The 67,237-nt window shown below is 43.6% G+C and overlaps 1 protein-coding gene across 1 annotated transcript; it reads left to right on the top strand.

Moving 5' to 3' along the window:
* The first annotated feature begins 19,341 nt into the window (after window positions 1-19,341).
* chst15 (carbohydrate sulfotransferase 15) lies at window positions 19,342-57,734 on the top strand. The gene is made up of 8 exons (XM_008290441.1): window positions 19,342-19,587; window positions 41,617-42,211; window positions 44,295-44,634; window positions 48,412-48,555; window positions 53,098-53,254; window positions 54,376-54,532; window positions 55,928-56,075; window positions 57,106-57,734. The coding sequence occupies exons 2-8, from the start codon at window positions 41,771-41,773 to the stop codon at window positions 57,303-57,305; spliced, it is 1,587 nt and encodes a 528-aa protein (XP_008288663.1). The 5' UTR covers window positions 19,342-19,587; window positions 41,617-41,770; the 3' UTR covers window positions 57,306-57,734.
* Window positions 57,735-67,237: the final 9,503 nt, after the last annotated feature.

The following is a 67,237-nucleotide window of genomic DNA, read 5'->3' as shown; positions in this document are numbered from 1 at the left end:
TGGAAAAAGAGAGGAGGCGTTTATGGTACGACAGTTATGGTGCCATAAAAGCAGTCGCTGCAACGTCGAGGAGCATTTCAAAAAGCTTTTCTTGTGCGACGGCGTATTTTCTTCGTGAAAATGTTTGTTTGTTTCACATTTCCACTCAGGCTTTCTGATGCAGAAATAGAAAAATGTGGATGAAAACAGGTGAGAATGCACCGACAGTTTTCTGCACACACAAGGACAGAGAAGGTTTAGAGTTCACCCACTGAATACAAACAGTCTGATTCAAGCATTAGTGCAATAAGTACGGCAGAAAACGCTTCTCTCCGGGTTAACTTTTGATATTCAGCACCGGACCCGCACAAAAGAAAAGCCGAGGGTTTTACTGGCACCGAGGAGCATCATCTAGTGTTCATTAAACGTGAGCGGCAACATCTCAAGAATGTGAAGTGAGGGAGTATTGACCGACCTCCCTCCCTTCAACGCTACGAGTTCATTTAGGCTACATCATTAATCAGAGAAATCGGTTTGATTAAAAAAATTCCAGGTTGGGAGTGCGCGGCTGACAGATGAGGGCCTTTAGAGGGTCAGAGATCCGCAATCCCGCGTGTGATATCTGGCTATAAATGGAATATACTGTAAAAACACCAGGGATTATCCACAATTAGGGATGCATCCTCATGAATATGCATGAGAGGATGCAAGTATAACCGGATTCTGGATCTTTATCAGCTCGACGTAGATACCTGGGGCCTTTTTTTTTTTTAGAGGAATCTTTTGATCCTCGGCAGTCGATTTATCTTTCGTCAAACTTTGACAGATTCCTTTGGCGTGTTATTTTATAGAAATCACTCGGGCAGTAAACACACTTGAACCTACTTTGCTTCAGGTAGAACAGTCCTCACTCGACTCTTAAGCATAAGCCGGCAGACACGTGAGAAATAACATATTGGCAGCGAGAAATCGATATCTGCCTCCGTCTAATCTTGCCCTGACATTCTGAGTGTGTGACAGCTTTAACCCGGCCTCCCCGCCGTTCGACTCGCATAACGACGAGCAGCGAGGAGTACTTTAAACACTCCATAGATGCAGCAGGAGGAGACAATCGCTGCAGCTCCATCCGTAAACAAGCAAGTCTGTCGATCCTCCCCCCCCTCAAACTGCTTCCTCCGTCACATCCAGGCAACTTTTTTTTTTGGAAGTGCGCAAGCGGTGCGGCTGCCAGTACAGCTGCAAAACACAACAGTGACCTTTTCTAGGATAAATGAGGAGGAAATTCTGCGTGGCTGTTCTGAGACACTCCGTACCCGCCGCTCAGAAAACTTGGCGACCTAAGAGGACATCAGCGCTGACCAGAAAGTCAGTTTCCAGGGTAATGTGGCCTTCATACTTTCCACATTAAAGAAACATGAGCAGAGAGAATGTTCAGAACCGCATCTTCTTAGGGTCGAAATTGCAACGACAGGCGACGGGAAGCCCCTCATGCAAGGTTTGCATGTGGGCCCGTGCGGTCGGGATGATATTTCCATTAACACACCATAACAGGCCAAAGCGGCGCGGAGGAGAATTCCTATCGATCCCACGCTATGATGTCCTCGATCAAAAGGGAACGGAGCCGTGATGCAGCTATTATACTGCAAGTAATTCCGCATAGGAGCCTCGCTCGCAGATATATATTTATACACAACAAAGCGAGCTTTCTCGTTCAATAATCTCAGTACTTCATTTTGTTTCGTGAAATCTCGTATAAGTGGTCAGAGAAAGAGCTCCAGCCTCTTAGAGCATCTGCAGTCTTGTTAGGGTCTGTGCTTTTAAAAAATTAATCTCTATCACCGGACCGTGCAGTTTAGCGTCATAATAAACTTTCTCTCCCTCTTTTTTGTCTTGTGAGGAGTTTCTTTGACTGAAAATGTCGTGCGGCTCAATGCCCAACTCCAGCACAGCCTCACACCAGATCCTAAAATAGCTCTTCCACGGTGCCAAACGTGTTAAATTCACAATAAAGGCTGTAAAATTGTAGGATGCCAAAGCTTTATGGTCTTTTCTACTATCCTGCGTCTATATCACGTGACTTGCAGGGTTTTTTTTTTTTGTCTTGGACATGAAAACAAGAAACAAAGTCGGTATTTTGATGTTGGAAAAGTGGCGGCACAGTAACCAAACTCTGGCTTTTCACCCGGAGACCAGAGGATTTTTTTTTTCATGCTGTTTTTGCATTTTGTTGCTGTTTTTTCCTCACTCTTTATAGTCACTTTCACTATTTTTTGAGGTTTAGGCATGCTGCAAAACACACCCTAAAAAATGCAAACATCTCACAATATAACCGCCTTTTTTTTGTGCTAACTTACACATGTTGGTGTGAAACTGAGCTGCTAAGTCACACATGCTGTCGTGCATTTCACTGAAGCTGATTCACACACATTTTGTTTGTGTTTGCACTTTTTGACACGACCTTTTTCTGTTAAAGTTGCTCCTGATTTTCTCCTAATTCAGCGTCCAACATGTTGCAGGGCGGCTTGACAGACACGGGATGTCGAGAATGAAAATGCTGTTTGGACACAACCCTTTTCCACATTATGCAGATGATAACAGACCACAGTCTGCGTTTGCTGCAACGGCTCTCTGCCAAGTCATGGTCAGGAATTCAAAGTATTGCTCTTCTGCATTCTTAAAAGAAAAAAAAAACCCAGCAAATTAAATCCCTGAAAAATTAAAAAAAATCCAACCTGCATCGTCTAATGTGGAGCCTGTCCTAATGAATAAGATAGCATCCTTATATAGCTTGACTCATTACTGTAATCCGGATTAAAAATAAAGGTTTAAATTTACTTCAGCCGCCCCCTATTTTTCTACTTCTTCTACACAAACTCTGTGTCTCTGCTCATCCTTTTCGAGGCTGCAGTTCTGGTTGCAGGTTAATTTACAGTGGCTCCCGTCTACTTGTAAACAAAAATGAATTATTGCCCAGCAGCTGTTATATGCGCCAGAATAAGCATGCGAGACAGATCGACTGCTAAGCAGCGGAAATGAAATCTAATCCAACACTTGGTGATAAACAGCTGAAAACAAAGAGCGGTACCAGCAACAGAGGTGGGATGAGTAACAGATGTACGTTTAGAGCCCAGGTCATTAGATTTAACTCAAACAATATCGGCTGGCGAGTAACTCACTCCTTTAAAAACCACAGAAGTGCTGACAAACAACTTTAATGTGCATATATATGAAAGCTGAGTCACTCACATGGAAAATGTGAGCCAGTTGTGGGGAGTTTGAGCCCACTCCGTCTTTGTTGTGGGACACAGAGCGGAGCCCACTTTGAACTTTATGCCCCAGTTTCTCACTGTCGGACACAGCAGGCATCATCCCACTGTTTCCCCATGAAAGCGGCTCGGACCGACCATTATCCGGCAATAAAGCCTTTGGCTCTGCTGTATGGTGGCCAAAGCCCTGGGGGATGAGATAAGACGTGAGGGTGGATTTGGCTCTCAAAGCTGTAAATCTTTTTTACATGCCCTCCTCTCAGCTCATGTTGGAGGCTGTTGCTGTCTGAGCTAATTGGCTGAAAGGACTCTCCGAGCTCAAGGCTATGAAAAGAAAAAGAGTGGCAGAATCCGATTGGTTTTGGCTGAGCAATACAAGAGTCTGGAAAATGACAGAGTGATGAAATGGGGGAGGCGGTGAAATTAACGAGAGAAAAAACAATGACCTTGGCGTAACAATGTGTCGCGATACAAAACGGTTAACGTGTAAAACAGAGCAGTATAGTAGGGACATATTTGCTTTATAATTGCTTTATTATTGAGAGATCAATACCACTTTCATAGCCAAATATGAAGTTCCATCCAGCTTAGCTTAGCATAAACACTTGGAAGCAGCGAGACCGGCTCGATCACAAGATAAGGAAAAAAAAAGCACAAGTTTAATGAAAACATTTTAACCTTTTCTCTTTACAAAAAAAAGCAAATAAAGACATTTCTCAAACCCTTAGAGGTGGCACGATATCATATAAGGTAACAGGATACTGAAAACAGCCGACTCCAAAAAGCTTCTGACTCTAAAAGATTTCCATGAAAGAAACCTCTGACGGGACAGACCAGGTCCACAAGTCATTATGGCGTCATCAGCTAATTCTGTCCTTCACCAGCCAACCTGAGTCATATTAATGCTCTTTTGATTTCACTTATTCTGTTGTCATTTATTTATTTATTTTTGTTGATTTGTTTGTTTTTCATTTAACCGTATGAACAGAAGTGACTTCAAACTGCAGTCTTTCCAGTGGCCAGTAGGGGGCTTTGTTTGCATAAAGAAATCTGAGCGTATGGAAGTCTGTGAGAAAATAAACCTACTTCTGACTTGTTTTGTTACCGTACCAAACATTTTCCTGATGGGTTTATGGTCCTAATCGTTAGTTTCAAGCCTTCTTTAATATAGCATGATGTTCATTTAGTAAATGATGGTCCCAGTTAGAGGAGAATAGATGATAAAGCAGGGTATGCACCACCGTATGAGTCACCCCTCTCTCGTGAAATCTCATTTTAAAAGATGGTGACCTATACTCAAGACTTCAGGAACCAGGGGGTGGGGTCACGTCCATCTTTAATACATGCTCAAATGCAGGGGTGCCCAATCCTGGTCCTCGAGAGCCCCTATCCAGCATGTTTTAGATGTTTCCTTCTTCCAACACACCTGATTCACTTGATCAGGATCGTTATCAGGCTTCTGCAGAGCTTGATGATGAGCTGGTCATTTGAATCAGGTGTGTTGGGAGAAGGGAAACATCAAAAACATGCTGGATAGGGGCTCTCGAGGACCAGGATTGGGCACCCTTGCTCTATGGTAATAACAGATGCTCAACAAATTCTAAGATTTATTGTTTTTGGTAAGTAAATGTCATAAATGTTGACTTAATATGCAATTTTCAGCTTTAAGTAGAACGTGTGCAGTGCCTCTGGCCCGTTAGTTAACACAGAGATGATTTAATTTGGCTCCAGTGCAAATCCATGGGCGACATCATTGCTTGCTATGTACACAGCGTATGGAGTGAAGACAAACATGCAGATTCATTGTAGGTGGCACAAAATGAGGCAGCGTTATGTCCTAAGTTGAAACTAATTCAGCTTCAGCAAAACATGTGCTTATCTTGGGGTTTTTATAAATCTTGTAAATGTAAAGAAACAAGAGCAAAGAGGAGAGACACTAGAGAAAAAAACTCGCATTTTTGGTGAATTTTAGAAAAGCCGAGCTGTCACACAACAACATGCATACTTAAGCACATCTTGCAACATGTGGTGCAACATATGCACCGACCGTGTGTGGGCACAGAACGGCTAATGTCAATTCCTTGTAAACAGGCAAGAAAAAACATTTTCTTTTTTTTTTTTGCTTTCACCCTGAACCATCTCAGCTGCTGCCTGAGAGCCTTATATAATACGTCCTTGTCCTGTCTTCAGAAATCTACAATCGGTTTGTGTGAAAGTGCTCAAGCTGAGGTTTGTGTATTGAGGTTTGCGGCGTTTCATTCTCCTCTGTAGACACGATTTATTCCTTCGTCTGATTTACACGAAAATCAAAATACGTTTTAGAAATCGGTACAAACATCGCGGCCGTGATAAACTGCGCGTCCTACTGAATGATGAGCTTGAACGTTATTAGTAGGGATAGAGAGATGATGGCGACAACTTCAAATCCGAGCAGGAAGTGTGCAAGAAGCTGTGTTTTGGAAACAGCAGCTTGGAGGCGAATAATGACCTTGGACATGTGCCCATGTCTGTTTCAGTCAGCAGACTGTGTGCTGCTGCTGTGAGCACTGCTGCTACAACACCTGAACGAGTGTGAAACAGCAAGCCATCACAATAATGCTCAAGAGAGACGAGGTACGTGTGTGTGTGTGCTGAGTGTGTGTGTGTGTGTGTTGAGTGTGAGTGTGTGTGTGTGGATTTGTGGGTGTTGGTAGACGATGGAAGCGCTGATTTGAAGGTTACAGCCAGTTCTGAGTACCAGATTCATGAATCTCATCTCCGCATTACTCACTCTGACTAGAAATAAGCCAACATGTCAGAATGAAACAAGACATGTCATTTGCAATGATGAGAAGTAACCCCCTGTGGCAGATTTTAATTTGAGCGGTGCTTAATTATCATCCCCGGGGGAGTCGCATCTGCCTGAGAGGTCATTGTCTCCGACTTAACTTCAGCTGTGATTTTTTTTTTCTTGTGGAACAAACTGATGTATGAGAGTGCGATCTTTTCTTTGATTCCACTCTGTTTCTGCGAGTCAATTAACTGATTAGTCAATCAAAAGCAAATAAATGGCTTTAAATCTTAACCAGTTTTTGCTATTACAGACAATAATTTAGCAAAAATGACATGTAGAGGTTGAATATCTTCTTAAAGGTTGCTGTTTGAAGATGTCACGTTGGGCTTCGGGCACCTCCACAACTTCTATTTTTTGACATTTAAAGACCGACTGATTAATCACCTTATGGCCAAATTGTAAACAGATGAGTCATTAATGGAAATAATCATTAGCTGTCGCCCAGATCTTGTAGACTCCATCCTAATCTGTATTTTTCCAATTTGTAAATGAGCATAATACTTAAATTTGGCATATGTTTTTTGCATTTGTCTGGTGTCCACTTTCTATTTTTGTAGCATCTTTTTTTTTTCTAAACTCTCGCCCCATCCTCCCATCCCACCGCCCACATTCTTCCAGTTTTGAATGAAAAGGACTCAGTGTTAATGGAGGATGTGAAGTCACCCCCTTGGCAGAGGAACAGAGGTTGGCACCTGGACCGAGCAGCTGTCTCGCTGTCTGTGACTGACAGATTGCAGTTTGGGAACCCGGACAAGCAGAAACACAGCCAGGCAGACAGCGCCCTGGACTCCGGCCATTCAATTAATCTCCACCACCATCAGCCCTCACAGCCATTTTGACTCAGCCGCTACTCCGGTGCAGATTTACTCACCTGTGCTCCCACTCCAGACCAGCGGAGTGGAGCGCCGTTAGACAATATCCCCCTTTTTCCATTTCTACGACCGAGGAAAAACACAGACATGCATCCAAATGGTTCGACAGCGCCGCTGGAATGCTGATTTATACACAAACCCCTACGTCTCTGTGATTGAACAGAACGACGTTTGACAGATCCCATAACGTAAGTCCAACAGGATGCATTTCTGCCGTAATTTCATCGACTAATCTGTTGCGCAGAGGTTGCGTTTGGCTCTCGTGTGATTGGTTGCATTCTCTCGGCTCCTTAACCTCGGGGTTAATTCGTTCGACGTAGCGCCTGCTCATAATCTAGAGTCACAGCGCACGTCTCCACGAATGCATGCGTGGTCGGTCAATCTGCTGACCTGAGTCGGTTTTCATTTGTTGTGGCACGTTTGATGCAAATACTGAATAAGGACAATGAAAGATTTAGGCAGATTTAGACCTGAAACAATCAATCGATTAGTTTGATCCTTCAATTGGTCCTTTCAATCATTTATTCAAGGTTTTTATCAAGTAAACATGTTCTTGTTCCAGCATCTCAAATGTCAAGATTTGCTGATTTTCTTTGCTTTATATAACTGGAATCTATGTGTTGGGGTTTTGGTCTGCAAACTGGACAACAGGAGCAAATATATTCATTAAGTTGCAGCTATGGCTGCTGTGTTTAGCTGGCATGATGATTTTTCTGGTTTCGTATCAAAAACGAATTTGCTGCATCATGGCGACAGATTTTGGCTCCAGCTGCAGTGAATGCTACAGTTTTATAAAAACGGCAGCTAGAGCAGAGTTGGTTTATTGTGAAAGTTTTAAATGACACCAGGCTTTAAAAATGTGGGAGTACTTCAAATTATAGCTAAAGAGGTGGTGAATAGCACAAACACCTGGAGAGAAAACGCATCACTGTAGATGTCTATTCATTGGGAGGGAGGATTTTTTTTAAATACCTTTAGATTAATTGATAAATCGACCACTTGATAAGGTCTTCAGGCCTCCTTATGGTGACAACAAGCTCCTCTATCAGCATTTAAACGGTGACAAAAACCCTCACACATGTTTGGTTTTGTCCCTTTTTGCTCAGCGAGTTAAACTTGATTACACTTTTCACTCCCAGTTTAACGCTAATACCCCCTCATGAACAAACGAAGCCCGTCCAGATTTATGCGCCGCTGTGCACAGCGCCGAGCACCTGCAATCACTTTACGTGCCGTTTAGAGATATAATAGCTCGCTGTGCTTTCCTAAGTACACACAATCCTCTTTAATGGAACTTATCTCCGTGCTCGATCTGCACGTTATGTTTTTGCTTGACAAATTCATGGGCTTTATGACCTGATGCTCTGGGAAAATGTGATCATAGAAGTAAAAAAAAATAGAAAAAATCCTATCCAGGTTCCGCACACAGGTCCTGATGTTTAATGAAATGGCTGCCGTTAGCGCTCTGCTGGGGCGTCTCTGCGTGCGTCGGTTCAGAAACCTGCAGGAACATAAAGCCTTCAGAACCGTGTTAATTTCTCCACGGCGAAACATGGGAGGCAAAAGTTGTCATGCTGCCGGAATATATTACATGTATTATATTATACATTACAAAGTGCAAATCTTTTGCGTTAAGCCAATTATCTACGCTTGATCTGTGACCAGAACATCAATGAGGCCTTGTGCCTGTCTAATCAGCTTTAATCACACTTATTTGCATGGAAATTGAAATTGATTGGCGGACACAGCCACACACACACACACACACACACACACACACACACAGCTAACAGCGCCACCGACAACATTTCTCATTTACTCCTTATTCTGCTCCCTCGGGAGAAACAACAACGACGAGATGAAAATGTGATTTTGAAGCTACAGGTTCTCCACCCGCAGGATAGCGGTATGCAAAAGGTGAGAATATCAAAAGCGGATATGCTATCAGACTGTTTCATATGAAGTAGGGGGAAATGTGATCCCCCGTGGTGCACCTGAAACACACTGAGCACCAGATCTGAAGTGAGCTGAATGAAAAATAAAATGTGCATCCACGCTCCGGCACACAGCGATGCAGCGCAGAATCCACAAGTCGGCATCGCATCAGAAACCTCCGTGTGGTCTCCCTCGCTTCAAACGTAAACATCACAAAAATATACTCCTCAAGCTGCGTCTGTGGCGACTGAACCGACGGCGCGGTGGCTGTCAAACAAGTAAAGGAGCCGGTGGCTGAAAAGAATCCAGATCTGACTGACGGGTTTCCATTACTCTGTTATAATTACTTCATCATAACCCGATCACAGTCCACCCTTCATATACGTGACCATGCCATTTAAAACCTCATTAAATCCCCATAAAATGCAAATGGGGGGAAAGTTTGATATGTACTTCTATTTACCTCCAGCCATCTTTCAATCCATGTCTGTGTCTCGGTTCGAATTCCTTTGTCGGCTCATTAAAATCTTCAGTCCCAAACCAGTGGTGTTTGTTTCACAGCATCCTGTGCTGGAGGAAGAATTTCTTGTCCATTAAAATAGCATTTATCTACGTGGGAATGCACATAGCTGCCACAAAAAATGTCTTTCTATACATCCCAGCAACGGCATTATCACTCTATTAGAGGAGCCACATTGCCAGTTATTATGGAGACGGATATGACAATTATATATACATATGTAACCGTGGAAACAGCCATGGAGCGTTGTACAGGACTCCCATTTAAGCCTTTCACATAACACGCGAAAGAATAGCAAGACAAGAATTTGACATTTAATCATCGTGCCTCGTTCTTTTCGTCCTGACTTCTATCTGCACTGTTTGTACTTTGGGAACTCAGATTCTTTCGACGTTTTCAACAAAAACACACAATTAAAAGTGTTGAAAGAGAGCGAGCTCAAGGTTATTTGCAGACAATTAGACTGTTTCTTTTCATTGAACTCCTGAAGCCTGTTAAATAAATCAGCGAGCGCGGACAAACGAATGGAAGGGCAGCCGCTTTTGTGCGATACCACAAAATCTTTTTCATTAAGCTGAATTTAAGGGCAAAAAATTAGCTTCGGTGTGATTTATTGTTTAGCTCATGAGGTGTCATACAAGAGTGACGTCTTTCATAAAAGCATTACTTCAGTGTTCTTCGAGAAAAGCAGAAAATCCTCACATTTGAGGAACTTGAAAATATTTTTGCAAATAATTTATCACGTTTCTAATTTGTTGGTTGTTATTCTGTCAACTGGGATGTTTTTTTTTTTTTAAGTATCATGTCATTTGCAGAATCCATCCATTATCTATACGCCGCTTAATCCTCACGAGGGTCGCGGGGGGCTGGAGTCTATCCCAGCTGACTCAGGGCGAAGGCAGGTTCACCTGGACAGGTAACCAGTCTATCACAGGGCTACACTTAGAGACAGACAACCAAGCACACTCACATTCACACCTACGGACAATTTACAATCACCAATTAACCTCAGCATGTTTCTGGACTGTGGGAGGAAGCCGGAGAACCCGGAGAGAACCCACGCTGCACGGGGAGAACATGGAGACTCCACGCAGAAAGGGCGAACCACTGACCTTCCTGCTGCGAGGCAACGGTGCTAACCAACTGCGCCACCCTGCAGCCCCATTTGCAGAATATTTTTTTAATTTAATTACGACGTCTACGAGTTAAAAATGTTAAACATGAGCAAACTCACGGTGACGTCTTTAGTTTGGCTGTTTTATGTGATCAACCCGAGAGGATGAAAGCAAAGAATAATCTGCATTTTTGTTAGAAAAATAAATGAAAAATTTGATTAATTACCAAAATTGTTGCTAAATTTTTCTTCTAATGAAAAATGTCAAATATCCAGTTAACAAAGCAGAACCTACTACCTTTATTATTATTATTTGCAGCTTACATCCATCTATTACGTGTATGTTCCACGCTGTCTTCCACACAAATAGTTTCTTTTGGGAATGTGTTTCTGGAAACTGTGTGTATTTGTACTGTTACAGAAAAAAAAAAAGCGGGTGTTGACCCTGCCTGCTGAACTGATATATGGCATCCTGTCCAGCGCTGCAGGATTCGGCTCACTCCAGAGACAGAACCTCTTCGAGAAGACAAAAAAAAAAAAAAAAAGAAAACCCCCTTTCCACAAGAAACACAAGCAGGCGGCCCTCATAAATCAAACGTACGCTTTAAGGAGAAAATGTTTCTGTTTCCCATCCAGTGACTCCTGCAGCTCAGCTTAGCCAACATGCGACGTGGTTTATTAAATCTATTGAGCGCCCGCAACAGAAATTTTCAATTTTTCCATTCGTCCGCGGACACGAGAAGAGCAGCCTGCGAAGCACGGAGAGGTATGACGAAGACGATGGAGTGTGGCAGCAGCGCCGATCGAAAGCCGCTGTTTGCTGAAGTGCTGAGGCAGCACTGTTGGCTGTGGCATCAGGTAGCGGTGTCTCCGTCTGATTGCTGAATCAAATATCTTGGAGAGATTAAAGCAGATTAACACATGCGGCGGTGTTTTCTCTTTTTGATGTTGGCTCAGAGCACACATCGGCTTCAGTCATCTGAGGAACTCCTGCATCCAAAGAAAAATATTAACTGATGGGGATAAATTTAGCCGGCGAAGCCATAGGAGGAGGATTCCTGCATGATTTATTCACATGTTGGTCCATATTAAACTAGACTTGAAAAAATGATGAGCAGCTTTAAGGTCTCCTTAATGTGACCTCTCTTTGACCAGATATTTAAATAAAACCTCAAGATGAGAACTGGAACTTTGAGGAAATTTAACATTTGACAGTTCTGGGTTAAAGTTCAAGACTGTAAATATTTTCTCATAGTCATCAAATCCCATGAAAACACCAAAACCAGCATGATGCTAACCTGCTCCTCTGTGCCACTGACCTCAATTACAATCCAAAAACAACCAAAACACAGAAGTGAGTCATGAAACAAGAGTGTCCTAGAATCCAAGCTTACCAAATCGCACCATTTTTTTTTGCCAAATACATTTTGAGGGAAACATAATCGCTGCTCAGACTGTGTTTAGCAGTTTTCTAAATGAAAGACGTGTTCCATTTCGTACGGAGGTGGTCAGGGTGCATCACGGACAGTAAACAGACAGGACGGCCTAAGAGTCACTGTAAGCTTCAGGTTTGGGAAAGATTGTTTTTAAAAATGGAAACTATAAGTTTGTGACCCATTTCTAAAGATTGGTTGTATGTCTCCAGTGGAAATCAAAGGCGGTGAGGACCACAGACAGGCTGGAGAAGTCACAAAATGTTGAGACAAGATTAGTGCATTAATGCTTTTTAATTAGTTATTACTTTTTAATCTAATTAGATTCAACACCTACATATAAAACTGCTATGACTGAAGGTAGAAGGGAAATGTTTCTGTCTGGTTAAGATGATAGAAAAAACATATATTGTGCGACTATTTGGACTTTTTATAACGATCTTTTTTTCCAAGAAAGACAGAATGAGGATTTTCCAGGGCAGCACGGTGGAGCAGTGATTAGCACTGTTAACTCACAGCCTTCTGGCATTCTCAGCACAAAGTCAAACACGTTCACGGTGGGTGTTGGACTCGGCCAAGTTGCCCCTCGGCTCCGATCCTGTTTGTGGTGTTGATTGACGGGATCTCAACGTGCAGCCGGGGTAAGAAAGAGATCTGTCTGGGGATCTCAGGATCACGTCTCTGCTCTCTGCGGATGACTTGGTACTGCTGGTTTCATCAGGCCACGGTCTGACCTTCACACCTTCAGCACCTCCGAGGCTGCGGTTCTGTGCCGGAAACCGAGGGATTGCTTCCTCTGAGTGTCGGGGGGGTTTCAGTATCTCGGGGTCTTTTTCACAAGTGATGGAGAAAATAAGTTGGTGCAGCATCAGCAGCTGTATCAGACCGTTGTGGGGGAAGTAGGAGCTGAGGTGGAGGCAAAGCTCTCAATTTACCAGCTGATCTACATTCCAGCTTTCACCTATGGTCATGAGCTCTTTGCATTGACGCAAAGAAGGAGGTACAAGAGGAGGAAATACGTTTCCTCCATAGGGTAGTTCAGCCTTAGAGATAGGATGAGGAGCTCAGACATGCGAAGAGAGTTTAGGATAAAGTTGGCTCCCGTTGAGGTTGTTCAGGTGTCTGATTAGGATGCCTCCTTGAGGATTTCCTTTGGAGGTTTTCCGGGCGCGTTCAGACCCCGGGGTAGACCTAGAAGTCGCTGGAAGAATTACATATCTCATCTGGCCTGGGAATGCCTCGGGATCCCCCAGGAAGAAGGAGAAAGCATTGCTTGGTAGAGGGACGTTTGGAATTACCTGCTTCACCTGCTGTCTCCACAACCCGACCCCCACATGAGTGGAAGAAAATGGATGCATGGAGCAAGAAGGTTTGAACCTGGCAGAGAGTTTCCATGTTCTCCATGTAGCTGGGTGGGTTTTCTCTGGGTGCTCTGGCATCCTCACAGGTCCACAGGTGTGAGTATGCATGTACTGTGTCTTAGCCTTGCTAACCTGACAGCTAACCTGTCGAGGGTATAACCCGCTTCTCTCCCAGTGTCGGCTGAGATGCAACCCTCTACAGAATACAACAGGTATGGATGGATCTGTTCTTTTCAATTTTCAGAATGTGATAAGATAAATAAAACTATTATTCTGTTTTTAAAGTTTCATTCCGTGATCTTTGTTTAGTCCTGATACCGGTGCTGAATAGCCTGTACAAATATAATAAGAGTCCGGCGGTAATCTCTGTTCAGCCTCGACACACACTGCACGGAGTGAAAGACGTGAGCAAAACTCGGCCTGAAAAGACCTGAACAGCAGCAGCTGCCTGAGCTCCTGGGAGCTAAAACCAAACTTAGCAACAAACACATTTGCACAGAAGACAAAATAAAGACAGTTCATCCCCTTTTCATGACCAGAAATATTGAAAACACATTGAATTGAGTGGAAACGCTGAATCATTAAAGCATGAGGTCAGCGTTCAGTCTTCCCACAGAAATCCCCAACATGATTTTATCAGACATCTTTTCCACCCCCTCTCACCAGCAGGCACGTGTTAAAGTTATTACTTCAAATCTCATTTGACTGTCCTGCTGGGCTCTTTGTAACATTTTAAACGCTTCCTATTATGCAAAACACAAAAAGAAAATGTTAGATTTGATAGTGGTGTGCTGCTCATAAAAAAAAACACTCCTTAACAGAAGAACCGTCGGGGGTCTCACGCTGCTCGGAGACTCTTTGCTGAATTCATTTCTCAAGATTTATACCGGGATGGAAGCAGTTTCCTCATCTCAAGCCAGGTGAAACAGAAACATGATAAATCCTGAGATGGATGTTTCTCTCATGCACAGTTTATTATGGAGAAAACGCACTCAGCGCTGTTGTTATTGACTCAATTACAGAATAATAGCTTTTCAATTTGATTTCTTTTAGCTCCAATTTTACAGACATATTAAACCTGATAGAACTTAACTTCACGGACTATTTTCTGACTCTTTGATCAAATTTGGAAGCTTAAAATTACGGCGTTGTAACGGAAAGCTGCCACACAGTGAACTTGATTTGCTGCAGGGACGATGCTGATTTGAAAGTTACAGCGACGCCTATAAAGGATGCAGCCGTGTCCCGCAACGCCACCGCATGTTATCGCTTTGATCTTCGGTAAGTCATTTTTGAGGAAGGAATACTGGGATGTTTGTGATGAAACATAGAAATTGAATGCAGCTGACAAACTTCATTACCTGAGGTTCACGTATCTGATCATTCGTTTCTGTGGAATTGGCTCTAAGGTTAAAAAAACAAACCCTGACATGTGGATATATGAGCACATGAACTCACATATTTGGTCCTGTCAGCTTCATAATGTGTGTGATGAAATGCACAAAACAAACTCTGTGCAATTTTCCAGGCTCAAAACACACAAAGAGATAAAACAAACAAGACCGGTGAGGTTTTTTTTTCTTGAATCCGTTTCCTTTATTTCCACCGGGGTTTAATAGAAAATGAGGCTGTTGCTGAGAGGCATGTCTGACTGCAGACGTGGGGCACGCTGCAGGCAGGGTGACTCATATGCTGTGGATGACTTGCTGAAGAGACAACGAGCCATTACACAATCACTCCATCACGGTCATCCTCCTCATCGTCGTCGTGTTGTTGGTCTGAGTCGATTAGATTGAGATCATCCTCGAGTGAGATTCAGCGAGCAGACGCAAAAAAAAAAAAATTCATATTGAGAGAAGATGAAATTCTTGAAAATCTATACCATCCCTCAGGTTGGCTGCTTATTGCAATAACCATAAAGGACAGGCAGTCTATTGGCAGTAATGGATGTTGGGTGGTTTATGAAACTAGCATGAGGAAACTGCAAAGTTTAATGGCACCCATTGCATTGATTGTGATGATGATGATTAGTGACTCAGAGACGGCAGAAGCAGAACTACGACAGCATCACGCTGAAACGTGATATGAGACATATTTCCCCACTGAGCGCGCTCTTAAGTAAAACCCCCGCTTGCAGACGGGAATACGGCCACATGCACGGCAAACCACAGCTTTGATTCATCCGATTCGTCCAGATGCATCACGATGAATCATCTCCCACATCTCGGGTTCAGATCCCTGTTGGGCTCCATCGTGCAGGAATTGGGGGTGTGAGCGTGTCTGCTGGCGAAGCAGATAAACACACTTGTGTGATTGTGACACTGGTGGCCTTTGCTTGCTTTGGTAAACGCAATACATTCTGTTATATTACTCTGTTTTTATTGTTGAAAGTCACCCCGCTTTACCCGCCGTCACTGCCTCGCTCCGTCTGAGATAAGAGCGCCGCAGTAGTCCAATGATGGTCCAATGGAGACTTGTGAATGCAGGTTTATGGTGTTTTTTTGTAGTTGTTTAGTTCCTACAAAGATCTATAGAGCATTTAGTGCCGGAGTTGAAGATGAACATCAATTAGTGATGACCTCAAAGCAAAAGGAATGCTTTTCCTTTTACCAGCAGCAGTATCAAGCCGTTTGACTGTCTGTCCCTGAGATTTCTGCTTTAAATGACATGAATGGAGCATTTGTGATGCTTAAAACCAATAAAAAAAAAAAGCATTAAAGGATTAGGCATTTTCCTAATTACTATGGTCAGTCCTGTCTCTAAGAAACAACTTTCCGATGCAACTAACTGGTATTCTCAATTACATTTTGAAAGAAATGTTAGGTAACAGTATGACATAGTCGGAAACATTTCCACTCCCAAGAAGCCACAATGTTCATGTTACGAGGCTGTAGGGGTGCTTGTGGCTGACACAACACTTTCACCCAGGAGACTCTGGGTTTGTGTCCCATTACTCAGCTATAAACAAACCATTCTACAGCACAGCGTGGTCTATCTGCACCTCATGTCATTCTGCTATAGGGCTTGATTGTTCTTCACAGCTGTATTAAGCCCAGGATGCAGCAGTGGTGTCCTCTCACAATGCTGTCAAGGGGGGGATTGTTTTGGTGAGACACTTGCTAGCAGGAAGACAAGCACTGCCTTTAAAACAGATCATCTGCCAAAAAGACAAACTAGCAGGACCGCCGTACAGCAGGATAAAAATCCTCTGCTGACCTTGATGTTTTCTGTGCGGTGCATTACGATGCCGGTGTGGTTGTTTCCTGTAGTGAAGGGGTTTTGAAAGCCGTAACACGTAGACGGCGGAAGCGAAGGATGCGATGCGCTGCAAGTTGCAAGCTTGTACCTGCAATCTACACCCAGCGAGTCTGACGAGTGTCCCACGCCGAACTATCGTGTTCAGACTGAAGTTTCATTTTCAATCACGGCTCGGTTTCATTTTTACTACCGCTGTGCTTTTCTTTGATTAGCGTCAGACACCAAAACTACTCAGTCATGTTTAGGAAAATATCGAGATTTGGCTTCAAACACAAGCCTTTTGCATGTTTGAAGCTTTTTGTCCACAATCTGGGTTGCCAGGATGAGGAAGCTCACACCCACAAACACATGATTGGTTGTCCTGATAGAAGATCCTTACTTAAGTTAATACGAGAACAGCATCCACATTTTGGCAAAGCTTTACCTTAACTGGATTATCACACTTAAAACAAGTACATTTATGAGGATGGAGTGACACAGATCCACCACCAGTACAAAAAACACTGAGATCCACAGTATATGAAGGCACCTTACCGTAGCATTACCATACAGGAAGTGCTGGTGTCTGCAGCAAAGACAGCAATTAATACGTATATTCATTATGTACACTAATCTAAACATACCTCTACACAATTCCCTCAAAGACCATGTGAACACTGAGTCCCCACGCGAGCTAATCAATCCTACTTAATACACAAACAATGCAGCAAACAGAACAACTGCTCCAGTGAGGCTGATTAAAACCACCAGGCCCCTGTCAACACTTTCATGGACACACCTCCACAACAAACGCTGATCCCCTTGAATAACCTCACAGAGAAGATGAGCAGAAAGAAGAAAACGTGACCAACAAAACTAAATAAATACCAGCTAAATAGGATCCATCTAAAGCAGATCAACGCGCTTAAAAAACAAACATTAAAAAGACTGAACCTAATTAACTCAATCAGTGGCTATCTGATGGATTTGGGAGCGTCTGTGTGGGAACATGTTTATTGAGGGGTTGCCTGCAGCTCCCTCACAACAATAACCGGCAAAGACAGAAACTGGGGATGAAATACTTTTTTTTACCAGCATAAGTTAACGCTTGTTCGCTGGCCTGAGGTCAACAAGCCTCAAAGAAGTCTCTATCACAGTGCTCCTTTACTCGCTAAACTCCCAAAATGCCTCTTTGCTTGCCAACACGGGAGTGCTCTCCTCGCAGGTAGAAATTTCAGCTCGTTACAGAATGTGTGTTCGCTCTCTATCCATTCATACGGCTTCTTACGCTTATCCGGCGCCAGGTCGCGGAGGCAGCAGGTGATTCCAGACATCCTTCTCCCCCCAACCACACTTTTAAGTTCCTCCTGGGGGAATCTGGAGGTGTTCCCGGGTCAAATAAGATATATAATCCTTCCAGTGGGTTCTGGGTCTTACCCTGGGGTCTCCTCTGAGCTGGATGTTCCCGGAAAACCTCCAAAAAGGAAGTCACGCAGGAGGCATCCCAAACAGATGCTCGAATCACCTCAACTGTTCATTCTGTGGTTACTGCTGGTATTATTTTACTACAGTGATGCTTCAAAAATATCTCACTGAAACACAAATAGTTCATAATCAGTCTCTTAGTATCCATTGTTCCTTCATACATCTTTACACACAGGTTTTAAAGGATCTCTGTGCAGCATCCAGAACCGTTGTCTGGACAGCGGTTAAACGTTTTTGCACCTACTTTTAAATACGTACCACAGCTGCCTTTACAAACCATTTCATACAACTAGGCATGCTATTTTGTATTGGGAAATAAGATGCTGTCTATCTGACGCCATGACGTAACTGAACAGAGAATCGTGGGTCAGAATGGCGACAGAAGCATGCTGGCTTGAAAACTGAACAATACAACCGAACGCGGGAGGACGTTTGGCTGTTTTTTTTAGCATTTGGCGCTCTACGTTTTTGGAAATCTTTTTTTTCTGGCGTGCTACGTAGAATAGAAGTATGGATACTGGAACACACGCTTAGTCTGCTTACATGTGGTCCAGCAGTTTCAACGAGAGGGACTCACATGCACTAAACACGCCAAGATAACTGAACAAGGAAGCTGGGATTACAACACACAGATGGGGCGTGACTTCATTTCCAACCGGAGACGCCATTACCCCACCGTATGCATCCGCTGGATAGTAGTTTGCGGCTATAATGACGCTCTAAATCTTCCGTATTACACCTTTAAGCTTTCTCCATTACCTCCTTTTATTTGTGAGGTTTGGTTGATGGATGGCTTTATATATATATTGTCGTTTTATTAGCGACACGCAATGAAGGAATCCATCTGGGAGCTGCTGCTGCTGCTATATGGCACCTCAACCACTCGGCCACTGGAATGGCCCTATGATTTTTTTATTTTTCTGTATATGTATATATCATTTGATCTAAGCTGTGCTCCATAAATGCAGTCCCATTCACCTTCTTTGTATTATGAAAGAGATATTTAGAAACCCATGCATGACTGCAAAACATTTGGATAAGTGAGATTTTTATTATTATGAGAAAGTGAGTATTAAAATGTGTATTTAATCATGTTTGTTCTCTTTTTATTCAAGCAGGGGCAGTTTTCCTGTTTGGGATTATTATAGCTCTTGTTAAGAGACCCCCTGCTCCCTCCCCCTTTATTTGCCCCCTCTCACCCCTCACCCTTTCCACCCCACCAGTGGAGGGAGAGAGAGAGAGAGCGAGGCAGACAGACAGTGGGAAAGAGAGAGAGGCTGACTCCCACCGTTCATATCGGCAGCTTGAGAGAGAGCAGCACAGGAGAGACTGTCACACAGCACAGACTCTACAACTTGTTCTCAACTAATCGCCAGCGGAGGAAGAGAGAAGCGGGGAGAGGAGAAAAAAATAATAATTACACGGACTTACAAATGCTATTAATCCCGTGACCAGGGACCCGGAATGGAAATATACGCGCCGGCAATGAGAAGTAGTTTCATGCGGCTGGTCGTGTGAGCGCTGCCGGCTCCCTCCAACAAAGAAACTCATGGTAGGTTTCTCTTTTAGATTTATCATTCCTCACAGCAGCTATTATTAATATTACACCACCCTCAGTGCTATTTACCCCCACATGCATTTTGATTTCTGTCGTTTGTTTAATTCGGGGTTTTGCGCTTCTGTGATTGTCTCCGTGCCAGGAGAAGTTCATGCCCTCGGTTCTTTTTTTCTTCTTCTTCTTCTTTTCCGACCCGTATGCAGGGGAGAGGGTGCGAAGAAATGGAAAAGTTTGGGTGTGATTTGCCTGTGTGTGCGCCCCGTATACAAGCGGAGACATCACCAACATAACGGGCTCCTTTCAGCGCGGAGAGGCTGCGCGCACAGAGGATGAATGGCTCACTATGTATTCTAATCTAACTTGAGTTGACTCATTTCTGCTCGGGTTTTTTTAAAGTGGCAGAAAGAGCCGAACGCTTGTGCACGAAGGGAGATGCATAAGGCAGTGAGATGATGATGAACTGTGGTGGGAAAACGTAAGCAGGTTAATTTATAAGAAGAAGAAAAAAATAGGCGTCGCTTTTATTTTGGTCACGTTTCTGCAGGAATATTCGGCTTCCCATTCATGAGATGCGAGGATTTTCAACCGTGAGAGCCAAAACAAAAGGATTTCCCGCTGACCAATGGGAGCGAGGGGAAGCCTCAGGAGGGGGGACTGGAGCGGTCCTTCTCCCTCTCTTTGTCCTACCTGAGACACCAATCAGACCACAGGCTGCTGCTGCTGCTGCTGCTGCTGGGAAGCAAAACGTGGGGAAAGGACTGACTGGCCAAGACGCATGAAAGTGAACAGTTTTTATGTGAAGGTTGCAGGACTTCTGGTTCCTATTCCCATCATTACAGTGTGGTCAGGATCTGAGCAAGAGCCATCAAAGCGCAATTAATGCTCCAGATTGACTCAGAAAACTTACGGATCAAAGCTTTGTCTGGCCACATGCATCTCCAACATGTCCACATTGTGCACAATGGAGTCATGTGAGGGCTAATGCTTGAGACATGCCCTCAGGGTGCATCACATCACTTTAACCTCCCTCCCCCCCCGCCCCTCCTCACTCTGCACGCCTTAATACTTTCAGGTTGGTTAAGTTAATGCGCACAATACAGCGGGTTTTTAATTATTGTGCTCCAGTGTGCAGCTGCTTCGCCGTTTTGTCTTGAAGGTTTTCAGAGTGGACGGAGACGCGGCAGGTAAATGGGATGCACAAGTGATGGGAAACGATCTGTCTGGCGCTGGAGCCTTTCATCGATTCCTTTAATGCCAGGAAATGAATAAACTATTGAAAAGCTTGAGTGATTCATCACATATTCTTCAAATGTGAGGATGTCGCCTAAAAAAAAATTAACCAGTAATGAACATAATAATCACTGGCAGCACAAAGGAGCACTTTAAAGCCCCATAATGGTGCTGTTTACATGGCTAGACATGTACGCTGTGTGTGTGTGTGTGTGTGTGCCATGTCAGGGTGTGTTTGGAAGTTGACACAGTCTGTGTGGGAAGCTGAGACGTAGGCGTCGTAAATGTGGTGGGGAATCTCTTTCTCACTGCGATATATTATTATACAGCGAGTGGGACGGATGATTAGGATGATTTAAATGCCGTGACTGGGTGTAGTGTGCGTGGCCTCCAGCAGGCACTCTGTTTGGTTTGAGCTCATTTCATCTCCCCTCCACCCCAACACACAGATTTCTGCGGAGCGGCTGGAGCGCTTTGATGAATTACTCTGTCCGGAATAAGTTGAGCTATAATATTTCTGGCTGATCGCTCCTGATTTAGACGTGCCGTTGACTTTCCTCCTTGGCTGATGAAGTGTTAATTCCGAGACAGAACTGGGGGGAGAATCATGTTTATGTCATGACGCGTCCGTCCGTCGTGATGAATAAAAGATCTGATTGAGGTTTTCAATCAGACTTTGATTGCATGTAAATGCGATCACAGCAGGAAACGCAGCCTTTAAGGTGAATCCAATATTTTTTTTTCTTTTTTTTCTGTATCAACAGAGATTCCTTTGACAGTGCGTCTTTCAGTAATAGACCAGCTGTAGACTCTTAATTATTGCAACACAGACAAAGAGGAAAAGCCTTTGTTATTGAAATCTTTGCGGGATAATTCTCAGGGGAAGGGAATTCAGTTGAAATAGCAGAGGGAATTCAATTTAAATGGCCTTTTTAAGGTCAATTCATCAAGAAAAGTGGCAAGAATTTGGCAGCAAACATGCAAAGAACCGTGCCCTTTTCAGACTCATGGATTTAAAGTCATTAGACACTGACAGTGATAAAACGTATCCCAATGGTTGGACAAATGCAGAACTACACATTGGATTAGTGCAAGCTCAGAAGATTAAACAAGTGGGTTTTTTTGTTCTTCTTTGTGTTTTGCAAAACATGCAATTTGTGCAGCGGAGCAGCTTTTATTAGCCGAGGCACTTGGGATCCAAATGAAGACTTTCTTGCCGTGCCATCCTGCATTTAATGTCGCATAGATTTAACACGTTGTTTATTCATGCAGTTTTAATTTAGTTATAATTTTCTTAAGGAGTATGCTTTTTTTTTTTTGGCATCCGTAAATCTTGAAATAGAAATATTCAGTCAAGGCCCTGGCGGTGCAGTGATTCATCCAAACGAACCAGAAATCAGAAGCGATAATAAACATTGTGCCGCATGGCCGGCCTGACTCGCTGCCAGATTCCCTTTTGCCCCACATTTCCTCGTCTTTTGTGAGAACACAAGCTTGTCTGGGACATTTTGCACCAGACGGGGCAACCGACTGTCCCACAGCCTCTGTGTCTCATCCCCCGAAACCTCTGACCGGCCCTGTGGATATTCTCTGCTCCTTGGTTTTCCCAGTGACTCATGCATTCTAGCCCTGCTCTGATAACTCTGACACCTTTTTTTTCTTCTACATGTCCTTTCTCAGCCCGAGAGCCTGAAGCAGCGCTCTGTGTTTCTCAAATGAAGCATTTGACCTCTCTTTTAGGGGTCTTTTATTTCAGTCGCTGCTGCAGGATGTTTAGTGTCAAGTATGCATCGGGGGCGTCCGACAGGCCTCCTTCGGGGCAAAGGACACAGACTTGTCCATATGGACCCCTGACCCCCCACAAACCATATGACTGCATTTCCTAATATGGTTTTCCACTTCGACCCAGGTTGATCTAGTTCAGACACGCCGTGCCAAGTCAACCCGCCATGACATGTGTTTCCACAGCAGACTAGCAGCTAGCCGTGGCGAGCCACACTGCTGTGGTCCTCCTTGGTATCCGAGCAGACCGACCGCCTCCTCCTCTCAGCTCCTCGGCAGCTAAACTCGTGCTCGTCTGCGCTGGAGATTAAAGCCCTGTTCTTAAAAGTCTCTCTGCGTTCAGTGCTTTTGCAGCTTCTGCCTGAATCTCTGTGGTTTGGAGTTTAATTTCACTCCTGTTTTTCTTTCACTTTACTGTTTACTGAAGGCTTTCAGCCATATTGGAGCTGTGTTAGGTTACTGCTGCTTCACATTAAACAAAAAAAAACCCCTATAACTTCCAGCTGGGATTGTGGTAAATCACAGAAAATGCAATGTGTTCCCCATCGAGGTGGCAAAGCTTCATTACTGGTGCTTTACTTGAATAAAAACTGACGGGATACGACGTGTTCTGTGGTGTAAGGTCAGCAGCTTGGTTCTGAATATTCCGGGTAGTTAAACAGAAACAGCCACAGCCATCTGAAAAAGCCTCCAGGTGACAGACTCATACTGTGGTTTGTGACTAGAACACCTCCAACACGTCATCAAGGTAAACAGCTTTAACTCGGTCGGTGCTGCAGTGGAAAAACACTTGCGTTAAACTAGTGTGGCTCACAGCTGCTCGTGGCACGACTTTGTGTGACTAAGCCCACCAAAAAAAATAAAAAAGAAACCCCAAAAACTTCATAGAACAAAATAATACTTTCCCTCCCGCATTCATAAATTGTACTTCAAGCCACAGCAATTCTAGTGGAGCTGCTGGTATTTAGGCAGGTTTTGAAAATTAATCTCACTTAGGACAAACAACCACTGCAGGCTTGTGCTTGGAGATTATTGGCTGGGCAATGCTTTTTTATCAATAAACCATTTTAAGTTACTTATCAAACCCAAAAATAGCAAGGGGCTTTTCATTTATTTTAAATGGAATACTCTGAGGATTTGGATTCTTGGTTTGAACCAAACAAGCAGTTTGAAGATATCACGCTGGACTCCGTAAACTCGCAAAAGGCATTTTCCATTATTTTTTTCCTACAAACTCATGAGTTAATCAGAAAAAGAATAATTAATAGAATAATCCATAGTTGTTAGTTGTATTATTTAAGGAATTTGAATATTAAAGTCTAGACAGCAGCACATTCTAAACCCACCACATCATCATCAGCGAGTCAAAGAGTTGCCGCATCAAAACAAACAAACCGACCGTCAGATGCTATTTTGTTCCGTACGTCTGTTTACAAGTCTCGGGCTATTCAGCAGCCTATCAAAACATGTCAGCTCTGAGAGATGCCATCTTTAGCTTCACGCCTGTCACCAGTAACCCTTTGTTGCATACATTTTCATAAAGCAGACTGCTGTTTTTCGTGCGCTTGCATCTAAGTGACAGCAGGCTCCGGCTTCAGACGGAATGATCTGTACCCGAGACAGCATCCGGCTGCTTTCCGGCTGTGCTCGAGTGTAGGAGTCGGACTCTGAAAATAATGTTGCGTGCTGGTCGCCCGGTGATGGATGGATCTTCCAATGAAGTTAGGTTATGTATTCCTGATGAGAGTAGTGGATCACTGGAGAGGATTTATGTGGCTGTGACGGAGTAACCAGAAGATGTTGTCTGTATAAAGTTGCGGTCCAGGGCTGTTTGTCATTGTGATTGATGAGCTCCCGGTGATTAAGCTACCACGCTGACAGACTTTCATATGCTTTATCAAGTGAGTGACTTGTGTGAAACTCCTTTTTTTCCTCCAATGTTACTGGCTCTAGCTGACATGTGAAGTCATGTTGACGTCTTGCTACTTGCATACTTCATTCTCTTTTTTAAAATATTCAAACCACAATGCTTTCTAGGGACGTGTTGGTTTTCAGACGCTGACGTGTGAAGTTTCATCGGAAAAAACGCACAAGAAGACATTTTTTCACACTGGTTATAAAGCAATGGTCGCAACATATTGCAGGAGAACACGACATGAAAACATCAGTTCACCCAGATGTTTTCAAAAAGCATGCGAGCTTTTGTTCTTGACAAGTTTGTAGGACAAGTTTTTTCAATAGCATGAGAAACTTTATAACCCATAGACTGTAAATAAGAGATGACAAAGCCTCCAGGTCTGAAAAGTGAAGCCAATACCAAAGTAGTCTCGCTTTGCCAGCCCATTCTGTGGATCGTAATGGTCTGGCTGCACCACTCTATCATTCTGCTATAATGGAAAGTAGTGCTCTGGCTTGTTTGTATTTCTTTGAACCAATCACAGTCGTCGTGGGCGGGCCTAATCGAAGCACCTAAAAATAGCGATGAGTGGAATTGCGGTGGAACAGTTGCAAGCAGAGATAATCAACTGACAAACTAGCATCGCTGCCAAATACTTTTACGTTTCTGTGTGGTAGGTTGCTGGACAGAGGTTTCGTTGAGTGTCAACCAAAATGATTAGTGGCTTATTCCTACATGTGATAAGTGAGATCAATGTCACCTGCATTCTTTGTAGTGACCAGCAGGGGGAGACTCCTCTGGTTGCAAAATGAAGTCAAATCATTCAGAAAATTAACCTCCTTCTCACCTCCGTAAACATTTTCCCAACGAGTTTATGGTCTTAATTGCTAGTTTTAAGTCTCCTTCAATACAGCACGATGCTCGTTTTGTAAATTCTGCTCCCATTGAGGGTGAAGCAGATGACAAACAAAGTGCGCTTTAGCTCGTGACTGCCTCAGTGTTGACAAGCTGCCATTCCACGCGTAGAGTCCTTGAGTTCTGCGACAGATTCACCCCTGGCTCATCTTTCAGAATCCCAAGGTGGCGTGGGCTAAATTCCAGCCCGGTGGGTGACGTCACGCTTTCTCCAGCCATCTTTTATAGAAAGCCTATGGTATAATTTGGATCTCATGTTGGGACTTTGAGGTGCTGAGTAAGAAGATAAATTTGGCAACCCGCAGTTGCTGTGTGCCCCTGCCAAGTTGGGGGTCACTGCTTGTATTAATGAGGCATGGGAGACTAAACTGGCTTTTATTTCCCCTACCATCTGTACCCAGTTGTGCCATATAGATGGATTTTGGCGAATGAGAGCAGCCCTCCCCTCTTGCAGCTGGTATTTTGATTTATGGGACTGTCTTGTGAGGGGACAATAATACACAGGCAGGAAAAACTATACAATCTCACAGTAAATGTAAGGATTATCTTATTTCTTAAGAGTAAGGCTTATTATTTTGGGATTTCTCTCTCAAAAAATGGAATTATTCTAACGGAGCTGATTGGTTTAGACTGATATTCACCTGTAGGGATTTTTAACCAAATAGTTCTTGATGGTGGGAGGTCAGAAAATGGACATGGATTGTTTATTTTGATGACTGTTTTCTTATTTTTCAGTAAATGAGAGACTGAAAAACACCGTCTGGTAGAAAAAAAGAAAGAAACACAAGGAGAAAAAAAAAGAAAATTAGCCATCAATAAATAATTTGGAAATAATTAAACCACAGAGATGTTTTGTCACCAGATTTCTGTATTATTGATTTTTTGTTTCCACATTTTTATTAAAGCTGCTAAATAACACAGATGTTTTTGAAAAGAAGCAGAAAAAAGGGGGGAGTCCGGTTTATCACCGAACTGAGCGAAACCAGGCACGAGTATTTGTTTTTCCTGCTTTATTAGGAAATACACATGGTTCTGCTTTTATACACATGACTTTTGAAATATATATATTCGCTTCAGCAGTGAGTCACGGATGCTTTCACGTGTTGCCATGGGATCCCTGAGGTTAGCAGAAAGACCCGCTATTAGTGGTTGTGTGTCTGTATGTGCGACTCCGGTATCTGTCTTCCAGATGTCACTCTAATGGGCCTCAGCACAAACCTGTGGGGACCTAAACAATGTACAGCACCGCAGAGAGATGTGTTCATTTTCCAATTACCTCTGGCTACTCCTCTTAAATGAGCAACTGTGAAGCCTTTCAATACCTCGGCCGTTCCTCTCTGCACTGTTGTGCTTTTTCCACCCCTCCCCTCTTCTCCTTCTTCTTTCGGATTGACCTACAAACCGCTGAGATTGTTCTTGATAATTTCACCGCTGACTGCTTCCCGGTCTCTTCGCTGACCCGCAGACAAGTTCAATTTCTGTTTACTCCGTCTGACTAGTAATGTAACTGAACATGTGGTTAACGCGGTGATTATAAGCCGCCGGCAGCAGCAGCAGCAGCAGCAGCAGCGGCGGCGGCCGCAGCCTCGGGGCTCATTTAACTCAAACGAGAGGTGGCGTCTTAACACGCACGTGCCACTCGGCTGCACGTCTGTCCGAGTTCAGAGGTCGGCATCGAGTTCCGTTTACCAGACAGCTCTGAAATGTCCAGCCGGAGTGTCAGACGCACCTGCAGGGCTGTTTACATTTTTTAAGGCTTCTTTTTTTTTTTTTGGCAGCGGGGAGACACACTCCGACCTGGCCCGGGTCACAAGGAATTTGTACAAATGTTATTTCCATCGCTGCGGCTATCATTTTGCGGGATTATCCCTGCCAAGTTAATTTGGAGCTGGAGTTTTATATCTGTGCGGGCAGCTGCTGCCAATATGAACCATTGGTGTGGCTGAGAAATTGTTACACTTTGCAAGACGGATGTGCTGTTGTAGTTAGAACATCACTCACCCTGCTTCCATTTATCAGGATGGAGCCAAGCAGGTAGAATTGTGCTTTTTTTTTTTTTTGGCTCTAATCTACTTTCAGAAGGAAGTAGGACGGGACAGATGTATTATTGTGATTTACCCGACACTCAAATTACAGTGTAAGTAATCCTTCTGCTGGAGGTGGAACATATTGGCAACCTTAAAAACTAAGATGCCGTGGAATTATTTCCCCCGTATTAAACAGAGACCTCTTTATGCTCACCTTTAATTTGGAGAATTAACCTGCCTGCCTGCTAAGCCTGGAGAATTTGTCCGGGGCTTCATTATTGTGGAGTCAGATGTATAATAGCGGGGAGAAGATAAAGCGCGGCATCTTCTCAGTTGAAAATCCACAGGCCAAGTTAATATTATGGATCCACTGGGATGCCCTCGAGTAGCCTCCCTAAAACTGTTTGCATCAGGCCTACTCCCAAGCGAGGGAGCAGTAAGCCAGCCGACTCGGTAATAGCCTACGTTTTGTTAATTCACACATTTTCTTGGCAGTCATAGGCTAACACTCAATCCGTGCACATATCCCTATCTGGCAGGAGGTTGAGCGCAGTTAGAGATGAAGCTCTGACTGTTAACTAGGTGTGAAAGGCTTCTGCACAGGATTACTATACATCTCCTGGAGAACCTAAAGAAAATCAGGGAATTAGAGACGAAACAGGAAGCCGCCCCGAAAACATCACATCCCGTGGTGCTTCTTCCCCATCACAGTCGCGGATGAAAAGGAGAAGTCTTTAATAACTTGGCCGACTCGAGTTCACCGAGCGGAGACGGCGCCTTCGCCGGGGCGTCGAGAGCGTCCAAGTTTGCATGTGCGGAGAAAAGCTGGATTCCTCAGATTTTGCCAAGTTGCTCCTGAAATCCTCACAACTGCAGGATTTGAAAAAGATTTGTTTTTCTCGGAGGTGCTCAAGTTTCCTCCCAGCTTTAGTCTGATAAGTAAACAAGTTCATTTGATGAAAGCTGCGAAAAAAAGCAGAGGAAGAGCTCAACCGGAGAGAAAGTTTCTATCCAACAAATTAGATCCTCCTTGCTTTCCTCTGCAACGTTCAAGGCGTCGCAGCTAACTTCAAGGAAATCTTGGAAAATACAAGTGACAACTGGGAGCAATGACACGACACATCACAAGTGTCCTTTATGCACTTCAGTGATGACACATAGCACCTTTACATATTACTAATTCATCAGTGAGAACCTTGAAGTAACCTGTAATCCAAAAATGTACAACAATGAAGCTAAAATTTAACTGTGAAGCCACTCAGTGATAAGTCAGCATTGATTTTATTGACCAGTCAGGTGAACAAATCCATGTTTGATTTCCTTTGTGTTCCTTTGTTCCTGATAAATTCAAAAATAAGAACAACCAAACCAGAAGCCCAGGACCTTAAAGGGGTCACCATAAAAGTCTGAAGGTTTGTAAGCTGGTTAAGTCAAAGTCAAGTCAAGTCAAGTGGCAATACTGCAGTTTAAAAATACTCGATTACTCGGTTATCATTACGACTGATGCACTCATTTGTGCTCAGCATTTGGATATTAAAGCCGACCGAGGCAGAGCTGAGTTAACCTAGTTTATGTCGTGTCAGGTCTGCTGTAAAGTGAATCGTTCCCACAGCTGCCAGTAAATGTAGTGCAGTGAAAAGTACAAAGGAAGGTAGTATAAAATGAAAATACTCAAGTGAAGTACCCTAATTTTGTACGTAGGTACACTACTTGAGTAAATATACTAAGTTGTATGTTGAATTCAATCGTGTAGTTTACTCAGATGACAAGCATATGCAGTTCTCAAACAAAAAAATGTATTTCTTTGTGTATTTTGCTCCTTCAAAATAAAACTACCTCTACCTGGTCACAGCTGGTAGACGCATGCAATCTGAGATGAGCAAATGAAAATACACACAGGTAAGAACCTAGTCAGCTTATTTCCATTCACAGCTAACCTGCCCGTTATTTTCTTTATGAACTAATTCATCTTTTGGCCGATAAAATGAGTGTAAGAAGTGGTAACCTTCGCATAGTAACATGCTCACAATGCCAAAAAGATTAGGTTTAGGAGGTTTTTTTTTCACCTTCGCAGGTCTAAATAATTAATTGATCCTGATTTGAAACAATGCAATTATGAAAGGATGCAATGTAGACTATGCTCTATCCAGCGTGTCTAACCCAGGGTTTAAACTGAACCCATCAGTGGTTTTACAAATTCATGCTGTTGGTTGAAAGATGGACGCACAAGAACATCTGGTAGCGCCACGTACGTCTTCAATGGCATGGCTCATGGGAATGCTTCATCGTGTGTCAAGCGAACATTGAACTAAAGCTTTAAAAAATTAGAACTCAAATCAAATTGCAATATCTATCAGAACAATAGCAAGTAGATGCTATTAGGATGCTAGTTGGTTGGCAGCACAGGAAAAGCCAGGCATCACTAAACGCTCCACTGGCGACCATGATGGGGAACAACTGCTGCCGAAATGGCCAAAAAAACAACAAGATTTAACGCATGCAAGATTTTAGGAAAACAGTAATTTTTCACCCGCACGGGATAAACAAGGGATTTTCCACAAACTCAAACAGCGAACTTTTATTTTTTTTTTACTGTTAATGGTTTCTGTTGGGAACAAACATTCGCATTGCTTTGATCGACATGCTGGATTCCTTTGCGTCGGCTCTCTGTTGTGCCATCCAGCGTTTATAACATAACATATTTATACATGTGCAGCTGTGCCGTAAAGTCGCATTTTAGTGGCGGTTTACCGAGCTTAAGTGTGGTGTGATTCCAGAGTACGGAACAGTGTTTACAGATGTGTCCCACAACTGTCAGAAACATCGCTGGGCAACAAAATGTGGGCGGAAAAATATTCCACAATTGCAGTATTGTTTTACATCTAAATATAGTTTTGGAAGTGCTGCCCGCAAACGTTTGGATTCTTTCTCATGCACGTGTTATTTTTTTTTGTCGTTCTACCCTAAATATCTGGTTTTTCTCCCCCGAAATGTTGTGTTCTGAGCCGACTTGGAGCGGAGTCGTTTCTGCTGCTCCGTGGGTTCAGAGGCATTCCACTGGAAACAGTAAACATTCCCATTGGATTAATTACCAGCTCCGTTTCCTCTGGTCTGTCTGCTTCTCGTCAAAAACAAAGATTAACAGTAGATTGAACTTTGGTCCACATGTAGAGAGGCTGCCTGTCAGGTCTCATAAAGGGAGCGAGGAGGCGAGCGGTACCAGGTGTCGGCCGAGTGTTAAACAAATCAAATCAAAACGAAAAGGTGGTCGTCTGAAGGTCACGCCGGGTAAAGCAACGACTTTAAGCCGGTCTCGCGGTTGTTTTCAGCGTTTTCTCCTGCGCGGGTCTCTGTGATATCTATCAGTGCAGAAGTATTGATGTGAGGTTGACACTTCTGTTTCTATTTGTAGTCTGTGTGGGTAGCCTCGATTTTTAATCCACCTCCTAGGAAATCATATATGTTGCTGAGTTGGTAACGCTGCTCGATATAACTGTTGCAGGCTGCATTCGCCTCCCACAGCACTTGGCAGTTCAAAACGCCAGAGCTGGACCTTCAGGGGATGAAAAACTGATTGACACGCCTTTTAAAGTTGCTCTGCGGTCATCGATTTAACCTCCAACAACAAGTTCTTCTATCCAACTTGTATTGAAGTTACATATTGAGAAGATTTTCCATGAAAATAATCCCGTCGTGCCTTAAATTGGCTGAAATTTAACTTTACACTGTTGCTTCCTCAGATCTATTACCACCCACTTATTCACTACTTGCTGCAGCTCAAGCACACCGGCTCACCCGTGACTGATCATTCACTGCAACAACACAGCAAGTTGTAATATTGGAGTATTTCAGGCACACATGGTCTGAACTGGAAGCTAATTCTCAAAAGAATAATGATGCACCACCCAGTTTGGGTGTCATCATCCCATTCAGTGGCATTATCATCGCTCATCATTCCCATTCATACGAGCAGGTAGGAAACTCCTCCACCTCCTAGTCGTTATCGTTCCATTTAATGTCAGCGTAGGCGCGACTTCGCACCTGCAAATAGCAGCCGTCATAAGCGAGCAAATAGGCTGTGACAAAAATGGGAGAATGCCAGCAAGAGCATTCATTAAATGATGTAGAAGCTTCTCATGTGAAAGTTGGAAGGAGCGGAAAGACGTTAGTCAACAGACCTGCATCCCGCAGACTTAAATCCAAGCCCCGTATTGGACCAGGATGATGTTTCTATTTTTTGACCACTCAGTTCGGGGACACACAAAAAAAGGCGCTTTGTTTGGGTTAAAATATACGCTGCTGCTGCATTTATCAGATTTTGTCATCCTCACGATGGCAAGAGGTCACCGTGTTATCAGTCCTACTGTTTGTTTATCATATTGAATGAGTCAGTAAAAGGTCAATACGGTCCCTCGTGGTCCATACTAAAGGGAATGATGTGCAATAATGACAGGCCGTTTAATGGGCTGGTAGAGTTTGAAGCAGGATAATTGACCGGATTGGTTCTTTAGGCCTTTACATATGCAATCCTGGATGTCTGAATCTGTGTTTGTCTGTTGTCGCAGCTTTAACATCCAGGTCAAGTCACCTCAAGCTCAGCTCATCCAGTAGACTTGAGTAACTGAAGAGTTGGTGTCTTCCAGCATATAAAAAGCACCATATGGACATGTTAACAAGGTAAAAAAAACTCTTGATTTACAACACAGGGAGTCTTTAAAAAGACCCAATACAACCATTCCTCCTCCTCCTCCTCCGCAGCGCTGAAAATCTATTAATGAAAGTAGTATTTCATGACATCTCGTCCACTTTGCTTTCACTCCGCCAGTTTCCTCCGTCAGACTGTCAGCTTCCCGGTAAATCTGTCTCCGCTATGTCTTTTTATTTCAACCTACATCTCAAAATCTGTCAGCAAGGCGGATTAATATTTCACAAACAAAGAATCAGCATCAAGCGACGGCAACATCTGACCACCGACACAAAACACTCGGCAAAGAGACGACAAAGAGAAACTGAATTAAAGTGACTGGAAGATCACTGTTAGAAAGCTTTAAAAAAAAAAAAAGAGTCGCAGGGAAAATACTGAAACACACACACAAAGATAGCTACCAGAATTATTTTAACTCATGTGGGTATAAATTTTTAAAGTTAGATAATAAGTTACAGACACATCACATCTAAGTTCATCCTGATAAATTATTCATTGGGAACTGCTGTGCGAACGCAGCACTGTTTTGCATATGCCCCTCAAACTTGAAGCTCCGTTTCATTCACACACACAAAAAATCCTTGATTGTTTATTGTGTTAAAAGATGCGGCACTTCAAATAAAATTACCACCCTCTATTTATGTTTTGACGGGAAGTAGACTCCCATCCGAGATAAGACACGTAACCCTCCACCTTCCCATTTATCATCTTCAGCCCCAATTTATCCTCATTGTATGTGTTGTGTAGAGACCGGAGCAGCGCCGCGCTCCTCGCAACATATCCATTACTACAATCAATAATTTAAATGGCAGCCATTGTTTTTTCTGCACTTTTTAATGACACCATCATAAGCACTTATCCACCTCAGAAGGAGCTCTGGCTGCCACTGAAATTAAAATAATGAATAAAAGATAAGATGGAGGGGGGAGAAAGTGCTGAACTGGGACTCCGTGTGAGATCCCAGCTGAGCGGCGGTTATGAATGCAGGGCAGAGGCCAGGTTCCTCGCCGCCCCTCCTCTGCGAGGGCTGTGTTGATAATTTGACCCGGCGGCTCATCGGTCAGGTCGCGGTCAGATCCCTCCCCCCCTCCTCTGGTCTCCTGTGGAGGTGGCGGGAGTCCTCTGGTCTCCTGCCTGACTTCCTGCAGATTAGATTCTGATCTTTCGGTCAACAGTGTGTGAGATGTGGATGAAGCGTGATGGATGACTTGTCCCTGGCTGCTATGATGAATGAATCAAGTCTAAGCCACAGTGAATACCAATCTTCTCCTCCTTGCTTTTGTTGCGTGGTGGTAAATTACATGATTGGAGCGGGCTGCGGGGTCCCAGGGGCGCCGGGGAAGGAGCCGACACGTGTGACAGGTCAGAGGGTTCCTGCTCGCTCTATCATCACCCAGCTTTTGTGAAACGTTGTAGACATGTAGCCTAATGCAATCCTATTTCCAGATGTTTCCCCTTGTAACTCCCGAGCTATTGTAAGGATTAATTTCATGCTCCAGTAGCTCGCTTTGCTTCTCGCTTCATTTACACTCACCAATGATGCCTTTTCCAATTGATTTCATTTATTCAAATAAGTAGTCCAAAGTTAAAGCTCATAATTTTCATTTTTATCATGAGTGTTTATTTGAGTGATTAAAAAAAGGTTTTTTTGGGGGGGGGAGAAAGTCAATAATACAAAAACATGGTTGAAAATCCAGGTATAAAAGCAACATTTGCAGACAGCAGAGTTTAACCATTTCTTGCGTGTTCATGGGGATTTGTCGCTGCTGCTGCTGCTTCACACAGAAAAGCTTTTATAGTGAAACACTGAGTGGCTTTTACGGTGAACCAGACAGAATTACCTGTCAGAACAGGTGGAGCTTATTCTGTGATCGTTCGACAAAAATACATCTTTATCAAAATATATCTATTATTGTTCCTTTTTGGCTCATGAGCGGATCATTTCCACTTTTTGCAAGGTAGCAAAAGGTAAAAGATGAAGCGTTGCAGGTAGAACGAACACCTCGAATACTCAGTAAAGGAATCTACTTTATTCTGTCCTTCAATGGAAACTACTCTTGTCATGTGCGGCATTAAATTAGATTGCACTTGCAATTGGGGATGAACAATTATCGATTTCATACCGTTGCTGTTCACCTGGACCGGTAACCAGTCTATCACAGGGCTACACTTAGAGACAGACAACCAAGCACACTCACATTCACACCTACGGACAATTTACAATCACCAATTAACCTCAACATGTTTCCGGACTGTGGGAGGAAGCCGGAGAACCCGGAGAGAAACAAGTACAACATCTCATCTCCTGTGAGAAGATTCAAAGCCAAAAAGAATCCCTCTCCTGAATAAACTCCTGACTTATATCAGGGTGTTTCACGTTAAGCTAAGACAGAACATACGGTTCATAAAAGGAGATACGTCTCTATTCAGAGAAGCACAGTTCATGTCACACATATGACTCAGAACAGCAGACGCCACATCCTGAAAGCAGCAAAATCGCAACGTCTGCAATTTAGGATGTTATTCAGCAAGTCTGACCCAGAGTTCGAACTGTGGTGTCAGTGGTTTTTACAAATCAGCACTTCCTCCCTGTGTGACAGTTTCACTTCTGGTTGTATCCGGTGTTGCTCTGCTTCACATGTTGTTAAATCATTACTCAGTGAGCTTTGAACTGAAGCTCATCTTTACAAAATAATGTTGCCGATGAAATCGCAGTATCTGTTAAGAAAAACTGCAATTTTCCCCAAATCTGAGTTGAAGTTATGTTGGACTGGTAGCAATGTGAGCTTATTTAGTGGCACTGTAAGACAATACAGTCCCCTGTTGTATGTTGGATAAAGTAGCTGCTCAGGTTTGCTGACCGTTCTCTAGTACTGATATAGCACCATGTAGAATGGTCTGACTGACTTCTGATGGGAGGGGGAAAAGTTCTGACTTGTTTGTGTTTTTTTAAAATCACAATCATCTTGGGAAGGCCAAAGAGCAAACTCAAAATAACGACGGGGGATTTGTGTTGGTGGAACATTCAAACACAGGGTAGCAGGTCATTTAAATGAATAATCCACTGAAAAACACTAGCAGGGTTTCTGCTTAACGGCACCATCCAGACCTTGGTAAAACTTGGAATTTTCATTGTGGTAGGTTGGAGGGTTGTCCTCTAATCACAAGGTCGGAGGTTCGGACCCCGGCCCCTCCACAGTCGAAGCGTCCTTGGGCAAGAACCCGAAGTCGCTCCCAATGGCAGGCAGCACCTTGCATGGCAGCTCTGTCGCCGTTGGTGTATGAATGGGATCTACTCTCAGATGTACGTCGCTTTGGATAAATGTGATTGTAATTGGTTGGAGGCTGTTGTTGTCTCTTTGTGGAAGGGACCGTTAAACTGCACTTGCTGTTACCGTGGTGGAACTATCAGCTCTAACAAAGCAGATGCATAATTACGACATTGTTTCACTGAAAATATGTAAATATAAATAGCATTATATAAATATGGAACAAGCTAACTCAAAGAGCTCTTGCCCATTTAAGATCTGAACGGCAAAAAGAAATAAAAAGCTTATAACAAACCATCGTCTAGTTCTGACAAAGTGCTGTAGAATGGTCCGACTCATTGTTCTGCTATGAGGAGGAAAAAAGTCTGACTAGTTTATTTTTAAACAAATCACAACCTTCTTTATATATATCGGAGGAAGTGGTGTCATCAGTAGCTATTTATCACCAGTCCTCATCAACCAATCAGAAGGCTGTGTGAGTGTCACATGTCAGGCTGAGGTTCACAGCTGTACCATCCTTCCAGTGGCCTCATGCTGAACTTTAATTATTGTGAGTGGACTGGTTGGTGGAAAAACTAGTTGTTTTTTTTTCAGCTGACACAGCAAGCAGGACGCCCACTTTGTTCTTCCCTCTGACTGCTTCTGTCACATTCTTGTCCCGACAGTATTTCCTGTGTTTTTTGTGGACTTCAACCAAAATCCACTTCCTCTTTCTTGATGCTGTTGAGAGGTCGCGGTTGTGGAGGATGACCAGATGGTTTCTCAGACGGGAACATAAAGTGAATGCGTCTCTTCGGCTAGCGTTGGCATTTACAGTCAGCTCATCAGCTTTTTTTTTTTTTTTTTTTCTGTAGAAGAAGCCATAATGCTAAACGGCCTGAGTGTGCAATAGAAATTCTGCTTAGTCTGAGTCATTAGCTGTCTGTTCTATTTTTTATTTTTTTCCCCCTCTCTCTTATTTGCTTTGGAAGGTCAGTAAGTGGTCCTAAAGGGGAATTGGCTTCATAATGGCCAGTAGACGGGATTGTCCCCCCGAATGACAAACTGTTTCTTCACCATGACAGTGGATGGTTTGAAATCAGTCTGTGAGAGTAGGTCGAGAGTCCTCCTGGGAAGCTGCCTACAAGGTCTCTGTGGACAGAATGTGCTGTTCTATTCTCAAGGTCTCCCAAGTCTCCTTATTGCAGAGCTTTCAGTCCACTTCGTCATGTCTTTCTCATGTTTTATATTCCTCTGCACCTTGAACCAAGCTGAAGCACTGAGCCTTCTGAAAGCTGCGGTTGTTGAAACTCACTGTGCATGTATCACCTCAGATGTATGCACAATGAGGTAGGAATGATAAGTTTTTAACGGCGGTGCTGCCTTGTTTTCCAGTCAGTCTTAGAAGACCTACTGTGTTCCTCACGCAGCCTGTATTGATTTTAATGCATCGCTGTGCATCCAGAGAGTATGTTTGCTCTCTGGGTTCCTCCTTTATCATCCGCATCTCTGATTTACGATTATAAATTGGGTATCCAGTGATTAATTCATCTCTGTGGAGTTACCAATTTTTCTCCTTGTGGAAATATGCATCAGGCTCGCTCTTGCTTATCAACTCGCTCTGTGTGAAAAAAAAACACCTCATATAGCATTCCTCTGCATCCCGGTCTCCAGCGCGAGCTCTAATCTGCCTGTTGCTCCTGCAGATAAGTGAAGTTTAAGCTGTCATGCAATGTAAACAGCACCGAATAATAAAAGATAGCCTGACATTTAAGGAAGACCTCCCTCTTTTTTAGGCTCTCCGAGGACAGACGCGTACGCTCGGGCGAATTGTCTTGCAGAGCGTCTTCAAGAGTTTCCTGCTCCATTTCTCAAAGAGAAAACAAGCAGGAAACTTTTGACTTCCTCTGTAAATGGGTTAGCGTTGTGCCCGATTGAAAAGCCCCTTTAATCTTCCCCAGCAGTCAAAGATGAAGACAATAACACGGGGTGGTCTGCGAGGATAACTAAGATATTTTAGCGGTTCTCTGTGATCGGGAGCAGCGAGTTCTCTGTAGCCTCAGAGAGAGCCAGTACTTTTGCTTTGAATCAAAACAAAAAGGGCATTTCAGGGGCCCATCAGCGGGCTATGCAATTAATTTTCTCCATTTGAAATACCAGAGAGCTGAGGAAGTAGGACAGTGTGCTCTCCGCTGCAGAGACTGCTTCTCTCCAGCCAGGTATAATGATAATCCACTGCTGTGATTTAAAGACAATTAGAGGCTTGTGCAGCGTTCTTTGTCGTTCCTATTGTCTGACTACGTTTACGCTGGATATGACCACAACTTATGTACAATATAGAAACACGGTCATATTTACACACTGACAGTGAAAGCTTCTGTTATTTTTGTGTCACGGCTCGGCCGCTTTTATCTGCGAAATCGATGCCAAAGAAAGCAAATTTTCATCTCCGCGGCGAGCTTTAATATAACCAGTTTGAAAAGTGATTTTCCACAGCTGATGGCTTAATGGCGGTTAACAACAATAGACCTAGATTGATGCTTTTATAAAAATACGACAACAATAATCTGTCCGTCTATCAGCGCGGCCGCTTTTCGCGCAAACAAACATCTTGCACGGACGGCAATAAACCCAAAGAAAAGCCAAAAAAAAAAAGGTACAAAAGAGAGCGGCAATTAACTGCCAGTGCCCGAGATTGGTCGGCGTTTCCAGAGCGGAGATGGGCAGCTTTGGAGCAGAGTAGACGGCCGACTTTAAACAAATCTGCCTGATTGCCTGTTTCACTGATCTGTCCCTGAATGACAGGGTAGACAGTACAGAGAGGTCTCCCTCTGATGAGTTATTAAGGCCGTGGCCAATTCCATTTGCGCCACACAGGGAGGGAGCCATCAGCACAGCATGCAGGCCATTACCACTGATGCCTGTGCATTTGAAGTTAATTACAATCATTATGAATTTGAGTTATCTGTGTGGTTAATGTGTTTGATCTCTCCGGTCAGATGACATGTTTTTGACTTGCAGACTCCCTAAACGAATGATATTTCCCTTCATTAACACCAGAGCGTAAATTACACCCAGGTTATAATTTGCAGCTAATGATGTTATTAGCTGGTTATAAAGCTTTATTCAAGGCTTTATCAATCGGTAATGAGTCAATAAAAAGAACAGGTTGCTATGTTGTAAAAAGAAAAAATATGTCCTTGTCTGTTGTGCATCCTCTTACGTAGGTAGTTTAACTTGCTTGTCTTCTAGTTAAATAATCTTCAAGGCTAATTAGAAAGCAAGAAACTCATGACCCTCAGATCGATAGAGGCAGACCAGTAAATTATCCGGGCTGACTGCTGGCCGGGGTCAGCTCATTGCAGACGTTTTGTTATCTGTGTACGCGTCAACCTAATGGTGTCTCTGTTACGGAGTTTGTCCACCAGTAAGCACTGACAAATTGATTATAGCACTATTAAATGAGCCAATAAGTGTACATCATGGCCACAAAAACAAAAAAAACAGTCAGTTTTATAATGCATTTGCTGTAATCTTAAGAAAAAACTCCCATCATGAGTCAATATTTTGATCCTCTTCATTGTTGATATTGTGAAAAATGTCAGTGCCAATCGAGCTGTTATTGTTAATTAAGTGCTTCCACAACAACAATCCACCAAAACTGCTGGTTGATAATTAAAAGAATTGCTTAAATAGTCCAAAATAACAATATTAAACCCAATGTGAGGAGTCCAAAAACAAGCAGATATTAATCAGTTTTGCAGATGTTGGTCAGACTCAAGCACGAATATTTTAGGTACAAAGTCAAAGCACATTATTCTACCAACCAACCTGGCAACCCTAATGTTTCCCCTTTTCATGCAGATCTATAAAGCATTAACAAATGATTTGTGACTAATCAATAAAGCTATAATTTACTGTATGGTTAAATTGTGGAAATAGTCAAACGCGGTGCAGATAAGACACTAAAGCATGCATTAGGTGCAGGAAAAAAAGCAGCTGTAGTAAGCTTTTTTTTCAGTTCAAATCCACACTTCCACTTCTTGGATCTGAAGGTTTGTCAGCTGGAAAAGGTGCATGATGCAACCTTGTATCCTCTTTGTCCGCTGCCCTCTAGACATATTTCTGTCGGAGTTAAGCTATTTCATCATGTTTGATGGACAGGAGCAACGTATTTGCTTTATGAATAGAGCAGATCTGTCAAGCTGCCAGTCGCCCACTGCTACAGTTAGCCGACTGATTGATTTAGATGCGGCTTCCCTTGAGAGTGACATTCTGTCGTCAATGACACAGTCACTTTTCCCCCCTTCCTTCCTTCCTTCCTTCTTTCTTTTTCTCTCTCTCTTTCTTTCTCTCTCTCCATGTTTAACCCCCGTGGCCCCTTCTTCTATCCCTCTATCCTAAATAGCCTGAAGCACGAGCACCCCATTGACTTCAGTCCTGATGAAGGACAGTCAATAAGTGCTGAAGGCATGGCGATTAAAGATGCGCGCGTGTGCTCATCAATAGCAAAGAGTGGGCTCGCTAAGTAAAATCCGGCAAATGTCATCCTGCCTTTGATTACAGTGTAGTGTCCGTCTCTGCGACAGAGAATCCGACCTGCGGTAATTACGTTTTCCGTTAAAAGCAGACCTTTTTGATGCTTTCATTACTTTGGAGATTATTTGAATAGCAGCAAGTACATGCTTGTTCCGGTGAACTTTAATGCGAGACGGGCTCTGATACGGCATCTGTGATGTGTGGGTAAACTTTAATTGAAGTAGCTATCATCATTTAAAATCCATTACCCTCAATCATTTTTTAAAATTGATAATAAGCCTGCTCCCAAAAAAGCTTCATTATCTTCCTGAAAGAAAAAAAAATTAAAATCTGACTGTGGCTTCAGCTTCTTGCAGTGAACCCTTCTCTTTTTTGTGCTTACTTTCTTTTCCACCAGCTGAACCTGCTGTCAGACGAACTTCTTGAAAGCTGGAAATCAGTCTTTTTCAGAGCGGAGCTTGTTATTTCTACACCTTTCCCCCTAGAAAGACTGTTGCTGTGGGGTTGAAGCTGATGTCCCAGCTGGGGGTAAATGACATTGCTTGAGCAGGGGAGGCAGGCACTCTCCAGCCGCCTTCTTATCAGCTCTGCCGCAAGCTCCACAAATACAGAGTTGGGCGAAAGGTGTGGGCGAGGAGGGCGGCGGTGGGGGGAGGCAGACAATATCAGCAGCTGTGAGGAGGAGCGATGACTCACTTCCATAGTGCCCTTATCTTATGATGTATGCAAGCCGGAGCAGGTTGCAGGTATATCATATGTCATCCTCATCGCCGTATCCGAGCAGTTTCGAGTGTTGAAGGTGTGAAACATTACCGGAGACTTCAGCCATATTCCCCCAACATCCCGCTCATCCTTTTGAGAAGTGTCGGCTCTGTTGGCTTTTTGTCACGGCGCTGTATTATATTCACATCCAATCATGTTGGCTCAGCTTCAGACACAAAGGAAGCCTCAAGGATAAAACCACACGTTGTTCCTGCAGGAGCATTATCATTAAAGATCCCCCAATTCTTTCAGCCTTTAGACATTGGCCCTGCTTTTTATCTGTGGCTGACTGCTGATCCATGTGACTTCACAGTGAGGAATACTATTTTCTGATAATATAATCCCTCCTCCGGCCCGGCCCGGGTATCTCTTATATTCGCGTCCCTCCCCAGGAGAGTCTGACACGCAGCCTCGTAGTTTCCAGGCTGAATGCATCCCTCGTCCTTATCGCTGCCTCCATATTGTGACTCTGATGCATGGAGAGGATCGACTGGGAGGTTGGGGAGGGTGTTGCTGTGCTGTCTGATTAAAACATGAAGAGCAAGAGGAAGTCAGTCAAATTAGTTTAACCCTGCGTGACACGATATTTGCTCAGTTATTTGTCACAATCAGAATTATGCCAGATTGATGTGACACGTTGAGAGCTGTCATTTACCGGATGACTGGCTGCAGTTCATCCAAAATCTCAATATTCAGAGCTTTCCTCCGTCAGCTTATTTTTTTTCCTTTGCACAGCTTTAAGTAATATTTATTAAGTTGCCATATTGCTACATGGAAACAAAGAGGTTTGAGTGGACGGTGTAGGTGGTACCACAGAGTTATTTCAAATATTTGTGAGAATGATTCTTGTTGCAGCATTTCAGCAGTGAGTCAGTGTTGATAGCTGCTCATAACTCCTTCCTCTGTTTTCTCTTCCAGTAGGCAGGTGTCAGTGGATGAGGTGGGCTGCTCTCCACAACCCATCATGGACATCGACTACTGGCCGTGCCCCCGTCCCGAATCGCCCCGTCTGAATGGCTCCTGCTCCATAACACCTCCCTGTGTCTGAGCTGTGTCACAGGCTGTGGACACCATGACGCAGATGGACTACAAGTACAGCCTGCTGGGCTCCGCTGTGGACGACTACCGCAAGAGGCCGCTGCTGCTGCAGGTGGACGACACGCCCATGAACCTGTTCGCGGTCCTGGAGGTGAAGCGGGAGCTGCCGAGGCGCTGGAGCACGCTGGGCTTCTTCCGCAAGATCCGTCTGTACAGCTTCCTGTTCGGCCTGGCGGTCATGTTCCTCATCATGGCCTCCTACATTTTGACAGGCGACAAGAAGGGCCTCCTCCTCACCCCGTCCCCCTACCACTTCGGCAGCCTGGTCAGCCCGGGACCTTTCGCCTTCAACCTCTCCTCAGTCAAGGACTACGCACATATCAAACTGGTGGTCAAGTCCATCACATCCAAGGTGGAGTTTCGCAGCAGTCGGCAGCTTCCAGAGCTGAAGTCGCTGGTAAAGAGCGAGCCACATGTGAGTAGCCGAGCCGAGGATGCAAATTTGATCAGAAATGCGATTTCTGTTATCAGATCAGTGTCTAATTAATACCTCACTGTTATGTTATCTCTTTTTTAAACATAACAAATGTGGCTCAGCACGATATCGATCTCTCTCTTAATTGACAATCACAGATGTGTCGCGAAGCATAATTAAATGCTCAGTGAAAAGGTGATTCAAATCAGTATTCGCTCCTACATGCCGTCTACGCACGGTTCAATACAGCGACACCGGTGCAATTCCCCACTGGTTGCACAGTCTAATTTAATTTATAAAGAGATAAAAACCTGCTCCGAAAACCTTGTTATAACACTTCATGTCACACCAGATAATTGCATAGGTCCTTACCTTATTTTTTCCCCACAAAGGATTTATAACTCAAAGTCACACCGCCGTCTTCCAGCACGTCGGCCCTGCGGCTCTCTCGGTGTCCGCCTCACCTCGACGCCCGGTTCAAGTAATTGTTAATCCTAATGATAATGGCTTGTGCCGGGGCTATTTGCAACATAACTAATTTCTTATTGAACAAGCTAATGAATAGGAGAGTGCGGCTGCGGGACAATCGATATCGCATCTGTGGATGGATCCGGCGTTAATTGTCCTTAAAGCAGACGCGTCTCGCAGGTAGTGAGAGAGTCGTAATCACAAGGTCCTCGGTCGTGTTGGACAAAGAAAAAGAAAAAAGAAAAGAAACTGCTGAAAATGTGTCACCTCACTTCTACGCCTGAGGATGTATCGGCTTCACTCCACTGCATCGTACTGCATGTATGTTCAAAAACTAAATGCTAAACCACATTTTTTCCCTTTTTTTAAATCACATATTTAGAGTTTATTTTCATGAAAATCCTTTCCTACCTTAAAATAGCTTAGACACACCTGTAGACCGTTGCCTCCTTTAGGATATGCAAACCTCCACTCACACATCCCTACTTGTGAAAGCTCGAGCACACCAGCTCACTTACGACTCACTTCAAAGCTGCTCTGTGCTCCACAGGTTGTAATTTTAGACTAATTCAGCCGTACATGTTTACATAACCGATGCACAAACTGATTCTGAAGGAGAATAATGATGCAGAAAGTCCTAACCTGCAAACTGACTGGATTGGTTCTTTAGTTTTGGTCCATTTAAAACCTTAAAAGTCAGAATCTGTGTTTCTGAGACTGTCATCAGTTCAATGTGTCGTCAAAGTGGAAATGCTTAGTCATGAAGCTGACGACTTATTTCGCTTATGAAATGTCTTCCAGCTTTTATATATATAGAGATAGATTTTTTTTTTCTTTTAAACTGCATATGGACATATTACCAAGGTAAAAAAGAAACCTTGATTTTCATCAAAGAGGGTCTTTGTACATCAGTACTGGCTGAACCCCAGCGGACCTGTAGTCCTATTTAGGGAACTTCGAACAACGATCCAAGTTTGCGATTTTTATGGCCACAAATTGGAATGTTCTAGACTGGCCAAGTCAGTCCCTTGACCTCAATTTAACTGATTGCAAAAGCCTCCCAAAACAAGAATAAAGTAAAGATGGCTGCAGTACGGACCTGGCAGAGCCACGGCAGTAAAGAAACCAGGTGTCTGCTGATGTTTGTTGGAATGCAGCCTTCAGACAGTCACTGAATACAAAGCATTTGATACCGAATAATAAAACAGATATTAAGTTAGGTGCGTATAAGAACTAAAGTTACAAATCCTACACTGTTCATCTCATGTGGACGTCAACACTCTTAAGTTTTAACACATGTAGGTGCCCTCACTTGTGTCACAGCCTCTCTAAAGCCAATTTGCTGCAATCCTTCCCCTCTACAGGCTGTATTCTCCTGCTCGAACTCGTCAAACTGTTTGTGTACTCCTGCCAAAACAGCGGTCCAGACACCAAAAAGTCTGAGTTGTTTTGACAAAACCTCTTCGGTTAGTGTCTGTGGGAAATGACTGGAATGTATTTATCTTCCATCGTGCTGCAAAGATAATCTTGAGTTTTCACAAGGCTTTGTCTGAAATGTTTTCGGGAATAAGGTGATTAAGCTGCTTGAAGCAACTTGCTTTCTTTGCCTTTACAGATGTTCTCTGTCATCCCTCGCAAATTCCTGCCTGGTGTCAAGAACCCCTGCTGGTATGAAGAATACACTGGGAATATCACGTCAGACCCATACAAGACGAACTTGTACGGACGCTATTCGCGGCGCTTCCGGACGGTTTTTCAGCACTTGAGAAACACTTTCCAAGAACACTTGTTTCACCGCAACAGGAGACTGTACCGCATGCGGTGCCTTCCTTATTTCTACATCATCGGCCAACCAAAGTGTGGCACAACAGACCTGTATGACAGACTGAGGCTGCACCCGGGCGTCAAGTTCACCACTTTCAAAGAGCCACACTGGTGGACCCGCAAGAGGTTTGGTAAGTTCAGAATGCTGTAATTTCCTGTGGCAGAGGCCTCCAGACTGGTACACAATAATGAGAGCCTGAGAACATTACAAGTGTTAAATGTGACTCCCTACAGTATATCATTTTGGCAGAGCCGCACCTCAGGGGGGCCTCAGAGAAGCAGTCAGTGACAGAAGTTTGAAGAGGCCTCAAAGGCAGGACTGTCTGTTCCATGTGCATAATTAAATATATCCCCTATAGTGTCCACATATTGTCAAAATGTGTGGATTGTGGTAATTAAATTGCATCATTTCTGCACATTCCAGTAGCTAATTGGGGAGAAAGTCCTTCGGGAACTGACTGACAACTCCATGCTGTGTCAAACTGAGATTTTTTCTACATCAAATATACCAAAAACTGTAATTGTTTTTTTTTTTCTTATATAAAACTGAGCTGGTCGTGAGCCCTGAGTGTGACGTTTAGCGAGTGTGTCTGATGCAGGCAGTTCAATCTCCCAGTGCAGTTCCTACGCAATTAACGGAGAAATGAATATGCAAGACCCAACTTGTGCCGTGCATGAGAATAAAATGAAACTGTTTATTTTCTACCTGAGAGTTGTTAGCCCTAAATTTACAGCTCTAATGGTGTATTTACAATCTTTATTGCCTCCTTCATTCAGCATTCTGAATGCTAATCGTTTTTTCTCTTCCCCCCTTTACACCATCATTAGCCTCGTTCCTCCGCAACTTCCCCATCCGAGGACACGCAGTAGATGCTATAACGACGCTCATTACCGGCTCAACTACACGCACAAGAATCTAGACCAACTTTGCCTCGCCGTCATCTGTGACATAGATTCCCCTCTGTGGTAGAAACCACTTGAAAAGAACACGTGAAAGCTGGCGTTTGAAGCCTTCCTCACACACTTTGAGCCCACATGTGTGGGTGCACCGTTCCTTGCGTTTGCTTAACAAACCTTAATGTTGCACACACTTCTTGCGACACCTCTCCGCCGTGAACTTTACTTCCAGTGGCTGCTTTATTTCACAGCTTTCTCGCCGTCCCCTCCCCCCTTCTGGATTTTATCCTCTCGTTTAAAAGCGAAACAGAGCCATCATGCATTTATTCAATTACACAGCAAATCATTTCACTTCATGATGGAGCCGTTGCATATTTTACTAATTCTTCGGGGCATATTTCATATTCATATTTACGTTGCCTCCTGGTAATATTTGCCAATTTAGCTGGTGGAGATTTTAACACTGTTAATCACTGGCTTGTTTAAGTTCAGATTTCTTAGACACACACACAACCTACTGCCACAGTTCTGTTGGCGTTCAAGGAGTTTGAACAGGTGGTAACTCAAACAAGCCATTTACTCAAACAAAGAGACAAACCCTGAGCGTCGGGAAGGAAGGGCCGCCTCACAGCAGACATCTGGTCATATGGCGGTTCTGTCATCTCAAAGTGTGGTTGCCGTGGTAGGTTTTCTTTCTCCGTGAGCATCTGTGATGTTAAAAGAACCACCACACCATCACAGATGGGTTTAAAAGCCATGTGAGATCTGGTAGCGAGAATCTGTTCGCCAAGAATGAACTGAAAATCCTCTGCATGAAACAAACCCAACGCCTTCTTAACTCGCAGGTGTAATGTTGTAATGCTGCTTTGATACCCCAAAAAGCTCCGTTGGCCCCTTTTTCATTCAAATGTAGAGTTTTTTTTTCAAAGCAAACTGATAATAATGCGAGCAGTAACAGTTTGAAGTAGATTCTAATTCCGTCTTGTGTTTTTGTCCCCCCAAAAAAAGGCAAATCACCATCCCCACAATACCTATGTGTGTTTTGTTTCCCTTTATAACCGAAACAGTCATTAAGACTCATGAATAATGGAGACTCCTGTGTAGCTCAAGAGGCAGACGTCCGTAGTGTGTGTGTGTGTGTGTGTGTGTGTGTGTGTTTATGTCACAAGTGCGTGTCTGCATTTCTGAAGTTCAGCAGTTGAACCGTGGGCCAGTGATCTGCCTCTCAGCTGATAAAGTCAGCTCTGATTACAGAATCAAAGGCAGATTAGATAATGGCTTTTTTTCTTCTTCTTCTTCTTCTTTTTAACCGAGTTGCACACATACAGCATGCAGCTAATCTCATAATTCTCCTTTAAGAACAGCAGCAGCACTATCACATCAGCGCAGTACGAGAACTCAATTTTCATGCCGATTTCTCGCCGTGGATGCGAGCTATTCTTCTGCCCGGCGATGACTGATGCGTATGTTTTGTTATGCCGTGAACCGCCTGGCTAAATTTTACTAAATGATTTTTAATATTTTCACTCAGGGTTTTGGTTCGCGCTGAGGATACCACGTACAGTATCGGCCACATGTTTCTGAAAAATTCATCCAAATTCTCGCCACAGATATCAAAAGAGGCTTAACTGTCACAGCCAAAGAAATCCCTTTGAAGTTCATCCAGTTGCTAACTATGCCCCTAATCCCTCCGAGACTCACAAAACCTAATTGGTGGATTGATCAGTCTGCGTGCAATACTTATTTTTATGTGTTGTGTTTAGTTTGACTTGATAATTATTTGAACCTCATAAAGCTGTGGGATATGGTTGAGCTGTTTGGCTTAATTCGACTGCCTCATGCGCGTGTTTTCCGCAGCCTCTGATGTTGCGCAGCAGTAAATGCGACTGTGTCCCAAGGACATAGGTCCCTCGCAGTTATTGTCCTCCCCCCATGCTTTCATCTTTGCTGTCACTTTCTTTCTCTCTTTCCCTTCTAGCCCTGTACTTCGGGCTATGTGCTGGTAATCAGCACTTTTCTCTTAAGACATCCTTTGAGAACACTCTGAATTCAAATGGTCTTGTTTTGTATTTATTTATTTCATTCCCCCTTGAGGCTCCGCTCAGCCGATGCTGTGAAAAGGTGATTTGATGCGATCCGCGCCACATAACTTTCTTAGAGGAGCAGTTTGAATCTTAAGCAGATGTGTCTGCCGTGTACAGTTCTCATCAAGAAACACAGCTTATTTCGAAATTGCCTGACGCTTCATTCATATCAAAAAGCAAAGGGATGGGAAAGAAGAAAAAAAAAAGGAAAGAAAAGAGAAAAAAAAAGCCCTGAAGCGAGACACACCAGAGCCATCACACCTCATACAAGTCTGACCATTCTGGATGAATAATGATGCTCGCTGGGTGTTTGGAGACTTTACTAGAATTTTCTAATCATGTTTTCCTGCTAACTAGAGAAAGGTGTTTTACTGGTGCACCATCAAAGCATCAGTGAACGTAGCAGACGTCTGAGTTACCTCATTATCCTTATGCTGCAAGGATACTCCTCAGTCCTACACCGCATCTCCACAATTTCCTAGTAAATTATAATTATACTGTGCACCACAGCAGCTCAGATGGAAAACACATTTGCTAGTCCTGCATTTAAGGCATTAACTTGACATTGGCCCTTAATTGGAAACACTAAAAACTGAGCGGGGACAGTATTCCCCGCTGAATTTGGATTGGGCTTGAACTCGGGGTTTAATTAGGTCACCCTGCAGTTAGGACAACAACGAAGCTCTAATAACCTCCTTTAGTGTGATCACAGAAACACATGGAGAGGAAAGGGCAGGAATCAAAACATGCTTGATGAGTACACGCCCATCTCTGGCTGTAGATTCCCACCCAAAGCCACATCAGCTCCAGCAGTTTCTTTTTAAGCCTCCCGGAGATGTGATAACTTGCCAACGTAAACATACCCAAAGATGTGAGTGTACACTATGAAGGGCATCCACCTTAGCTGTCTGTTTTTTCCTCTGCCAGGCATCATTCGCCTCAGCGAGGGCTTCCATGATCGATACCCAGTGGAAGACTACCTGGACTTGTTTGATCAGGCTGCTTACCAAATTCAGGGCAACCTTACAGCAAATGCCAGCGGATCCCCCAGCCACCCCAACATCATCATAGGTGAGTCAAATGACAGCCAGTTCGTGTTTGTGGTAAACACTCAGTGTAGATTCTAATCTTATATTTGTTGAAAGGATTAATGTGAGGGGGACGGGAGGGGCCGACGCAAAATCCCCACAAAAGTCTGTCGGTTTAGTTACATCAGTTATATTATAACTGTGGTTGCAGCAGACAGACCGGCTTCAGGAGCTGCTAGAATGTGATGTCTTTTCCTGGATAGTTAATGACACTGCTCCTCATCACATTTATGCAGCTTTGGCTGCTCAACAAGAATTTATTATAATGTACTCCACTTCTCACACCGCCGCTACAATGGAACATGTTTTACAACTTCAATTATCAGGATATCACACTGCTCAGCTTCCCAGGAAAGTTTATTCCAGGGTGCTGGAAGGATTCAGGAGGAGTTATTCGGATTCCACCCTGGCTGAGGACAGTGGATCAGCAGAGGGAGTCATAGGAGTTTGATCATCCTGTCCACATGTGTTTTTGGAGAAGGCCTATGACCGCAGAACCCTGTGGGGGGCTATGCGATGGTATAGCACACTGGGACTGTTGCTACCAGCCATCCGGTCCTGATGAGAGCTGTGTTCGTATCCTCACCACAAAGTCAAACCCATTTCTGTTGGGTAATGAACCGCCAAGGTCACCTGATGTATCTGATCCTGTTTGTGATGTTCATGGACAGGATCTTAAGACTCAGTCAGGGTGGAGGAGGGTGTCTGAGTCACGTCCCTGCTTTTTTGCAGATGATGTGGTTTTTGTTGGCTTCGTCAGGCCGTGACCTTTAGCCTGCAGTGGGTTGGCTTGCAGCCGAGTGCAAAACAGGGTGGAAAGAGAGTCAGCACCTCCAAGTCTAAGGCCATGGGTCTCTGCCAGAAACCGGTGCATTGCTCCCTCTCAATTGGGGGCGAGTTACTTTGGATCTTGTTCATGAGTGGCAGTAAAATAGAGTGCGAGATGAACAGTGACAGCAGTAATGCGGTCCTTGTACTGGATTGCTGTGTTTGAGCATAGTGCCTTGGAGATACTGTAGGAGCTAGGAGTGGAGTCACAGCTACTTTGCGTTGAAAGGAGCCCGTCGAGGTTGTTCAGGCATCTGATTAAGATGCCTTCCGTCAGGAGGAGACCCTGGAGTAGACCCAGAGCTGACTGGAGGGATTATATATCTCATCTGGCTTGGGAACACCTTGGGATCCACCAGAAGGAACTGGAAAAATGTTGCTAGGGAGAGGGACTTATGGAATGTATTGTCAGCCTGCTGCCACCACAGTCTGACCCCGGATGAGTCAACAGGGATGGATGGATGGATGGATGGATGGATGGATGGATGGATGGATGGATGGATGGATTGATGGATTGATGGATGGATGGATGGATGGATGGATGGATGGATGGATGGATGGATGGATGGATGGATGGATGTTTTACAAACTCACCAATACAAAAATGGATCCAGTTAATGCATTAATGGCAGCCTACGCATGTATATTATGGCATGATAGTGCCATAATGGTAAATGGACTGCACTTATATATTGCTTTTCTATCTTAACGGCATTCAGAGCGCTTTACAATGTTTTCTCATTCACCCATTCACACACATATTCACACTCCAATGGTGACAATGGTGCTGCCTGCCATTGGGAGCAACTTCAGGTTCAGTGTCTTGCCCAAGGACACTTCGACTGTGGAGGGGGCGGGGATCAAACTGCCAACCTTACGATCAGAGGACAACCGCTCTACCACCTGAGCCACAGCCACCCCAATAATAATAATAATGACAATGGAAGTGTCATGTGGGGGCTACAAAAACTCTGACCGGTCAGTTTTAGCTGCTTATGTTCCTCCCTCTCACCTACCTTTCTAATGCAAACAGAGACCTCTAGGAAACAAACTGAAAAAAGGCTCAATATTCCAATTTCAAGGTGTTTCATGTAGTACTGGGGCAGTATAATTATAGTAGAATTAAAGCATAAGGTAATCTGATTGCAGATATCCATCTAATGCTGCACTGGTGATGTGAGAAGTTAAATTGGAACGATAACAAACCCATGCTTTATGTATGACCGTACTGCTGAACCTTTATTCAACCCTTGTCCTAACCTGAAGCCCCTTCATAATCCAAAAGCAACCCAACCACACTTTGTATCTAATATCAGCTGCAGGCACAAGATTAACTGTAACCCAGGCCCTGAATATCATATTCTGATTTTGCGCTGTGCAAGCAAAGTAGAGCATAATTTCAAACTCAGCAAACCCGATAGTGTGGCACTTTATGACAAGAAGCTGCTTATCAGCATTTGTCTATTCCAATAAAGTGCAACCAATCTATTACGGAGTGATTATCTAAAGAATTAGACGTCGGGGAAGCTAAGAGAAGCAGATACAAATGATAGTGAGTAAACCACTGGGTGACATCATTGCTAATCAGATCTCTAGGCAGTCTTCGTTGCACCAACATTTCCTGTTCAGTCTAATCTTTGCCTTCCTGTTTTGTCAGAACCCCACATCATGTCAGAGAGCAGCTCCCCGCCCCGCTGCTGAATCATATTAGTTACTCAGGTCATGTATCAGGGCTGTGATCTGTGCGAGGAACACGGCCCGACAGTATTCTGCGCCCTCGTCAGGCTGCAGCCAATAGCGTTTGGCTTGGGGTGACCTGACACTTGCCTGGAACTTCACTTGTAATCTTGTCTCCAATATTACACGGCTACTATTAAAGCAGCAGGTAGCGAGGCTGGAGCACAGGGCCGCTCTGTAGCAGCCACTTTCACTTCGGCGAGGGAAGGTAATTTTTAAGAGCGCTGGTGACTCAGCCCTAAAGAGAGGCTCTAACAGCTTAATAATACTGGACTTCCTTCTGCCTCACTTAGCCACTTCACTGAAGTGCTGTATAAAGGAATCATTGTTTTTTTGTGTCAGGACAGCAATAATATCCGCAGCGGGGTGGAGAAGTCTTACAAACCTCCTTCCTCTATCTGCATATCCTGTATCCAGCCCCCTCTGCTCGATCTGTCTTTTCATGTCGTCTAAACACTATGTCAGAAAAGAGAAAGAAAACAAAAACTGCTCAGCTGCAAAGAAAAAGTGATTTAAGATTTCAACAATGGCCTTTTCACACTGGACTGAGTTGGTGCATTGAGCGCAGCTTAGCATGCTGCCTGTTTTGTTTCCCTCTTTAAATAAATAATCCTTGTAAGGGGGGAGTGTGCCAAAGCCCCTCTCAGTATTCACACCATGCCCTGGGACAGCCCAGCAAGGTGCAGGCTTATGGCCAGGATCTTGGGCTTCTGAGTCTCTTCAAGCGACAGCCAAGACCAGGCCACTGTGCAACACCAAAGGCACGCCGGTCTGGCTCCTCCATTTGTTTGCTCTATTACAGCCTCTCCCCACGGAGCAAAATAAGCCCTTTTAATGGACACGCAGGGCTTTAAATAGACTTGATCACAGTGTGTATCATTTTTAGGCATAACAGCATTAGCAGCGATCCTGTTTCGCTCTCACCGTTGTCATCAGAGAAAATAGGTCCTGGCTATCATCCCTTTCTCCGAGGAAGCGAGGCAGATAAGGCTTGTGTGTGTTGTGTTCCCGCCGAATACATCACGACTTCACTTCACAGATAAGAGGATAATGAAGGCACAGACAGCCTAATGAATCCTGGATATCATTTCTCAGCGTAGCCTGATAAAGTTTCTGGCCTCAAATTGTTTGAGAAACGACGTCCTCTGACTCGTTATGAGCACCGGTGGCGTCTCTGTGTGAGCTGCAGTTATTCTGCAGTTTTTCTCACAGCCAGAGATGTAATTGCTCTCGCCGTTTGTTTGCGCACCTGCTTTGGAGCCTCGCGTTTTATTGACCTGTTGCTTGTGTGTCGGGGAGCGCGGCGTGTCTGTCAGTTCCAGCCTCGATTCAGAGGAAATTATGTGAAGAAGTCGGTAAATTTAGCCGGCGTTCTTGTTTTGTAAAGAGAACACGAGGGATTTATCTGTTTATATTGATTATATTTGAAAGAAACGAGCTGAGAATTAGACAAAACAATAACAAACTATAAATAAGACAAACCCGAATGCTAAATTATATCTTAAAATTACACTTACTTAGAGTTCTGTTGCTCACTTGGAGGATAATTAGCCATTTTAAACATTTGTACCGTCAATGTCACGCGCCTCTCCTTGAGGCAGGAGGCCTTGGTTTAAACTACAAATGATCATAATCAAAACCATTTCTTTCATTATTTTCTTGATTGATGTGTTCGTTATTTTAATTATAGGGAAATTCCTACAAAAAAATGTATGTCACAAAAATGCCAGACACGTTTTCAGATGCTTGTTTAGTCCGACCTTCATTCCAATCCCCAATTTACGAGGACATAAAACATAGATAGCTGCTTATCAAAATACTGATTGACTAGACGGCCGTGCACATGTTCAGCAGCACTGGAATGCCGTATGGTAGGAAAAACTGAACATGTGTCTGTACATGCGTGTTTTGCTTCGTCTCTGTGGGATTTTATGTTTTCGCTGTGGTTGTATTTTTGCAGGAGAAGCCAGCGCATCCACCATGTGGGACAACAACGCCTGGGTGTATTTCTATGACAACACCACAGAGGGAGAGCCTCCCTTCCTCATCCAGGACTTCATCCACGCCCTGCAGCCTGACGCCCGCTTCATTGTCATGCTCAGGGACCCGGTGGAAAGGTGGGAGAAGCGTCTGTTTGGCTGTCACCGGCTGCGTATCGGCAATGAAACGGCAGTAATTATACAGACAGCTCTGACACGCACGTCTAACGCGTCCCTATCATAACTGCTTACCCCGCTGACACAGACGGATACCTTCTATAGGAAACAAAAGACCTGTTGTCGCAAAAGACGTGCCAGCTTTTAGTCAGACTGGCTGTCACATAAGTTTCATTATGATGCCTTATCGTACAGGTGCTGCTGAATGCCCGTGAGGTATTCTGTTCAAACTGGGATTTATCTGCGCCGTTAACGTTGAATTTTTTATTTTTTTACTTCTGAAAATGTCTGAACATGCTCCCTGTAATTGCCTTTGTCTGTCAAATCAGAGCCTATGCAACCTTTCCCCAAAAACAATTCTGGGGGAAATGAATTGCATGCTCAATTAGATTAACCGCGCCATTTTTATTACGTGAGACTTGTTTACAACCGAGACATTTTCCTCGGTACAGACACTGTCTCACATCTCAAACTAAATTGCAGTGGAGCGTTTATATGGCTCTGTGTCTTCTGCATCGCTTTTTTTTTTTCTCTCTCTCTCCGTACAGGCTGACATGACATGAGGCACCACACACACACACACACACACAGACACACACACACACACACACACACTCTCACACACACACACACACACACACACACACACACAGTTTTTTTTCCATCATCAGAGCTGAGATTAGTAATCAGCCGAATAAAATGTGTCTAAAATCTGAGTTGAGTTTACTGTCAATGCAAGGCTCATTATTCTTGTTGGAATCAGGATAAAAATATCAATGCCATATCTCTCTCTCTTTTTTTTTTTTAAAACCACACTGCATAATCAGCCGCCTTTTGCTGCTTCACTTTGTACTACAGGAAGTGTTCTCTGCTGTCACCGCTGCAGTCACACTTTGTTTACCATAAACTACTGAGATCTGTCCCTGTGCTGCTGCAGGATGCACTGCATGTAGACACAAACATGGGTTAAAGAAGCTTTAAACCTATCTGCTATATTTAAAAAAACAAAAAACTGGAAATAATGAGTTGTACGCTTCTGTTTTGCTCATATTTGTTTACGGAGCATCTCTGTTGTCTTGCAGGCTCTACTCCGACTACCTTTACTTTGGCATTGCCAATAAGTCTGCGGAGGATTTCCACGAGAAGGTGTCAGAGTCGCTGCAGCTATTCGAGGGGTGCCTTACGGAGTACACAATGCGCTCCTGTGTGTACAACACTACTGTCAACAATGCCATGCCAGTGAGTGTTCCCTCCCTCCCGCTTTTGTCTCGCAGCTCTGCTGAAAACCGGCATTTAGCGCCCTGGTTTATTAGCTGGTGGGAAGGAAGAAATAGAAAAGGAGCGAAAAAGACAGATGGAGTGAAATCCACGCTTCATTAGCACATGCTAAAGCTTGCAGGACAGACTTTATGAAAGGGATTGGCAACGCTGCTGAGCCGCTGAGCAGTTCAGCGCCTCGAGCCTCTCTGTGCAGCACAAAACCTAGTTCACCAGCGCTGTGAACTTTCTTCTCACTCCCAGACCAAGTCTTAGTGTCAGCCAGTGCAGGGCCCCGGTGTTAGGCCCCTGGCCAGCCTTTCCCCACAGAGCCCCGAGGCGGGCTGGGTGAGAGCGAAGGAGGAGGAGGAGGAGGAGGAGGAGGCTGGTCTGTCCTTATTTTCTGGCTCCCCCCCAGGCTGCCTTGTATTCAGAGGTCCTCCTCTCCAACTGCCACTGACGAGCTTTACGGCCCTCCAGGAGCATGCTCGCTCTCTGCCGCTGGCCTAATTGTCCATTCACTAATATCTTCTCAGAGTTATAAGCCCATGTGAGAACTGTTACAGCTGTCCATACAGAAGGCTTTCATGCCTGCGGTTCTTTGATAAAAGTTTTAAAGCTCAGATTAGAGTCCAGAGAGGAAAACAAACAAACGGCAGCAAGAGAACAGGGTTGGCCTGAACTGTTGTACCAAATTAATTTAACAAAGGAAGTTCTGCTGGCCTGGCTTGTAATCATTTATTCTGAAAGGCTTTTTTTGTTGTTGTTGTTGTTGTTTTGCCAGAAAGGCAAAAAGACATGACGTATTTTTGTGGACGCTTACTGTCACAAAACATCCATTTCATCAACCAGTAGGTTTCCTGCAAATGCCCTGCAGAAATCTATAATATGGATCCATCTTTGTCTTGAACCAAAAGGCAAAAAAAAGATGAATGCTTGAGTTTTGTCTGGCCAACAGTCCAAAAGCCAAAGACATTTCAATTTACGGTCACATACAGGAGAGAAAAACCAACCCTCATCACATCTGACGAACTGGATCGATGTAGAAAAATGATAGCTGATGGATCAATACCTGGCGTGATGTTATTTGGTTTCACCTCATTGTGGAGTGAAATCAGATATCATCACGTAGGGCCGTAAAGTGTTTCATCATCTTTCTCATACCGCTCCACGTAATTAGCACCACATAATACCAGCACATGTTCACATGCCCACATAGTGTCCAGCATCACCCAACTGGATTCAAGATGAAAGCTGTTGAAACTGCCTCCTTCCCTCTGTTCATCTCATTAAAAAAAGTCTTTGCATGTCCCCCCCAGGTTTCTTGGATAGAGTTTTCCCCCCCTCACATCAATTCTCTTGTCTTCCTGTCCTCAGGTCAGATTGCAAGTCGGCCTCTACATCGTGTACTTAACGGACTGGCTGACCGTCTTCAGCAGGGAGCAGATTCTGGTCCTGAGGTTGGAGGACCATGCCTCCAACAGGAAATACACGATGCACAAAGTCTTTGATTTCCTCAGCCTGGGTGAGTGAGCGGCGCATCCCCATAATGTGACCTCTGTGTAATCACTCCCTCTGGAGACTCTGATCAGGATAATACAAATCAGCTCGCTAAATACGAGCGGGGATATGCCACGTTGCAAAGGCTGTGATTATTAGCAGCGGGGATCTGAAACCGGCGCTGATTTAACAAATTTGTATCAGCCAGCCAGTGTCATTTAAAATTTGCACGGCAACAATATGATTAGAGTTTTGCACGAGTCTGTACGAAAATCTCCAAACAGTTTCACACAGGTGTCGGATATTGAACAAGTGATGCTGTAAAGTCTCCTTGGGTGTTTTGAAAGGCGCCTACAAATAAAATTTTATATTATTGTTATTAAAGTCTGACAGCAAGTGGTTTTGGCCGGGAGGGGGAAAAAAAAAAAAAAGACACTTGTGCACAGCTCTGCTTTGCAAAGGTCATTCGCTCCACTGGCAAAGTGGAAAACACAAACTGTGTCTTGAATACTTGCACTTACTGTGGATTTAAGCCACAAATGCCTGCATTAGGAGACAAAACAAATGAAGGGAGGAATTTCTTCTCCTATGTAAATGAGCGCAGTGCGTGTATTTCATTTACGATGTTGATTTCGAAGCGCTTAAGTCGCTGCAGCCCACGAGCTTAGAAAAGACAATGAAATTTCCACCAGCTACGATTAGGAGCTTCCGTACACCTTTCATACTTTCAGTATCAAAGATTCCAACCTTTCCTTGGGGTGTACATGCAGCAGACTACAGTTTATGACAGTCAAAAAACAGTTCTGCCCCGTGGTACACAAGCCCCCCTTGCTTCTTTTCTCACTGGTGTATTCCACAGTGTAATTGCCCCAAAGCTCCGACTTTGCTCTTCAAAGAGCTGCCAACCGCCATCCAAGGTGCGATTACCTCCCGGAGAATCTTCCGCTTCGGAGTCCCTTTGCGCTGTTTTGTTCCATTTGTTTGGTGCTAGTGGGAAGAATCTGACGTCAGCCAGAAAAAAAGATGTGAAAGTAGGCGTTTGTGTGTCTCAACAGGGCCGCTGACGAAAGAGATCGAGTCAGAAATCACGAGGAGTCCGGCGTCCAACACCAGGAGGCCAGCCGACAAAAACCTGGGACCCATGCTGCCCATCACTAAAGAGATCCTGCGGGACTTCTACACGCCGTTCAACGAGAAATTGGCAAAAGTGCTGCGGAATGACTCCTTCCTCTGGGAGAATAACTCGAAACTCTAAAACAGCCCACCTCCTGTTCCTTCAGTTAAAAACCACTGATGCGTCAGCCAGCCCCGTTGTTTGGGTTCCATCTCTCTCAAGTGCCCATAAAAAAAATCAATGTTTGGGTTTTTTTTTTTTTCCTCCTTTTTTTTTTTTTTTTTTTTAAATTTAAATTATTTTTTAAGTTATAAAAAAATAAAAATTTTAAAAAAAATCTGAGATGAATCAAAGATAGAAAAATAGCACAAAAGCAAGTGTGGTGGTTTAGTGTGTGTGTGTGTGTGTGTGTGTGTGTGTGTGTGTGTGTGTGTGTGTGGTTTAGTGTGTGTGTGTGTGTGTGTGTGTGTGTGTGTGTGTGTGTGTGTGTGTGTAAGAGATGCTGGCAGGTTCTTGATTGTTGTTTTCTCGTGACCAGATGTACAAAATTAAATAGTGAATTCAAAGATATGAACGTGTTCTGGTGTCTTTTTAACACCGGTTGGATTCATTTGAAAGATCGTCACAGAACTGAGAAGATGAGCTTCTTTTTTTTTGTCCTTTTCATCCAACACAGCTGGAATACATTCAAACAGATCGCAGATTGACTCTTTGAAATGGTAGTGAATCAAGCGTCTGTGATCGACGGACCGGTGAAACAACACCGCCCTCTACTGTCAAACACACGTAGCTACAGTCTTCCAACACCACTGCTCCTAAAAAACTACAAAATAAAATACAACAAATTAAACTTCATACAACAATTTGCTTTATTCGGATGTTACGAGCGTTTAAAGTCAATTAAAAGCAATCAGAAGGGCCAGTTGCTTTTCCTGACTGAAGTTGAGAGAGTCCGTTTTCTGAAAGGCAGCTATTTTAATTAGTCTGATCGAGCCTTCGTTGTCATTTTCTTCCCCCTCTGTTGAAATGTAGTCACAAACACTGAATAATTACCAACAAGCTCAATTAAAAATGCTTCGCTATTAAATCCAACAAATTAATTTAGCAATCGAAAAGGACTTTTGAGGGCTTTAGACAGAGACAGGTATGAGAGAGTGAAAGGGAATTAAAAAACACATCAATCAGCAGTGATTTCATGTCTCTAAAACACTGCTGAATGATTAAAATGAAGAACATGTCACATGTTGACGGTGTGCAGACGCTGGATGATATCAGTTTTCTACACCAGAGGGCAGACAACGCTTAACGATGCACAGCTGACTTCAGAAACTCAGTGTGTGAGGGCAGCAGTGAGAACAATCCTTTAGCATCAGCAATGTCCAGTCAAGAAAAGTTAATTTTAACAAAGCTGCAAAGATATATTAGCATCACGTGTGTTATATTATATGCTAGGTCTGTTTTTTCTTTTGGCAGCTCTTAAGCCTTCCTCATCAACCTTCACTTTAAACTTCAACACCACCATAAAACCTCTTTTCATGATTAACATTCAACCTTCAGTGTCACAGGTTTAATTAACATGAGATCCAGCTTTAATTTCATTGCCAACGCAGCTCCCCTCGCTGCACAATCTGATCGTGCCAGCAGCTCTGACTGCTTCTTCCTCGCTGAAATCAAGACAATCCGACTGGGGAGGAGAAAAGAAAAGAAAAAAAAATAAAAAGAAGTGACTGCAAATTATTTGCATATTTTGTTTAGAGTTGGACGGTTCATCTGGCCGACTGAAGAGGTTCCGCTTCAGCGAAAGCCTCCAACCCACTTCAATTTCCTCGGAATTCACAAATATTATCAAAGCTCCTTTCATCTTGGTCTGTGCTGTATCAGAATACAGTGACTGACAGGAAACGGGACAACTATTGCCCCTGAGAAAACTCCAGAGACTTTTTTTTTTTTTATTGCAACACACATTTAGTCTCTCTACTTCAACTTTTCTTTGCGTCGACTTTGTGCAGAATTTTTTTGGCAGCTCCGTGCACAAAGAACACGACTTGTCATCATGGGAAATTAGCGTTTTAAATAATGGTAATGCAGTTGGCATTTAGACTTTGACTTCAACACTTCCCACAAGGATACACTAAACTCAGCACAGCAGAGAGTAGAGAGGGAAGATAATAAACTTCAGCCCAGGGGAACTTAAAAGTTAGCCTACAGATGGATGCTGGGGTGTAGGTGGAGCTTATGAAATGCTGCAGCATTAGCAGCCAGTGTGTGCGGCGTACACAGCAGAAGAGTCGGGCAGCATAGTAGTGCAAAGGGCACCTCAGACTGTATAAGGAACACATACTGGTGTGCAGACCAGGCACCTGCCTCAGTGCTGCTGTCAGACATCTGCAGCAGATACGACTTATGAACAGCAGATGAGCATCACTATGGAAATGAGGTTGAGAATGAATGCAACTCAAAGCAGCAGAGCAGCTCAGCAAAGTGTAATTCTGACAATGAACAGTAAAGCACAACTAAATCCTCTGTTTTGAGCTGAATTATGTCTCGACGTGAAGTGTGTGTAGAAGCAGTGAATGTGACACCCGACATGTGACTGAGGCCTCGGAAGCCAATAAAATATAAAAATAATTATAGAAAATGGGCCGTGAGCAAGACAGCAGTTATATTTTCATCCATCAAATAAATAGCTATGCAATATTTATCCAGGGAATATGCAAATCAGCACAACAACAAACAAATATATTACCAATGAAAGTGTACGACATCAGTGCAGCAGCAACATAAAAGCGAGAATTAGACGACAGCAGGCAACCAGATGCAAGCAACACAGCAGCAGGAACGGAGCCGAGGGGTGGCCAAAGGGTGCCCACGGTCACCTCAGACCAAAGCAACAGCAGCACATTGAAGGGTTGAGCACTTCCTCACAGAGCTGGAGTTGTTTCATAACCATGATGTCATATAAATGATAATATCAGCAATCAAGAAAGCATAAGCTGGAACAACAGCTGACTTTTTCCCCCCAAATCAAGTCATAAAGAAGCAAATTTCTATCAAGGAAAAACAGAGAGTGAAGGCCTCAAAATGAACCAACACGAGCTGATTTCCAAAAACCAATCCACAATCAGGATAGGACAAAAGCGCAGTGAGCAGGCAGGAGTACATCAAAAATACAGAACATAGCAAAAGCATGAAGTATATGAACATTAAAGAAACACAGAAGACTTACGTACGAGGTGCACAGGTAACACGGGGAAGATCACGCAGAGCGAATTGGTCGGGACGCTGGGAAGACGGCACAACTCCAAACTGGAAGGAATGGTGAGTATACATCCGCACAATCACATACAGGAGGAGCACATGAATTCATGGCAGGTGGTCACACAGGTGGGAAAGCAGACAAAGACCAGGAAGTGACGGGAATCACATGACAGGAAGTGTCAAAACAAAACAGGAAGCTGGTCATGATAATGAATCTTAACAGTGCACTTCTTCATCACAGTCGTGCCTCCATAAGCAAATGGTAAAACTAACTGAAGTTTACTATTTGGCCTGATAGAAATTTTTTAAAAAGTTTCTGTGCCACCCCAGTGTGAGTGTGTGTCCATCACTGCACAACAAGCAACAGGCAACAGCTACTGAGCAGAGCATTCAACACATTCCTAACATCCAGTATTCACATGAGCTTAAGCAGCAGAAACCTACTTTCCTGCAAAGAAGAAGAAGAAGTGAATCCCCACATTTCTGCAACAATAAATCCTTTGGGAACAGTATTGTCATGGTGACAAAGGAGAAAGAAAAACAGGTTATGGTAGCGTTTGGGAAAAGAATTACCCGATGACACAGATGGGAGCGTATTTTATTCTCCAGACTGTTGTGAAGCAACATATTTGGACCGATAGCAGGCTAGCTTTCTTATGTTAACCTTTTATTTATAAAAGGTGGGATGCTGCCCTGTGCAGGTAGGTTGGATGAAGCAACAACGTCTGCCTCAATAATCCATTTCTTTGACCGATACCACAAGTCAAACATGTTTTAAGATCAGTGTACAATGTATAGTGTCTTTAAAACATCATTTGTATGTAAACTGAGCGTTAGTGAGAGAACAATGTGATATCGGCAGTTTTTAAAATCCTTTTTTTCTCCTGTTTTTCAGGGTTATTTTGGTCACTGATTGTTTATTTAGAGATATTATCATCCAGTCACCTCACTAGCAAGAGGAACAATGCTGATTTCTCGCTATTTTCCTTATTATTATTCTTGCACTTCTGGACTAAATAACTAATGTTTGAAGAGTTCATTTGCAAAAACAGATAACTCCATTTTTGTAGATTTTCAGAAAACTTATTTTTTGTTGTTTGCTTGAGATAATAGCAATCAAACTGAAGCAGAGTGGATCTGACTCAGTAGAAATGACAAAAATAGAGATAACTGAAGTTTGATTGATATTGTTTCAGGTAGACGATGGAGAAGTGGGTTTTTTGAAGGTTTGTGAGGATGGAGTTATCTGTTTTTGCAAACAAATTCTGCATTTGTTTAAAATAAAATGGACCTGAACCTACCAAGAATTGCCTGTATGGTTATTGCTTGATATGGTTGATTCCTTTGTGCAAGCAAAGTGCTCACTCGTGGAAAGTTTTTTTAAAGGATGGTGAGTATTTTTCTAATTGTCAGCCAATACCTGAAGAGACCAAAACTAATCCTACCGACATAAACATCTAACTTGTTTCTGTCAGACCTCCACTGTTGTACGAAGCCCATTTTAAATGTGAATGTTTTTCTGAGTCACTTCTTTGTCTTAGAAGTGTTTTAAATAAGCAGCAGCTTTGAGACATTTAGCTCATGTCCTCATTGGGAACTAATGCGCCGGTGTGTGAGCACCAAGGCCGGCTGCTGGGTTGGAAAGTATTGAATGGCTACAGCGTTGATGGTTTTGACCTTTTTAAAGTAGATTTGTGGACACAGATGGACGTATGATAAGGGGAGCCTCGTCCTTTAGGAGATATTGACTCCTGTATGGATCCACCTTGCTTCTCATCAGCATGAAGACGGAGTCCTTGACCCTGTAGCATGTTTGTAGGACATTTCGGATTGTATGCATGGTGTCCACAACTGGATGTTGAATGTGGTCAGGAGGAACTGTCTCCTCAGGTCTATTTCTCATTTGTGAGTTTGGATGAGGGCTGCAAGGTCGCTGGTTCGCGTTCCAGTGGGGGCACCCGGGATCTTTCTGCGAGGACTTTGCATGTTCTCCCCGTGCAGCGTGGGTTCTCTCCGGGTTCTCCGGCTTCCTCCCACAGTCCAGAAACATGCTGAGGTTAATTGGTGATTGTAAATTGTCCGTAGGTGTGAATGTGAGTGTGCTTGGTTGTCTGTCTCTAAGTGTAGCCCTGTGATAGACTGGTATAGACTCTCGTGAGGATTAAGCGGTGTACAGATGATAGATAGATGGAGTTTGGATGAGCTTGGAAGCAGGAGTCTTTCTCACCGCTCTTCTTGTCCTTCCTCATTAAGTGTCTCTGCTCTTCTTCTCTCTTCCTTCTCATCACCAAGGGATTTCTGTTTTAGGTCTCTGAAATTGAGACATTTAACAGTCAGCATTTTGTCAAAACCACCAACAAACTGAAACTCACCGCCGCCTCTCCTGCTCGTGACGATCCCACGATCCTCACAAAGCCGCCGAGTCAGAATGAGAAGTCCTCTTCTGAATCGTCCCCCCCGTGTCTCACTGCTGTCAATGATTAATGGAGAGTTTCTCTAGATAGCAAGAAAGGAAAATCTGGGTAAACAAGTTTATGCAACTAACATTTGCAATCTATCATGCTGATTGAGTGTTCTGATAGCGTGCCAGTTGCATCTGAGGAGGCTGTGTGAGGCCCGGTCATGCCCACTGATGATGGAGCGAGTGAGGAAAACAGGAAGAAAAAAAACATCTTTATAATTACTGTTGTCTCAACTGGTGGAGATTTATTAGAGAAATTAGCAATATAGCAATGTTTCTCTTTTATATTATGCACAGTAATCCAAAAAATAAAAACTAAGATGTCATAAAGAAGAGTCCTGCTCGGTTCTCCTTCCTAACGTTTGCTGGACGAGCTCAGCTGAACACATCTGTTTGTGATATACAGCGCTATGCAGTTTTTTATCTGTTTTGGACACATATTGCAGAAGTAGAAATGGTCGCTGGCAAAGCTTGTGATTACTGATTGCCCTGCTTACTGCTAAGCTAAGCTACGACGCTATTGTGGTGTTTTGACGGAGTGAGAATTTTTCCATGCTCTCGTAAATATTAACACCCCGGCTCTTGTTGTTGTTTTGTTTTTTTTCTAACCCAAAAGTTATGTCTTTAGAAACGTCTTTAACCACAAGAACATGTTCTCCTGCGTGTTTGCATTATAATTATCTGTCCTGATGGCTCAGTTTAAGGTTGGCAAGTCTCCATATGGCTGAATTCATCGATTCAGCTATTTTTATCAGCCTAAATTCTTAACAGAGGAGGATGTGCTGCACCAGATGTTTCTTCTTCGTCTTTTTTTTTTTTTTCATTGTGCTGTCCTCTCAGGCCTCTTGTGCCCTTGCAGTTGTGTCAGTGTTCAATAAGGTTCAATGCATCCAGGGTCATTGCTCTGCATTAGCTCCCACCTCAGACTCCAGCCAAGCATTTCAAAACAGGGACAGTAACAGAATTCTAATGCGGTTACATCTGTGCCGGGGCGGATCTTCTCCTCAAAGCAGTGGCGCCGACAGATGTCCTTCACATTGTAGGACACAAGACCACCGCTTTACAGACGGCTACCTGAATGCGGCCGTGTTATAAAATCCTTGATGATGAAGCATTTACAGCCTGATAACCTTTATATGTTGTCATTAGAGTGTCCTACTTATACTCATTTGTACTTCCCCGACACACCACAACACTTGTAAATGTTTTTGCAGCAAACAAACAGCTTGTCGGTGCACAACGCGTTGCATAAACTTTTATTACAACTGATTGTGCTCATATTCATCCTTCCATCAGGATTCTCTTGACGCTCAAATTAGCCGTTATTAGATGCGAACATCTGGCCTGTTTCGGTCACATCCAGCTGGAACGTGTCCCAGACGCACAAAGAATTAGAAACGCAGGTGTTCAGGAAGAGAGCGTTTTTCGGGGGAGGAAGCCGAGGGTGGCTGTGGACTGAAACGCTTCGGGATCCGGGCCGCCGTGTCGTAAAACTGACACTGTTTTGGAGCAGCTCGGCGTCGACGTGTGTGATAAATAGATAAAGATGTCTTTTCATCACCAGAGATCTCCAGTGTTGTGACGTTCCGAGCAAACAAACCGCAAACAATAGTAAATTGTCGGGTAATTCCAGAAATAACACAAATGTGATCGATTCTGCAGGGAGCGTAGAAAACGGTTGTAACTGCGCAGAGATGACGGGGAAAGTAGAAAACCATCACAGTAGGTTGTAGCCGGCGTAAAAGACAGATGTCTGAAGAACATTTCTCTCTCAGGTGGCCTGAATAAACAGCTGACTGTGGACATTGACAAGATTCTTTCACCAAAGCAGTGAAAGTTTTAGCTTTACAAATGTCATTTTTATAAATTTTGTATTTAAGGTCAGTCAACTTTAACCTTAAAAATCTTGTTGGTCATTAGGGGACGGTGGAAACGAGCTTTAAACACAATGAAAATGACACACTGCGTTATCCTCCTGTTAAACTGTAGCAGTGGTGGAGGAAGTATTCAGATCCTTTACTTCAGTTAAAGTACTAATACTGCTCTGTAGAAGTATTCAGCTTCAAGTGAAGGTCCTGCACTCACAATACTTCAGTAAAAGTATGTGTTATCATGCAAAATGGTCCTTAAAGATGCAAAAAAATAGTCCTCTGTGACTTAGTTTGCCTTTAAAAAAAGAAAATCCATCCATCCATCATCTCTACACCTGAATCCTCACTAGGGGGGCTGGAGTCTATCCCAGCTGACTCAGGGTGAAGGCAGGTTCACCTGGACAGGTAACCAGTCTATCACAGGGCTACACTTAGAGACAGACAACCAAGCACACTCACATTCACACCTACGGACAATTTACAATCACCAATTAACCTCAGCGTGTTTCTGGACTGTGGGAGGAAGCCGGAGAACCCGGAGAGAACCCACGCTGCACGGGGAGAACATGGAGACTCCACGCAAAAAGATCCCGGGTGTCCTCACCGGGACGCCAACCGGTGACCTTCTAGCTGCGAGGCGAGGATGCTAACCACCAAGACAACTAGCAGCCCCTTAAATAATACATCATTAGATTATTATTCATCATCCATTTATGTAAAAGGTGGATTTAATTTTAAAGTTTTGTATTCAACTCCACCTAATGATTATTTTCTTTATATATTAATATACTAATTAAGCGATTATCCAAATACTTGCCAATTTTCTGTCAATTCAATTCTGAATAATTGACTCATCATTTAAGCTGTACTTGTATGAACTATAGGGTTTATTTTTTATAATAATATGAGACATTTTATAAGTTTATCGTGTGTTTTGTTTGCAAAAATCTAAGCAGTGCTCTTACATAAATGTAATAGAAAAAAAAGTGGAATGTTTTGCTCTGAGAGATGCAGCAGAAACAGAAAAAATGTGAAAAAGGACCTCAAATTCGTACTTAATTGCATTCCACCGCTGAACTGCAGCGTGTTTATGCATCCAGCAGATACGTAGCCATCGTCCAGTATTTACTCTCTGAGGTCAATCATCAAAATGTTCCACTATGTTTACCAGCTAGTCGCTAACTTTGTCCGTTGTTTGGTTCTGGGTAAATGGCACCGAGTGTTTCATTTTCACTGGAAACAGATGCCTGCAGCTTCTGGAAATGATGCTGAAGGGAGCGGTGAAAACACGAGTGACGTCGTGGAGCGTTTCGCCAAAACAGTGAGCTACAGGACACTGAAACGCTTTGTTGAGGAACTGCAGGATCGGCGGTCCGATTGGCCGCGATGGAGGTGACTGGCTTCCATTCTGATCCCTTCTTCAACAATTATGCATCGCCATCACCAGAAGAGTGTAAAATATCAATAAAAACAACAAGCAATGAAACCAAATGCTTCAAATCCAATAAAAGAGAAAGCTAGTGTTATTTGCAAAATACCTCAAATCCATTTGAGCGTCAGACAATAAAACGACACGCCGCCACCTCGTTTCAGTGTTGGCTCTGTTCACTGTAATCACACCAGTTAGAGAAAAGAGGCTTGTATTGTCTTGACTGGTTGGAAGTGCTGAGATCTGAAAAAGGGACACCATGAAAACATAAGCTGACACAGACCTCAAGTTTCAAAGCGTGCTGCTCTGCATGTGTGCCGGGTCGAGCAAATTGACCATCGCCACGTTTCACACGGTTTCCATGGACACAGGAGAAATATTGCTCAGATCCAACACCAGGCTGTTACCTTCTCCTCTAATCACACAGTCATCAGAAATGTTTACAGCTTATCTGAACCTTTCTTTTTTTTTTTTACAAGTTTGTGCATCCAGAGCTATGCAGAAATTATTTTTATTCTTTGATGGGTTTAAAAAGCGGCGCTACCAGTTCACTTTATGTAGCGTGTTGATTATAGTTATTGCTGTTTTTTTTGGTGGATTTTTAAAAATATAATGATTCCGATGTGCTTTTCAAGCCTCCAATTAATTTTAAGGAAAAGTGCACCATTAAACAGACGCACTGTCAGCACCGTTCTCATCCTTGTTTGAGGTGATTTAGATTTAGCTCGTAGATTTAGTTCTCGTGCTCGTCCGAGTGTCGGTAAAGCCGAGAGTTGAGAGTCGCCCTTAATGAAATGCTTTGATGTAGTAAAACCCCAAGGTTGTAATGCGCCACTGTTTGGATCCATAAATGTGTCACATTACATTTGGGTGTACACGTGAATAAATAAATAAGACAGGGAGGGTTTGTCCCTGTTTGTCCTCCGTGAACTCTTAACATCAGAATTCATGAGGAATGTCGGCCAAGTGCGACACGCTCAAGGTTGTGTTTGATTGATGATCACTAAATGTCTTTGCGCGCAGATATTTTTTAAAGACGGTGTAAGATTACACA

This window comes from Stegastes partitus, unplaced genomic scaffold (genome assembly GCF_000690725.1).
Source record: "Stegastes partitus isolate 25-593 unplaced genomic scaffold, Stegastes_partitus-1.0.2 Scaffold673, whole genome shotgun sequence".
Lineage (NCBI taxonomy): Eukaryota > Metazoa > Chordata > Actinopteri > Pomacentridae > Stegastes > Stegastes partitus.
Note: the sequence above shows the minus strand (reverse complement) of the source record. Positions and strands in the feature narration are given on the sequence as shown.

Bases quoted from the DNA above. Each gene is read 5' to 3' on its own strand.
- chst15 (XM_008290441.1), top strand. From the start codon at position 41,771: ATGACGCAGATGGACTACAAGTACAGCCTGCTGGGCTCCGCTGTGGAC. The intron at 44,635-48,411 runs GTAAGTTCAGAA...TTCCTCTGCCAG, and splicing joins GTGGACCCGCAAGAGGTTTG to GCATCATTCGCCTCAGCGAG. The intron at 54,533-55,927 runs GTGAGTGTTCCC...TCCTGTCCTCAG, and splicing joins CTGTCAACAATGCCATGCCA to GTCAGATTGCAAGTCGGCCT.